We start from the raw sequence: 72,089 nt of genomic DNA, 5'->3' as shown, positions 1-72,089 counted from the left end.
CTGCTCCCAGAAAGATTATAGCCTAGAAAACCCTATGAGGGCAGTTCTACTCTGTCACATGGGGTCGCTATAAATCAAAATCAACACAAGGGCACCTAACACAACAACAACAACAACAATCTATTAGGGCAGAATATTGTTTTAAAATAGAGTTGCCAGATTTAGCAAATAGCTGGATGGCCAGTTAAATTTGGGTTTCAGACAAATAAATTATATTTTAGTATAAGAATGCAATACTTACACTAAAACATCATTTGTTATCTGAAATTCAAATATAACTGGGTGTCCTGTGTTTTATCTGACGACCCTACCTCCTTGTCCAGTTTCCAGGCCTCTTCTCCTCCACCAGCCCTCTCAGTATTTTCACGCACCCCAAGGTTGGGGGTGGGTGGGTGGAAGTGACTTGTTTCACCTGGATATGAAATGTTGTGAGTGTTGGAATGCCAAGCCTTCTCTCTTCCCAGACCTGCCATACCTCTGACATGACATACTGGGTCACGTCAGCATGCAGCACTCTTTGAGGTCTTCTCTTCCCAAAGTTCCAGATGGAAAGTAGGAACAAGCTCCTGTGCTCTAAGATGTCTAGACCTATCTGGTGGTCCCTAATGATCCTCCTTTCACCAGTGTCAACCACAAGGCAGAAGGCTGTTCAGAATCCCGGATCCCCAGGAATACTCTCTACATCCAACCCTCTTCCCTTCTCTCATTTTCTCTCCAGGCTCCTGCCCCAACTTAGAAAGAGCTTTTTTTCCGTTTCTGTGAAGCAGGAAACCACTCATTCATCAACTTTGGCTTCCCTCTACTCTTTGGCTTAAATTGCTTTGCTCTAGATTTGGAAAATCTGGATTTCCTGTTTATTGTTCCTGAAATGGACTTTAAAGAACTTTTTTTTAAAATTAAAACTATGAATATTGAGTGTTTGTTTCCATCTTTAATCTCTTTCAGCTGTTTAATCAATGGTTACCGGAGATCAAATACGAAGGAAAGTCACCTTACAACAAAGGGCAAAAAAAAAAAAAGAAAACCCAACCCAAGAAAACCCCATATTATTGTACTATTTCACATTATCACGTAGTTACTCTTAGAATGTCTTTCGTGTTTTTATAATTTAGAAAGGTCAAGCAGTGAAGGTAGGTTGTTCTCTGCTTTGTGTGTGTGTGTTTGTAATGGTAGATATGAGCTTATATCTCACATAGACAGCTCACAGATACCTCAAGGTCAGTGCAACAATGAGATCAGGCCATACATATTGTTCTACATTTTTTTAAGCCTTTCATTGTGGGAGCTTTTTCATGATGGTACATTTATCTCATCCATATAGATGTATACTTATGTATATGTGTGTGTGTATGTGTATATATGTTGTTGTTGGGTGCTTTTGAGTCGATTCTGATTCATAGTGACCTGATGTGACAGAGTAGAAATACATCATAGGGTTTTCTTGGTTGTGATTTTTACGGGAGTGGATTGCCAGGTCTTCCTCCTGTGGAGCCACTGGGTTGGTTTGAACTGCCAAACTTTTGGTTAGCAGCCAAGCACTTAACCATTGCACCACCAGGACTCCGTTGCATATCAACTCAATGGCACATAATAAAAACATAACAGCAGCTATATATATATATATATATATATATATATATATATATATGCATAAATCTCCCAGTGAACCTACTTTTCTCTCTATTTTCCCGTTGATAATACTCTAGTTCAGGCAACCATCATCTGTAGCCAAGCTTTCTGTCAAGCCTTCCTTACTGGTCTCCTTATATCCATTCTTTCCCACCTTCAATCCATTTTTTCCTACTTAGACAAAGTTGTCTCTAATAAACACTAAATTTAGCTCTTCCGAGTATTAATGTGTGACCTGAAGGGCCTGATGGCTTAAAGATTTCTCTGCCTGCTTGTGGAAAATGGATTGCAGGGGTGCAGTAGTGGGATCTGCAAGACTAGTGAGGAGGCTTTAGCAGTGGCGCAGATGAGAGAACAGAGGCTTGTGCTGAGGTAATGAATAGTAGTGATGAGAGGTGGATGAATTTCAGAAATATCTCGTAGGTTTAATTGACAAGACTTGCTAATGAATCAGATGGAACAAGTGAAGAAAACAGAGTAATTGAGAATTATGAAAGATAGGGGAAGGAATTAGTTTAAGGAAGCAATCAGAAGTTTCATTTTGTCTGTTAATTTTGAGATGCCTGTAATACATGCAAGTAGAGATTCAAGTAGGTAATTTTATGTATAAAGCTGAGCTCAGTGGGGAAGTCTAGGCTAATGAAATAAATTTTTGACTCGACAGTATAAGACAGTGTTTATAGCCATAAAAATGGAAAAGGGAGAGAATATAATTAGAGAAATGTACTCAAGAATGAGCTGAAGTTGCTGCTACATTTAGAGACTGAGAATAGACGAGGAGCCAGCAAAGGAGACTAAAAAGAAACTGTCAGAGAGGTAGGAGAAAAACCAGGAGAACGTGGCATTATTTTGTTGTTGTTATTTGTTGTCAGGTGCTGTCCAGTCGGTTCCGACTCATAGCAACCCCGTGTGGCAGAGTAGAACGGTTCTATAGGGTTTTCTAGGTTGTAATCTTTATAGAAGCAGATTATCAGATCTTTCTGCCATGGAGCTGCTGTGCAGATTCAAACCTTCAACCTTTTGATTAGCAGCCAAGCTTTATAGAAGCCTAGAAACGAGAGTTTTTAAGAAAGTGAAAGCTGCCAAAGAAAAGTTGAGTAAACCGAGGAGGGAAAAGTATCCACTGGATCTATCAACACAGAGGTTAAGGACAATTTTGATGTGAAGTATTATTACTATTATTTACCTATAATACCTTGTGAGCCTCCTGCTTAAACCTTTCCAGGGTTTCCCTTTGGCCTTATGATGCAGTTCAAAATACTTTGTGTTTTAAGCCACTCCACCTCTGGCCAATGTCTTGCCTCCTGACACCTGTCTCTGCAACCATACCCGACTTCTCTCAGTTACAGTTCTGGAAAACATGCTATCCTCTTTCTTCTCTGAAGGTCCTTGCATAGATTTGAACCAACACTAATTTCTAGACCAGTATGTAAGAAGAAGACTAACGTAAGAAGAAGACTAACATGGTGGGTAAGAGTGCAGGCTCTGGAGCCATATTGCCTGGTTTGAAATCCAGCTCCGATGTTTCTATTTGTGCATCTCAGGCAAGTTCCTTGAACTTTCTCTGCTTCAGTTTCCTCCTCTGTGAAATGGGGACAATAAGAATACCTACCTTGCTGAATTATTGTTAGAGGGGAAAAAAAAGTCACATCAAAAGAATGAGAATTTCAAGGCATAGATACTAAAAGACAATTGAATAATACTTTCAAAATCCTGGAGGAAAATTATTTATGGTCCATATTTCTGTATCTAGAAAGAAAAGTAATCAATTATAAGCAAAAAATAAAGACATGTTGTTCAGATACGCAGGAATTTAGTACATTATTTCCCATATTATTTTTCTTAAGAAGATATTTGACTACATACTCCTAAAAATGAGGGAGTTAAACAAAAAAGGGGGAGGTGAACAGGTAATACAAGAATTAGTAAATATAACAAAATTGATGAAGAGTCCCAGAATAACATTTATGAAGCAGATCCAGACTACAGTTAGTTCTGATTGAAACTGGAGAGTGGAAAACTTTAGGAAAGTTTCTAGGGAAAAATATGGACTCCAGAGATTTGATCATATCCCTAGATTTAAGATGCTGGGTGATCTTAAGAATGAAATAAATGCAAACAAAGGCAGTAAGACACTCCAGGAAATAGATAGATAGATAGACAGATAGATAAAGGTAGATAGAATAGTCATGCTACTAATCGGAGTAAATAAGATTTACATGTTAAATCATAGCTTAAGTTTCATTGATTATAGACAAATCACAGAAGTTTTAGAATGGGTATAGAACCAAATGAAAATGCTATCAACCTTGAATCTCTAAAAAATCAAGTTTAGTTGACTGAAATGCAGAGGTAGGAGGTGGGAAGTAAAGCTAACGGAAAGATAAGGGCCCTGACATCATTATCTTACAAAACAGAGCAGGAAATTGCTGGTATTCCTTAAGGGTATTTGATGCAAGTGTTAGAAGTAGACTTTGACTTTATTAAGCAGAAAGAAGACTCTAAAATTATACTGGAAAGCCAACAAAAAGAGTTTAGCTTTGGGAGGGCTAAGAATCCACGCTCAAGGCTGTCTCCAAAAGTAATACCCAAGCACGTGTTACAGAACTGGTCTGATGGCACAAACCCTTGATGCCGTCCACCAAGCACTAGAAGAAACTGCCACTGCTGCTAACAAATTACACTCTTGTCCCAGGAACTTGGTCATAAAACGTTGGGAAACCACTATCACATTCGTTGCCACCACCAACAGGCTGGCTCCCCACTGTCATCCACAAGAATCAAAGTTCCAGAAGAACCTGTTTCCTTTCCCATGTGTTAGTCATGTATGAATGTGTCAAACAATAAAACAAATCCAGACTTAGATAAAAAGCAAAACAAAAAACAAAAAAAAACCTATTGCCGTTAAGTTGATTCTGACTCATAGAGACCTTACCGGACAGAGTAGAACTGCTGATATGGTTTCAGCCACTTAACCACTATGCCACCAGGGCTCCAGACTCAAATAAGGAGAGGCTTTACTTAGGAAGAACAACTGCAGTAAGGAGAACAGTCAGAAGTCTAAAAGTTTCTCAAGAATTAGGCAAAAAGGATTTTTTTTTTTGGAGAGATGACAGTAAACAAGACTAGAAAAAACTAGGTATAGAGAAGTGGGATGTGATCAGGTAGTAAATCAAAGAATGTTTTATGCTGAGGACAGTCTCTTTTCCAGGAGGGGCCCTTAAGGAGCGGTTGTATGTTGGCTCAGGAACTTGTGCAAGGAGAGAAGCTTAGCCAAAGTTTGGTTACCAGGCATTTTGTTTCTGAGTGATCAGTGGGGGTAAGCGATACATTTACTCATTTATGAGGCAAAGAATGAGAATCTGGAAGATCCGTGCCTGGCCTTGTCATAGGTGAACAAGGGGGGCATCTGTGAGTTTTATCTAAGTCATATGGGAAGACCGGTTCCTTTTCAGTAAGCTTGTTCTCTGGAGTACAGAGGGTGGAAGGGTTTCTAAACCATCACTGTTTTCCAGGATCATGGGGATCAGATAAAATTCAACATTGTTAAATGAGACTTCAAATAAAAAAAAAAACTTTTTTTTTTTTTTTTCCAAATAGGTGCATCTAATTGACAGAACCAAGGTCACATGCCCCTGTCATAGATGCAAGAAAAACAGCGCTTTTGAGTTTGACTCTTACATTGGAAAAGAAAAATTCACAACACAGGTTTTTCTCTAAATATATTCAAATGATATTAAAAAGATTGTGGGAAATACTGACAGGGTGTCTACTGCATTGATGAAACAATAAATAAAAATAAAAGTATATTACATATAGTTATAAGAATAATTGAAAGAGACTAAAGTTATTGCATCACCATTTATTCTTCTTTTTCTAGGAGCCCTGTTGGCACAGTGGTTAAAGTGCTCGGCTGCTAACAGAAAGGTCAGGGGTTTGAACCCACCAGCCTCTCAGTGAGAGAGAGATATGGCAGTCTGCTTTTGTAAATATTTACAGCTTTGGAAACTCTATGAGGCAGTTCTGCTCTGTCCTATTGGGTCACTATGAGTTGGAATTGACTTGATGGTAGTGGGTTTGGTTTGGATTTTGGTTCCTCTCTTTTTCTTACAACATAAATCCCATTTTTCAGGAAATTCTGTTGGCTCTATATCCATATATATATAGAAGATGACTCCTTTTCAATACCTCTAGTGCTGTCATTTCATCATAGTTACTGCCTTCCCTCCCCTAAATTACTGTAATAGGTTCCTAGCTGATCTCCCTCCTTCGTACTTAGCACCTCTGCAGAATATTCAAACTCAGCAGTTGAGACATCCTTTCAAGATGTCAGAAAAATCAAGTCCTGCTGCTTCTCAAAACCATGCAAAGATTTCTCACGTGACTCAGAGTAACATTCTAAAACCTTCTAGGAGTCTCCCAGGACCCTTGTGATTGTTGCTTTCCCCCACCCGGTTCTCACTTTGACCTTGCCTCTTCCTACTCTTTCCTGCTCTCAGTCACTATTCTCCATACTGTGTCCTCTTGTTGCTCCTCAAACATGAATGGCAAGCTCCTAAGCTCCACCTTCAGCCCTTTGTACTGCTGGTTCCTCTGGACACAACACTCCTCCCTGTATCTGCACATGGCCAGGTCCCTTGCACCTTCAAGACTATTTAACACTCCTTGTATTAGTTTCTTAGCCCAGCCCAGTGCCCTCGAGTCGATTCCGACTCATAGCGACCCTATAGGACGGAGTAGAACTGCCCCATAGAGTTTCCAAGGAGCGCCTGGTGGATTCGAACTGCCGACACTTTGGTTAGCAGCCGTAGCACTTAACCACTACACCATCAGTTTCTTAGAGCTGCAGAAATCCTCCTACCTTTCGTATTCCAAATTACCGCAAACTATGCAGTTTAAGGAGACTTGGTGGTTCGACAGTTAAGCCCTTGGCTGCTGACTGAAAGATTGGCAGTTTGAAACCCATCCAGCGTCTGTGTGGGAGAAAGCCCTGTTGATCTGCTCCTGTAAAGATTACAGCCTAGAATACCCTACAGGGCTGTTCTACTCTACAGGTTGTCGCTATAAGTTGAAATCAACTAGACGGCACACAACAACAACAACACATGGCTTAAAGTAACAGAAATTTGTTGTCTCATAGCTCTGGAGGCCAGAACAGTCTGAATTCAGCGTGTTGGCAGGGCCATGCTCTCCCTGAGGTCTTTAGGGAGAGGATTCTTCCTTGCCTCTTCCGGCTTCTGGTAGCCCCAGGCATTCCTTGGTTTGTGACAGCAACCTCTGCCTCCACTGTCACATGTCCGTGTTCCCTTCTTGCCTGTCTGTGTCTCTTCTCTTTCTATAAGGACATTGATTGCATTGGATTAGAGCCCATCCCACTCCAGTATGAACTCATGTGAATTAATTACATCTGCCAAAATGCTATTTTCAGATAAGGTCATATTCACAGGCACTGGAAGTTAGGACTTGAACATATCTTTTAAGGGACACAAATCAACACATAACACTCCCCTGCCCACCCCAATCTAGTGCTCTTGATCTCACCCTGTTGGGCTTTAGTTTTTTTCCTCATCACTAGATCGCCCTCTAACATACTATGTTAGATACTATTTATAGTATGTTTAGAGTATCCAACATACCATAAACCAAAAAACCAAACCCAGTGCCGTCGAGTTGATTCTGACTCATAGCGACCCTGTAGGACAGAGTAGAACTGCCCCATACGGTTTCCAATAAGCACCTGGCAGATTCGAACTGCCGACCTTTTGGTTAGCAGCGGTAGCAGTTAACCACTACGCTACCGGGGTTTCCTAATATGTATAACATACCATACCAGAAAAACCAAACCCAGTGCCATCAAGTCGATTCCGAATCGGAAATCCCGGTGGCGTAGTGGTTAAGTGCTACAGCCGCTAACCAAAAGGTCAGCAGTTCGAATCCACCAGACACTCCTTGGAAACTCTATGGGGCAGTTCTACTCTGTGCTATAGGGTCGCTATAAGTCAGAATCGACTCGACTGCACTGGGTTTTATAACATACTATACGTATTGAAAAACCAAACCCACTGCCGTGGAGTCGATCTGACTCATAGCGACCTTACAGGACAGAGTAGAACTGCCCCATAGAGTTTCCAAGGAGCGCCTGGGGGATTCAAACTGCTGACTTTTTGGTTAGCAGTGTAGCTCTTAACCACTATGTCACCAGGGTTTCCGCTATTTATGCACACACACACACACACACACATAATTTATTATTATGTTGCTTATTTTTTGTCTCAAGGAAGGCAATAATCTTGTCTTTTAGTTGCTTCCATAACCAGGCAGCTAGAAAAGCTCCAGGGAATAGGAAAATAATAAACAATTGTTGAATGAATGAATGAATGGACTAATAATTGATATAAACATTTTTGGAAAAGAGTGAGGGGGAGTTAGTTTTCTTAAATCCTTGTTTATCAAAGCAGAAAGCTAATATATGAAGTCTGAAATAGATCAATCATGAAATATCAGCGTCTGATTTAGAGTTATGGCTATACGGACCAGAGGAGATAAAAACAGAAGAAGTTGAAAGTAGCGGCATCTGCAGAAGAGGATGAGGGGGGAAGGAAAAAGTGGGACAGAGAACGTGGCTTTTCATTTTAAGCCTTTCTGAACCTTGTGATTTTTTTTTTTAAACCGTGGGCATGTAACACTTTGACAAAAACATACTGTGTTTTTAATATAATTAATAAGGAAAATATAATGGGTTATAAAAATTAAAAATACAAAAGAAAAATTCATTGCATTTTCCTTTTTTGGAGACGAGATAGCATTTATTGTGAGAAATGAAACCCATAGATAATAAAAACAATCAAGTCCCTTCAATAGGTTTTCTAACATAATAATAATAAAAAAAACACCTTGGCTAAATTCATTCATTTATTTATTTACTTTTAACGAACAGAAATTTATTTTCTCAGGCTTGATGTCTGAATGCAGGATGCTGGTTCTAAGGGAAGGCTTTCTCTGTCCATGACTCCACCCTTTGAAATCTATGTATTTATTTTTAGTCTGACGAATTTTAAGAAGAGAATGAAACTACATGTGCCCACCTCTTAGCTCTGTCATATAACTCTTATTTCTAGGTTCCTATTCTTTGATTTGGAAACCCTGGTGGCATAGTGTTTAAGTGCTACGGCTGCTAACCAAAGGGTTAGCAGTTCGAATTCACCAGGTGCTCCTTGGAAACTCTATGGGGCAGTTCTACTCTGTCCTATAGGGTCACTATGAGTCAGAACCGACTCGACGGAACTGGGTTTGGTTCTTTGGTTTGCCTATGGGAGATGTGATTCCCAGGCATAGGTATAGTCGATTCAGGAGCTGAGGGCTTTGCTTTTGAAATATTGAGAGATGACTCTACGAATTGTTAATAGTAAAATAATAGTAGATGCATTATTCTGACAGGGATTTTAAATTTCAAGTAATATCACATCCCTGAATTTGGATAGCCAAAATAATGTTTCAGAATTGCATCTTTAAATATCTTCATGTAATACCAGTCGGATCCTATAGACGTAGTTTTTTTCTAGCAACTCAAAAAACGTACATACAATATATAATATATTGTAAGCATGTGGGAGAGTGGGATATGAAAATTATGCTCTTAAGGTGTATACTCTTGTGCACAGCTGAAACTCTATTTATGATTGTAAACATATATTTGTCTGGATGTCATCCTTCAAATAATAATAGCAGTTACTATCAGCTGTTGCCACTGAAATTTGCAGCCTTTTCTCTAAACTGTTAGAATGCTATTTTGGTAAGAAATGCATAATACTGTTATTCCTGCAATCCCTTATTGCTTCAAATTGCTCTCTAATGACTTTTTAAAATATTTCTCTTAGCTAGTAATAATCTACCACTCAGTGACGACACAGCATCAGCTGAGTGACTTGGAGAACAACAAAGCCACATCACTGTTCAGTCTGTCCTACTAGTCAAATTAATGAGCCGTATTACCAGCTGCCTCAAGGGGAGAGTGTGTGATCAGTTCTCCTAGTGCTGACGATACTGTCATGATGATGAATGGCTGAGCGGTAGGTTTTACGGAAAGAAACCTAACTTAGTTTAAAAAAAAAAAAAGAACATAGCCTATTTATTTTACTAAGTATCCAATTAGTATTAGCATCCTCAACTATTTTGGCCAACTCTAATTCTTGAAAACATTAAAAGAAAAAAAGAAGCCTTAGCTAGTCAATTCTCTCCCTGTTTACTCCTCTTTCCAATAAATAATTACGACAGACAGCTGACATTTTAAGCTGCCTGTCAAATACAGAATTTACATGAACAGAGAAAGTAGTTACTAAGCATAAAAAAAAAATTTTTTTTTTAAGCGTAGTGGTCCTGTAGACTCTGCAGCGAACTCTCAGAAGGAAAAATATTAACATCCTTGAGAATTAGAATATTCAATGCAAGGTATTTCTGAACTTATATTAAGAAACAAAAATTTGTCTAGAGGTAGGAGAAAACATTTATTTTCCTCTTGTGAATCCCTTAATAATCATCTCAATATGTTCTTAACATTGTTAAGGATTTCACTTTACTTACATTTTGCTGATTACAGAATTCAAACTTTACTATTTGTCTTGTTTTTATTGAGATGGAGGCAAGGATCTCAGAAAAAGCTCTGAAAATGTTATCCCTTCTAAACAGCTCACTTTCATGAGAGATCATCACAAAAGTTAATCAGATTAATATGAACTAGAACCTCTATAGGGTTGCTATGAGTTGGAAAACAAAAATAAATTCAGAGAAGACTATGCAAATGAAAAAGACATAGGTGAAAAGCCAACTAAGTACAAATTTAATATTTAACTTTCACTGTTAATTGGGCATCCCTTAAAAAATACTACATTTGTTAAATGAGCTGAGAAAATTACACACTAGGATTTTCAGAGTACTCTTTCTCATATGGAGTTTTAAAACAAAAGCAAACTTAGACCCATTTTTATTTGTTTTCCAAAATTCTATTCAGCATTCTTATCGATGGAGAAGATAGAAGATTAAAGATTTGTATAGTAGTGCTTTGTTTTGGGTCCTTGAATGAGAAAGCTGAATGACCTTCCCTAATTTTTTAAGGCTTCTTTTTATACCAGACTGAAAAATGGTTCAATAATGTTGAAATTTCAAATATACATCAATTATACTCCAATATGCCAAGCCATCTCTGTACTTCAGAATTCAAGAAATGGCTTTGCAAATAGCCTTCTCAACACCCTCCCTGCAAAAGTCTGCTACCTATTTATGCCACTTAAATTGAAAAGAGTACCAATTTAATTGATGAAGTTGGATAGGTAAAATGTTTATAAATATTTTAAACAGTTAGTAATCATAATTTCCTATGTAAATGAACACTTTTAATTGATATTCAGATACCATGATAATCCACCATCACATAGTTAGTGTAGAACTCATTTTACGACCAGCTGGATGAGTAGGAGATGGACTTAGAAACTTGGAAAGGCTGAAATAAACTCTGGAGTCTTGGACACAGATTGCGAAAAGGAGTCTTGTAGTGAAGACTACTTATAAAATTTTCCTGAACTCAGGTATTGGTGGCCCAATAGGTGACAGTCTTCCATTCCATTGGTTGAATTAGGGGCTTTTCGTTTTTTCTTCTTCTAAGCTAGAGAAAGATTGTTATTTTCAATGGTAGAAATCTTTTGGCATAAAAGCAGATTTTGCAATGCCAGGTTCAATTTTCAAATTAATTGACAACGGTAAATTCTGTTTTTTATCATTACTCTTGTAGTTATCCCTATTTCTTTCTCCTCCTTCTCCTCTCCCCCCTTTCCTTTTACCTTTTTTTTTTTTTTGATAATTCAATAATTAAAAATCTAGTTAGTGGACAGTGGAGGAAAACAGAAGAGAATGTTTTAAAAAATCAAGCCCTTTTTTCTATGCTTTTCTCGAAATCTAGCTTTGTCTTACCAAAAGAAACCAAATTTGGGAATTGTACAGAACTTTCAAGAAGGAATGTGAAAATATTTAAGGGCCCTTGGCATGTGTTGATAGTGACATAGCATTTCTGGCCATGAGGTAAAATATAAAATAATTCTTTCTAAAATCACTTTAAAATTTTCTTGTTTTAAATTTTCATCACTTTTCTCTGGTACTTGGAGTTTCCTTATTTAAAACACTAAAAGAATTATTCAATTAAAAAAAAAAAACTAGTAAAACTTTCCCAGGAGTAGTTATTCTGTGGCATAAGATTGTTTCTGAAGTTAAAATTCTCCTTTCTTGTTTCCCAGCACATCCAATGGGATATCTCTTAAAGGTGAAGTGACTAATCTTTCACCCTTGAAGGATAATGACCATGTTAGTGAGTGCTGAGTCTGCCTTCCAGTTCCTTGCCATAAATGTCATCTTGTTACTCTGTCTAAAGCTATTGTCCTGACAATTTAAAATTGTCTAGTACGTTGCACAGGAAGTTTCCGTGAATTATTGATAAATCCGCATAATTTTGAAAAGTAGAAAATGTTAGCACAGTAGAATTAATAGTTGTTCTAATTCTTTCTTCAAGGATATGGCATTTTCACATGTGTTGTACAGAAGGAAGATCTCATAACTAATTTGTTTTGTAGGAAGGATATTTATATGGGGACATGTAAAGGATATTTAGAAGTAAAGTCTTATATTTATTCAATAGTGTATGCCGATTGGCAAAGGAACCCTGGTGGTGCAATGGTTAAGTGCTTGGTTTGAACCCACCATCTGCTCAAGAGAAAAGACCTGGTGATCTGCTCCCATAAAGATCACAGCCTAGCAAACCCTATGGGGCAGTTCCACCCGTCATATAGGTTTGCTATGAGTCGGAATCGACTCAACAGCACACAACAACAATAACAACATGACCCTAGATACTTCAGAGTATGTTTCCAACAAATATTGGTTGAATACATAAATGAATTTAGATTTTGACAAAGCAAATTTAGGTACATTAAAGTCCAGGTTATCAAGAGTGGTAATTCTCAACTCTGATGCTGTAGTTCACTGGTGTGCCACAATCAGATACATCACAAGCAGAGATTTCCAAACACTTTCAGTTCATTTCACTGTTTGTGTCTCAGGAATTCTTTCACAGAGTGCCTCAGCCAAATGAAACACTTAATGGTTCTGTTCAAGTCCAAACCACTTAGTATTTATGTACTAACAACTTAGCAGCCATTTGAAAGTAAATAATACACATAATTTCAAAGAAAAAATAATATTCTTATTTCATTCTTAAATAACCTCAATGACTTACTAATGGATAAAAGTTCCCGTTGGGCACTGTACAAGTTTTTAAACCTTGGGATCGGTTTGGACACCCCACATCATTTTCTGTTCTTCATCGGTTTTCTCATCATACCTGCTTTGGGATCTCAGCCATCCCTCTGAAACCCAGCTTTATAAAGATACGAAGCCACCCAAAAGAATGTAGGTCAATCTAATATGGAAACTGAACTATCTGGAGCCAGTAGTTCATAAAGTGACAAATGTCGAATATCAGTGTGATTCCCTTGAATATTTGAAATATTACATGGTACCCCTGTAAGTTTACTGTGGTACCCCAAGGCATGATGGTACAGTTTAGACACATAATGTGTTACTAACAATAAAGGGGCCCTGGTGGGGCAATGGTTAAGCACTCACCCACTAACTGAAAGGTTGGGGGTTTGAACCCACCAGCTGCTCCATGGGTGAAAAGGCCATATGTTCCGATGAAGATTACAGCCAGTAACCATTACTGAACATTTTGATCAAAGATTCCACAGAAGAATCCTGATCAAAGGGGGGCGGGGCGCAGGGGAATGTAGAATGGAATTTCAGATTCTTATGGACTCTAGACTTTCTGGAGACTTGGAGGGTAGATGAACCCTAAAACTATTGCCCTGAGATAAACTTTAAACCTTAAACCAAAATATACTCTGAAGTCACCCTAAAAACCAAACAATAGTTTAACTTAACTAGTAATAAAAGGTCTGCCTTGAGCATTATGTTCTTTTAAGAGCTATCTATATGGGAACAAATTGGCAAAAGCAACTTGAAAGATTAGATGGGAACCTTAGGGGGAAGTGAGTTTGTGTTAATGAGGATGGGACAACTCAGAAAATGTGAGTGAGAATGGTTGCACAACTTGAAGAATGTAATCAATGTCAATAAATTGTACACGTACATGCTGAATTGATGTATGTTTTCCTGTGTGTATTCTCAACAACAACAACAAGCTAAATAAAATTTGGGAAAAAAGGATTACAGACAAGAAAGCCCTATGAGGCAGTTCTACTCTCTTCTATAGGGTCACTATGAATCAGAATTGACTTGATGACATACAACAACAAAAACAATAGTTATGTAGTCCCTGGGTGGTGTTTGAGTCCACCCAGAGGTACCTTGGAAGAAAGGCTTGGCAATCTACTTCCAAAAAATCAGCCTTTGAAACTGAAGGAGCACAGTTCTACTCTGATACATGGAGTCACCAAACCCGAGAACCAAACCCACTGCTGTTGAGTAAATTCCAACTCATGGTGACCCTATAGGACAGAGTAGAATTGCCCCATGGGGTTTCCAAGGAATGGCTGGTGGATTCTAACTGCTGACCTTTTGGTTAGAAGCCATAGCTCTTAACCACTAAGGCATCAGGACCTCCATGGGATCACCATGAATTGGAATTGACTTGACATCAACTGGTGTGGCTTGGTTTGGTTTAACAACAATTATAATACAGAAAGGTACCAATCATTTTCTTACACATAATATTCAAGTATCACTCACTCACTGATTTTCTGACATGTTTTTTGAAGTCGGGGGGAAAGCAATGGGTCTAACAGCTAGGGAAGAGGGAATTGTATATAACTGACAGCCTATCTAATCTGTGCCCTGGAACCTTGACAAGGGCTGTTACTGATGTATCATTAATACATTTGACAGTTATGAATTAAAATTATGCTTGTGATTATAGGCAAAGTTTATATATGTGTGAGTTTCAATATCTGGATATAATCCTCCTGCCCATACGATTGCATGTTACACAGATGGATACCACTCTCAGAAAGAAAAATAATGCTAGTCCAGAATGGAACAGTAGTTTGAAACTTTTCGGTCACATGGGGAGTTTATAAAAAATGAAGATTCCCAGAATCCCTAGGTTTGCTCCCTGAGATTGTATAGGCCTGGAGTAGGGTAATGGTATTCTTAAAAGCTCTCCAGGTGATTCTAATTTGGACTACATCTTGAGAAACACTGATAGAGGGATAGGGAAGCTGACAACAGCCACACCTCTTTAGCCCTCTTTTATGTACGTGTATATACAATTTTGGAAACCCTGGTGGTGTAGTGGTTAAGTGCTATGGCTGCTAACCAAAAGGTCTGTGGTTTGAATCCTCCAGGCGCTCCTTGGAAACTCTACGGGGCAGTTCTACTCTGTCCTATAGGGTTGCTATGAGTCGGAATCGACTCGACGGCAATGGGTTTGGTTTATATATAACTATAGGAAGTCCTGGTGGCACAAGGGTTAAGTCCTGGCTACTAACTGGAACGGTGGCAATTCAAACCCACCCAGCAGCTCCATGAGAGAAAGACCTGGTGATCTGCTTCCATAAAGATTACAGCCAAGAAAACCTTGTGGGGCAGTTCTACTCTGTAACATGGGATCACTATGAGTCAAAATCAACTTGACGCTACCTAACAACAACAACAAATATGTAAGTTTAGAACGATCAGTTGTGTAGAAAAACCAAACAAGTAACAAGACAAACGAGTCTCCATACTTTGTATTTGTGTTGTCAGTGTGTTGTCGGTCTGTGTATGTGCACACACAAGGTCCACGTGCATCCTGCCAGCACCTGGAGGTGACACCGCTAACCCACCGCCAACTGCACGAGCACTTTGTAAAGTTTTAATGATCCAAACCCAAAACCAAACCCATTGCCGGCGAGTTGATTCTGACTTATAGCAACCCTATTGGACAGAGTGGAACTGCCCCGTGGGGTTTCCAGGAAGCAGCTGGTAGATTCACACCGCCAACCTTTTGGTTAGCAGCCGAGCTCTTAACCGCTACGCCACCAGGGCTGCAACGGTAGTGGTTGAGTTTATGGCGGTTCATAATCATATGAGTTACGTTCTCCTTTATATCCCCGGAGTATTTAACATGAAGCTTGAGCCATTGTAGGAACTCAGTAAATATCAGTCGTCACTGATTTTAACCCACACTCAACATTAAGATCACCTGGAGCACTTTTTAAAACTGTCAGTGTCAAGGACCTTCCCCAGATCTACTGAATCAGAATATCTGAAGAAGCAACCAGCTACAGACTCCCCAGGCCATATTACCAAAGTTTATGTGTTAGAGGTGATTCCGAATTAATGGAAATGCCTAACTCTTCCTCCAGAAGGAACGGTATATTCCATTTCCTTTGAATCCACCTGACCAATTAAGCACACAACACCTAGACTCTTTAAGCAGAGGCTTACAAAGCCATAGTGAACATAGCTGTCTCCTGCCTGTCTCCCTTATCACCTTCCTCTCTGCCAAGGAAGGAGATTCGTGTGGCCCAGGAGGCTGTCTCCCCTTGATGGATATGTCCTGCAATGCAACACTCCCTAGATTGCAGGGATAGAAACCCTACTCAAACTGGCAGAACTAAAATCAAGAACGAATGCATTGGCTAGTATGACTGAGAAGTCTAGAGAAGTCTGACATCAAGCATGGCTGACTCCTGGATCAGGACTCTGTCTCTCTCCACCCCTTACTTCTGTTTTCCTATGCATCGATTTCATTTTCAGGCAGGCTCCCCACTTCCTATGACTGAGATGGCCCTCAGGAGCTCTGTGGTTACTTTCTATTCTTTCTCAATAGTTTCAGCAAAAGTCCTGGGCTAGTGCACTGCACCCGGTGGTACTCAGTTAAAGCATCTGGCTGCTAACCGAAAATTTGGCTTTTCGAACCCACCAACAGCTCTGCGAGAGAAAGATGTGGCAGTCTGCTTCTGTAAAGATTCAAAAAAACAAAATCAAACCAAACCGGTTGCCATGCAGTTAATTCAGACTCATAGCAACCCTACAGGACAGAGTAGAACTGCCCCATAGGGTTTCCAAGGAGCACCTAGTTAATTCAAACTGCCAGTCTTTTGTTTAGCAGCCAAACTCTTAACCACTGTGCCTCCAGGGCTCCATTAAAGATTACAGCCTTGGAAACCCTATGGGACTGTTCTCTGTCCTATAGAGTCGCTATACATCAGGATTGACTCTATGGCAAAGGGTTTTTTTGGTTAGAACTGATAAGAGTATTAATTTCATTTAATTTAGAATATGAGGAAGTACTATTTTTATTATTTACTTCTCTCTAGAAAAAAAAATTATTATTTTTTATCTTTCAATTTCAGCAAGGACAGGACCAATAAGAAAACAGAATACGATTTTAAATGGTTTTCTATTTCGGTTTTCTGCACTATATATATATATTTTTTATACATTATATAAGTGTGTATATTTAACAATAACTCCTTAAAATAACTTAAAGTTATTAGATTAAGTAACCTACTGGTTATATAGGATATGTGACACTCAAGTGCAAATGTTAACAATACAGTCCAATTAGGACTGCTTGCATTTTCCATGAGGTGACATTCTACTGTTTGTTTTCTTCCTCCTTTTCAAAGAACAGATTATCCCATAAGCCTGTAGGTAAATATTCGCTTGCCTTCTCCAGCACTTGAAAGGCTTATGAATTTAAAGGATCTTGAGCTTACTTTTAAGGAAGATCTAGCACTTCATTGAGTTTTTAGGCACATCTTGCTTTTCTTCTCAAACTTTCAAGCTGTAGACATGACACTGTTTTATTCTTGGACATATTGTTCCAAGTGCTCCTTATTCTACATAATGTTAGCTTTTGCATGGACAAGTGGCTATGACATAGTGATTAAAGAAATAAAATGTCTCCATAATTTGAATTTTACGCAATGGTGAATGCAGTGACAGAACATGGAAGGATGTTGAAGCTGTTTATGATTAACTAGGCTTATTCAAAGGAGCCCTGGTGGTGTGATGATTAAGCCCTCAGCTGCACACAGAAAGGTTGGTGGTTCAAACCCATTCAGAGGCTTCATGGGCGAAAGATACGGCGATCTGTTCTATAAAGATTACAACCTAGAAAGCACCATGGGGCAGTTCTACTCTGTCACATGCCGTCACTAGGAGTGGAAAACCCATTCAACAGCATTAACAACATTCTCACAAAAAGCCTAGAGCCTGCTTTAAGCATATCTTTGGATTCAGATGTGGCAGGATTCCAATTCTGGTTTTACTCGTATCTCCTATTTCCAAATAGTTTGAATGTTAACACAACATTAGAACTTCTGAAGAAATAATTACTGAAATATTTTAAAGTACATTTCTGCCATTAAGTACAACAGTTAAAGAAACAATCCAAAAGATGAATGTTTTAAGAAATAGAGTTACATATGAACAAAGAAGGCTAGAAAGATGAAAACAATACAGAATGCAACTTTCCACCTTTTGTATTGACTTTGTTAGAAATGTACTTTTCTTTTTTCCCTTTCCAGGAAATAGGCAATTGTTTTGAATCCTCAGACCTGAGGGAATTTGGTCCACCCCAAGACTGAATGAGCCCTGGTGGTACAACGGTTAAGCACTGGGTTGCTAACCTTAAGGTTAGAGGTTCAAACCCACCCAGAGGCCCAGAAGCTCTGTGGGAGAAAACCTGGAGATATGCTGCCATAAAGATTACAGCCCAGGAGAGCCTGTAGGGAAGTTTTACTCTGTCACGTGAGGTCCGTCTGCATCAAAATTGGCTCCATGGCACCTAGCAACAAGATTGAAGTGAGGAGTGGAGGACACAAACTGATGTGTCATGAGAGGTAGGTGGAGAGAGAACAGGGAAACGAGGCAGGACTCTTGCACATCTTTCCATCTAGCTTTGTGAAATCACAGGATATCTATAACATCCCTGTTTAAGGGGAGACACACCTATAAAAAATATTCCAAAGAAACCTGTACTTTATAAAAGTATCTTTTGGGATTTGATTACTGTATTACCGCAGCTCTCTGTTAGCGTAGATAATTAATTGAGGGGCACTCCTGAACAGTCAGTGGTGAGTGAAACGCTGCCGTTGTTGACAGAAGCATGTCTTATGACATGGCTTCATGGTTTGGCTCCACATCAAACTTGAGGTGTACAAAAGTTGAAAAAGGAAACAATTTCTGAAATATATCTCCTTCATTGCTTTGACTATTGTCCACTGCCTATCAGTCCTCTGGTTTTTATTCTGAGGCAAGAAATATATAGTTGGATTCTGTTGACCAAGGGACATCAAAATATAAACATAAACTCCCAACTATACTGTTTCTTTCCTGTTTTGCAACCAATATAAAAAATTACGCTTCCCGGCATTAAGAAAATATTGTGTGTTGAAACGTTTTCTCAGTTTTGTAACTATTGCAAAAATAGCCAGGAAAAAGCCACGGCCAGCATGCCACTGTTTTTAACCATGAACTGTATTCTCAAAATACCGTAACTAGATAATTGGGACATAGCAGGGTTGTCTTTCTGTGATTTGGAATTCTACGGATTTGAAGTGAGGATAAAACCCAGGCCAACTTTATATTGTTTTAACAGGAAGCTCATCTGCATTCTCTGATAATCGAATGCAAAGGATCATTAAACGGGAAAAAGTAACTTTCTAATACTTTTTACGAGTGTTTTCAAAGCAAAGATTTATTTTCCGATACTGTACAGCGACCACAGCCAGGCCCAGAGAAAAGTTATCTCCCTGGGGTTGCCTGTAGTCTGCACTTTGACTTCCTCCTCTTGGCCCGATTTAGTCCAGACATTTCAATAGCTTGACTAAGCCTCTTCACTATTTAGCTGCCAAATTCAGTGGCTGCCAATATCACTAGCAGCTTTTTAAATACACCTGTTGCCAGCAATGTGTTTGAATCAAGAATGCTAGACCTTCCTGGTCTACCCCGGTTGCTAGGCTCTCTTTCAAAGGGGAATTATTTTTAAGTTTACTTACTTCATCATCTTTCATCAGGGAAACATTTTTTTTCTAAGAAGTTTCTCTCCCTACACCGAAGTTGCATTTATGCTGAACCTGGTATGTAACATCTGGTTTGGGTTAGCCTATATAGAAAAAGTGGTTTTGGTAATCTAATTTTTATTTTTAATTGTGTGGGGACAGTAAAGCTATATGAATAACAAAACAAGGAGACTTTGTGTAAACAAACAGGTTTTAAATGTTGTTGTTGTTAGATGCCGTGGAGCCGGTTCAACTCATATACCATTTACATCAAAGTTAATCTGATACTTAATGGTGTGCATTGCATAGTAATTAGCTGTAAACACTAAGGAGCCCATATAAAGAACTGTAATGAATGAGCTTCATGGAGCCAAATGAGCATTTTTGGAGCAAGTTTGATGGAGAGATGAGTAGAGGCACTAATCAGGGCCACAGTGGGTAAGTCCCACCTTTCTTGCTCACTGTGTGGTAAGGGACAGCATGAATCCAGTCCCCAAAGTGTGGAAATGAATCCTGTCCTCACTGTCCCACTTCTCTATCCTGGTTGCCAGCCGCTCACGTGACACATTCTGTCTCTGACCCTAGCCACCCAGAGCTGGGTCACAGCTCACAAGTTAGATGGACACAGTCTTTCAGACCAGTTGCCCATGCAGCATTTCTTGGCCCCTACCCACCCAAGAAACCCTGGTGGCATAGTGGTTAAGTGCTACAGCTGCTAACCAGAAGATTGGCAGTTCGAATGGAAATTATATGGGAGTGTTCTACTTTGTCCAATAGGGTCTCTGTGAGTCGGAATTGACTCGACTGCAGCAGGTTAGGTTAGGTTAAGTTAGCCAATCGGAACTCTCACGTTAGAATTACACCTCCTTTCAGACTGCCAAATAGGCAGACACCAGCCCCTGCCGGTTCTCATTGCCCATGTGGGTTTGCTAATTCTTTGGGACAACTTACAGAATTTTATGGAGGGTATACTTCAGCTACAACTGTATTACAACCAAAAAGTATACAAATGAAGAGACACATAGGGTGATGTCTGGGAAGCTTCCAAGCTTCCCAAGTAGAGATGTGGTACTGGCTCTTGGGCATGGTCACCAACCAGGAAGCCCCATCTGAGCCCTAGGGCTCAGGGCTCTTATCAGCCTCACCTGTGGGAGAGGACAGGATCAGTGGTGGTCAGCCATTCATGGGCTTCCGTGACTCACCATATGGGTGATAACAAGTTACAAAGATAAAGTGCAGGGTTTCCATTCTAACAGTTTTTCCAAACTTTGAAACACTGCACTACTATTTAGCTGTAGCTTTGTAGACCTTTAAGATGAAGAAATAGGACAATAGATGATTTCAACACTTTGGGCATCATGTGGCCGCTGATAGGATACTTCCTAGACAGAGTCTTCGAGGCCACAAGAGGTTTATGAGCTCATTTTGATTCCATTTGTCTATCATTTAGTGTTCATAAGGTATACAAGTTTTGCTCATACCAATGAATATCTGGTCTGTAGGTGAATCTGTAGTTCATTTAAACTGAACTGTTTTATTGATACCTATCTATCTGTCCCTATCTATCTTTTCCAAAAGGTACTACAAAAAATAGTGAGAAAAAAAGGAAACCCCTTAAACCATGCTTCCGGCCTCAGATTGAAATGGCTTCGTCCTGGGATATCTGGTTATTTTTCCTGCAAGGACTGCTTGTGTTTAACTCAAGTGACAGTGTACCTATTTGACTGGTTCAAATGCCAACTTCACTGGTGTCATCCTTGTCTACTTTTTTACCTTGTACCTAATCTATCTGCAACTCTTGTTGGTTTTACCTTAGAAATACATTTGGAACCTGACCATGCTTACCACGTCCATTGTTACTACTATGGTTTAAGTCACCAATATCTTCTACCTGGACCACTATAAGCCACCAGTTGCTGTTGAGTCGATTCCGATCCCATGTAGGCCAGAGTAGAGCTGTGCTCCACATGGTTTTCAATGGCCGGTGTTTCGGGAGTAGGTCACTGGGCCTTTCTTCCAAGGTGCCTCTGGGTGGACTCAAACATCCAAGTCTTCAGTTAGCAGTCAAGTGCATTAACCATTTGCACTACCCAGGACCATTCTAATAGTCTCTTAATTGGTCCAGCTCTTCCTGCCCTGCAGTCTATTCTCCACAGAGCAATTTGAGTAATCCTTTTAAAATCCAAGTCAGATTTGGTCACTCCTTCTAAATCCTTTTAAAATCCAAGTCAGATTTGGTCACACCAATCCTTGGTTCCCCATTTCAGTCAGAATCCAAAACCAAACCTTGCTGCTGTTGAGTCGATTCTGACTCATAGCAACACTATAGGACAGAGCAGAACTGCCCCATAGGGATTCCAAGGAGTGGCTGGTAGATTCGAACTGCCAACCTCAGTTAGCAGCTGACTTCTTAAGCCAAGCTCTTAACCACTGCACCACCATATATTCTAAAAATTACAAGGTTCTAACTGCTCCTTTTCCATCACCCTTCCCTTCTGATCTCATGTGCTACTGCTCTCCTCTTGCTCACTGTGTTCTAGCTACACTGTTCCTCAAGTATACCATCCAGCTTCTATCTCAGGGTTTTAGCACTTGCTGTTTCTTCTTTGTATAATGTCATACCCCCATGGATACGTGCATGGCTCAATTTTCTCACTTCCTTCAGGCCTCTGCTCAAATGTCAGAGAGGCCTTCCCAGATAAACATATTTAAAATAGCAATCTCCCTCCCCATTTCCTTACTAAGCTTTATTTTTCTATGAATCACCATCTCAAATAGTATGTGTTTATTGGTTTATTTTTTGCTTTTTCCCACTAAAGTATAAACTCCATGGGAGCAAGGATTTTGTATCTTGGTCAATCTTTCCACCGTCAGTCCACAGAACAGTGCCTAGCACACCGTACTTATTTACCAAGTACTTGTTGAATGACTTTGAATCATTCTTTCTGAAAATGAACTTTCCAAATCTTAATTTTACAGCTTTAGCATTTTAAATATTTCAGCTATAATCTACTCATTCTTTATTTTTTAAAATTTTATGTTAGATGAAGGTTAACAGAACAAGCTAGTTTCTCATTAAACTGTTAGTACACATATTGTTTTGACATTGGTCAACAACCCCAAGACATGTCAACACTCTCCCTTCTCAATCTTGGGTTCCCTATTACCAACATTCCTGTTCCCTCCTGCCTTCTAGTTCTTGCCCCTGGGCTGGTGTGCCCCTTTAGTCTCATTTTGTCCAATCTTAGGCTGAAGGGTGAAGCTCAGCAGTGACTTCATTACTGAGCTGAAAGGGTGTCCAGGGGCCATACTCTGTTTCTCCAGTCTCTGTCAGGCTAGACAGTCTGGTCTTTCTTTTTGAGTTAGAATTCTGTTCTACATTTTTCTCCAGCTCCATTCGAGACCCTCCATTGTGATCCCTGTCATAGCAGTCAGTGGTGGTAGCCGGGCACCATCTGGTTGTACTGGACTCAAGTCTGGTGGAGGCCATAGTAGATGCAGTCCATTAGTCCTTTGGACTAATCTTTCCCTTGTATCTTTAGTTTTCTTCATTCCCCCTTGCTCCTGAAGGGGTGAGACCGATGGAGTATCCCAGATGGCCACTCACAGGCTTTTAAGATCCCCGATGCTACTCACCAAAGTAGAATGTAGAACAGTTTCTTTATAAACTATGTTATACCAATTGAGCCACATTTTCCCTGAGATCATGGTCCCCACAGCCCTCAGCCCAGCGATTCCGTCCCTTGGGGAGTTTGGATGTGTCTGTGCAGCTTCCCTGACCTTGCCTTGTACAAGTTGTGCTGGCTTCCCCAGTATTGTGTACTGTCTTATCCTTCACCAAAGTTACCACTTATCTATTGTCTATTTTAATCGACTTATTCTTAACACTAATCTCTTTGGTGAGGAAACAAACTAGTCAAAGATCTAGGAATAATAAGCACTTCGTAAATGCCAGGCTCTGTGCTTAAGCACTTTGCTTTACCTCATTCAATTCTAATCACAGTCCTATGAGCTAGGTATTATTGGTGGTATTGTTAGGTGCTGTCGAGTCAGTTCTGACTCACAGTGACCCAGTGTACAACGGAGGGACACGCTCCCTGGCCCTGTGCCATCCGCTCGATCGTTGCTATGCCTGAATCTATGGTTGCAGCCACTGTGTCAGTCCGTCTCTTGAGGGTCTTCCTGTCTTTCGCTGACCTTCTACTTTACCAAGCATGATGTCCTTCTTCAGGGACTGGTCCCTCCTGATAACATCCCCAAAGTACGTGAGACGAAGTCTCACCATTCTTGCTTCTAAGGAGCATTCTGGCTGTATTTCTTCCAACACAGATTTGTTCGCTCTTCTGGCAGTTCACAGTATATTCAATATTCTTCATCAACACCATAATTCAAAGGCATCAGTTCTTCTTCAGTCTTCCTTATTCACTGTCCAACCTTCACATGCATATGATGCTACTGAAAATACCATGGCTTGGGTCAGATGTACCTTAGTCCTCAAGGTGACATCCTTGCTTTTTAATCCTTTAAAGAAATCTTTTGCAGCAGATTTGCCCAATGCAATACATCATTTGAATTGACTGCTGCTGCCATGGGCATTGACTGTGGATCCAAGTAAAATGAAATCCTTGACAACTTCAATCTTTTCTCCATGTATCATGATGTTGCTTATTGGCCCAGGTATGAGAATTTTTGTTTTCTTTATGTTGAGATGTAATCCCTACTGAAGGGTGTAGTCTTGGACCTTCATCAGTAAGTGCTTCAAGTCCGCTTCACTTTCAGCAAGCAAGGTTGTGTCATCTGCATAATGCAGGTGGTTAACGAGTCTTCCTCCAATCCTGATGCTTCATTCTTCTTCATATAGCCCAGTTTCATCGGTTATTTGCTCACCATACAGACTGAACAAATATGGTGAAATGATACAACCCTGATGCACACCTTTCCCGATTTTAAACCATACAGTAAGACATCCATATTTATGCCCATTTCAAAGAAAGGTAATTCAACAGAATGTGGAAATTATCAAATGATATCATTAATATAATTCAGGCCAGATTCAGAAGAGGATGTGGAAGTAGGGATATCATTGTTGATGTCAGATGCATCTTGGCTGAAAGCAGAGGCTAGCGGAAAGATGTTTACCTGTGTTTTGCTAACTATGCAAAGGCATTTGAATTTGTGGATCACAACAAATTATGGATAACATTGGAGAGAATGGTAATTCCAGAACATTTAATTGTGCTCATGAGGAACCTATACATAGATACTATTCTCCTTTTACAGACAAAGGTACTGAGACTAGGAGAGTTCGGTGTGGCTGACTCCATACTGCCTCCTAGCAGTCTCCTTCTGTAGAGCCAGTGAGGTTACTGAAGTACTGAGGTCACTGGGCTCTACGCAATCCTTCAGCAACCATCTGCTATGGTTCTGGGGGGCATATATCAAAATCTCTGATACCATACCAGGCAATTCACGTTTGAGAAATGTCCCAAAAGCCACTGTCGTCTATGCTGGGACTCTTCCGTTAATACAAGGTTTGCTTAGCCAGACTTAGGAAAACGCCTTATTCCCCTCATTTTCTTGCACACATATTTAAGCACAGAGGCAGTTTAAGCCACTCGGTTAAGGACGATAGGATCAAAACGCTGTGATCCAGAAGAAGCGAGGATAACCGATTTGGTTTGCTGCCTGCAAGTGGGGCATTTAAATATAAAGGAGGAAGAAACAATTTCTTAAACAGCAGCGGATCCTGGGATCCCCGCGAAGTTGGTCCCAAGCAGAAGAGGACTATGGGGGCAGAAGGACACTCCCACACCGGGCTAAGCCTGACAACAGGAAACAATATGCCCGAAGGGGCTCCTCCAGAGGTGCTTCAGCCCAGGACTGGAAAGTCGGCGGGCTCCCCTGGCCCCCAGACCGGCCCGCGCAGGGCGCCCAGCTGGAGCCGGCGGCCGGCGGGGCGGGCGGCGCGGCGCGGCGCGCGGGGAGGGGCCAGCGCCCGCCCCGCCCCCTCCTCGGGGATGCCGGGATGTTTATCCTCCTGACAGCGGCGGCCGCGGGCGGAGCAGCGGGAGCCGCCGGAGGATGGGTCGCCGCTAGGCTCGTACTCTGGACGCGCCTCGCCGAGCGCAGGGGGGTGCCCGCGCCTGCAGCGTCCGCGGGGGCGGCGCGGCGGGAGGTGGTCGATCGGTTCCGGGCCTTGCAGGCACAGCCCCCGGCCCGGCGTGCCTCTCCGCGGCGGCGCCTGACCGAGCCGCCCGCCCGCCCCGGATTCCTCGCGGGAAGGAGAACGGAAAACTGCCAACTTCCTGGTGAGTCGCTCTTCGGGGCTTCGGCGCCCGGGCCGGCGATCCCGGCCGGGTGGGGCTGCCTGCGGCAGCCGGGACGGGAGAGGAGGGTCGGGACTGCGCGGGCGGCCTCCGGGATCCCCCGCCTGGCGAGCTGGGGTGGGGCTAGCTGCTCTCGAGCCGGGTGGGGTTTCAGTCCTGCTCGTTGGCAGTGGTGGGAGCGAGCGGTAGGAACTTCATGCCTGCCGCGGGCTCTGACGGCTCGAGGCCTCCGTGGGCGCCGCGGTAACTCAGAAACTCCGCGGCCACCGCGGCAGCGGCGGCAACAGGTCTTTGGTTTCAGGACCAGAGGAACTTAGGCGAAGTCCCGCCTCCTGCCTCCCGGCCGGTGCTCATTGGTGGCTCTGGTTATTTATCCCTCACGGATTGGCTAGGTCCAGCTGCCAGAATTCGGCAGCAGCCCGACTCGGGAAAGTGAAGCTCACTGTTGAGTGGTTAGTGGGAACGATGTTGATAGGGGAGAATCCGAAGTGGCTTGAGAAGTACTTGTGTGTGTGTGTGGGGGGGGGGGGGGGGGTTTGGAGTAGGGGTGATGATAGACCCTTCAGAGAATGAGTTTTATGGAGATTCAGGATTAGAAAATCTCGGAGAGGGAGATTGCCAGGCAGTAGCGAACATAGGTGATGGTGGTGGCAATGGAAGAGAGAGAGGGAAATTGAAAATAGAGGCCAAAGCCAGAGAAATGAACGGGAGCCCAAAGGATAAAAACCAGGAAGCGAACACAACGTAAAGTATGCCACGGTGAGGTTTGAAGAACTGTCGCCTCCTTCCTTTATGCTGTAGGCCTTGGAAGATGATGTATCAGATGAGTCGTGTTCTCTCATCGCTGTCGTCCTTGTTACGGATAAGTACTAAAAACATACTAATTTTAGAGCAGGCACTTCCTTCCTTGAGTAGTGTGTTGACTGAACACAAAATCAGAAATGTACTACAGAAATGAAATGATTTTCCTCCTTCTCTAAGACGACTGATCTTACGGGTGCAGTTGAAAACATTAACCCAAAAAAACATTAAGTGCCCACAATTAGTAGAGCATTGTGTGCCTGTCATTATGAGAACCAATGTTTCTAATTCCTCATCCAAGGAATTGCAGCCTCAACAGGTGACAGCAATATGTCTTGTCAGGTTGCAGTGCAGAGTGTAGTACAGATTATGTGTGTTATAAATCTGTTCTGTTAAGGACCGTGTGCTGCTGGTGTGGTCGAAGTTGTACTCAAAAACTTGACGGTATGTTTGCTACAACCCGATACACGCTGGAAACGGTGGATGGTAACCCAGGATACACAGTTAACCCTGTGATGCTTTGTGACAGCTCTTGCCGATGGACACTGAGTAGTCTTGGCTGTAACACCTGGTGAAAAGGTTAACCTAAAACGTAGCAGTTATTCCATTTGCAGAGGAATGAATCCGCTGCTATACTCGAGGAGATCCAGTCCGCAGTTTGCTTCGCTCATAAAACCGCAGCGTCCTCTATTTAGCCCTGGTCTGGAAGCTTGTTGTGGTGGGGAAGGTTATTGAAGCTTTGAAAAAGCTTTTCCTCATGGAGGAGTCAAAGGGGCAAAAACTGTATGGGGCGGTCAGAGGACTACTGGCGAAATAAGAAGGCCAGGGAAGTCTTCGCGGAGGCTGACTGCTTTCTCTGGGGGGTCGGGAAGCCCGGGGACCCTCCGGGAGCTTGCGGGCCTAAATTCCGCTTTCCAGCTGGAGACTCCGCCCACCGCCACACTGACGGCTTCCACGGCCAATTGGCGGCGAGGACACCCGGTTCCTCGCTCGCTGGGGCGGGTACTTCCTGCCCGGGCCGTAGGCTCGGAGAAGGAAGAGAACGTACCCCTCGAAGGATGCGTGGAGGCCGAGCAGCACCTGCCCGCGGCAGCCTTGTGATATAAACGCGTGGCAATAAAGGCGTGAGGGTCGAACTCAGGGTTCTTTTGATCCCTCGTGCGCGTCTCGTTTCATGATTCAACTGCATGTTGAAATGCACCTTTATAATTAATAAGAAACGGAGCCAGTCCCCAAATGGATTGCGTGTGGCTCTTTGGGATTTTACTCTGAAGTTATTTGAAAATGAAAACCAAGAAATGCCAAGATCTAAATCGCTCAGCGCGTTCACAGTTAAGTGGGAATCTTCCCACAGTTAAAAATCCTATCAATTTTGAAAGTAAAGATCGTAACTTTATTTCCAGGAGTGAGACAGTCTCATAACCTGTACTACTATTCAGGTTTATTTATTTAGATAATACAGCATCCTCCATTCCTTTTCCCTGTTACACATTTTCCTGGCTAGACAATTTCAAGAGCTCTTTTCCCGTCCAGCAAAAACCACTAGTGGAGGAGGGGAGATTTGAGGCTGGTGTAATTAACATACCCGATTAATAAATTAAAAATCAGTATGTCCTCTTAAATGGCCGTAAGTGCAGCTACAGTGTGTAAACAAGTATGTAGCCTCTTACGTTTTCCCTCCCTCATCTTCCTGATGGCTGCAATTGACAGTTTGGGCACTAATTTATTGCAAATATTTAAGTATTCTCAACTATTGTGCCTATACTGAAATGTAGGTTTCTTAATTTAAATATGTGGTCAGAGAGATCATTAGAGATTTTTACAGGATTTCTGGAACCAAACACTATTTTCCTAGGAACTGTCTGATGTTTTAAAATGTATGTAGTAGTGCTGTTATTTAGATATACGTAATGAATTTGAATGAGTTGGAATTGACTCGACGGCAACAGGTTTATTTTTTGGTGGTTTGGACACCATTTGAGACATCTAGAGAGAGAGAGAATAGTGATTCTCTAATGAAGTTGTGGAAAAGAAGTTGCTTAATCAGATAATAAACCCAAAAAATTCCTTTCAGACTTTGTTTCCTTTTTTTTTTTAATCATAGGCTTTGGTATTTAAAAAATGTTCAGTGTAGTTACAGCTGCACAAAGCAGCACTCTGTCCATAGTCTCAGTTTCATACAAATTAAAATATCTGTTTCTTCAAATACCCTGAGAGTTATGTGGGTAGGATTAAATTTGATGTATCAGAGGTATTTTAGCAGTACCATCGATGCGATTCCTACTCATAGTGACCCTGTAGGACAGAGTACACTGCCCCATATGGTTTCCAAGGCTGCAATCTTTATGGAAGGAGGCTTCTGTATCTTTCTCCCACAGAGAGACTGGTGAGTTTGAACCACCTACCTTTTGATTAGCAGCCGAGCTCTTAACTACTGGACCACCAGAGCTCCTCCTGTTTTAGCATACCATGTGTCATGAATTGGATTGTGTCCCCTCCCCCCAAATATGTGTCAACTAGGTTAGACCGTGATTCCCAGTATTATATGGTTGTCCTCCATTTCGTGATTGTAATATTATGTTAAAAGAGGATTACAGTGGGATTGTAACACCCTTACTTAGGTCACACCCCTGATCCAATGTACAGGGAGTTTCCCTGGGGTGTGGGCTACACCACCTTTTATCTTTTAAGAGATAAAAGGAAAGGGAAGTGAGCAGAAAGTGGGAGACCTCATACCACCAAGAAAGCAGTGTCAGGAGCAGGGTGCTTTCATTCGACCCGGGGTTCCTGTGTGGAGAGACTTCTAGACCAAGGGAAGGTTGATGGCAAGGACCTTCCTTCAGAGCTGACAGAGGGAAAAAGCCTTATCCTGGAGCAGGCACCCTGAATTCAGACTTCTAGGCTACTAGATTGTGAGAATAAATTTCTTTGTTAAAGCCATCCACTTGTGGTATTTTTGTTATAACAGGTCTAGATAACTGAGGCACCATGTATAAAACATAGTAGCGAACCTAGTGTAGTGCTTGAGGTTGTCTTGTAAATGGCATATATGATTGCTGTTTGCCATGAATTGCTTTGTTAGCAATTACTTTATCAGGATTTCTATAGCAAGATGTTTCAAGAAGCGTTTTTAAAATACTTTTGAGGATGTTTCAATTTAATTATTTCTCCTTTCGTTTTTATAGGGGATATGGGTGAATAACATTTGGTTGTATGATTGTCATCAAATATATTCACTTGCTGGATATAGTGACAGTTCAGAATTTTTAAACTTGTGAACAAAACTAATGTGGAACTGAAAGGTCACAGCCTTGAAACCCTGTGGAGTAGTTCTACTCTACACATACGAGGTCACCATGAGTTGGCATCGACTTGACAACAACTAACAACAACAACAATGTGGAACCATTCAATCTTAGAGTTATAAAACTTCTAAATTGTTTATTCTTTTTTAAATAGTTAGTAGTTTAATGATCCCTTAGTGTTACACACCTTCACAAAATATTTTTTGTTCTAAAGAAATTTTTTTAGAGAATGTATTTAGTGAAGTTTGAGGCCAACAGGAAAAAGGACAGATGTTCATAAACCATTCCTTAAAATAACCTTTTTTTTAAAACTTTGTCAAAAATAAAAGCCCTACCATAATATATATGTAGTGTGCTTATACAAGGAGCTGGTTTATAGTAATAGCTCTTCACAGTGTTAATAAGAACAGTATGTAATTAATGAAATTTAAGTGGTTTATAAAAATTTACAAATAAATGTTTCTTCTTACCTAATGGAAACAGGCCTTTTTGTAAATCTTGCCACTGATCTTTTGTTGATAGTCAGTATAAGTAAATAGTTAAGGGCTATTTTTCATCCGTGTTGCTTTTGTATGGAACAGGTGTTCACAAACTTTCCGCAAAGGCCAGATAGTATTTCGTATTTTGGGAGCTGTATAGTTTCTGTTTGACGACTGCCATTGTAGCCATAGGTAATATGTGAACAATTGGCCATGGCTGTGTTCCAATAAAATTTCATTTATACCATCGGGATCTATGTAGATCCACCCCTGGTATAGAAGATAATCCTGAAGGTATAAATATGATTCTAGGCAATTGATATTTGGGTTGATGTGGATTTTCCTCAGCAATTTTGTAACTGTTTTTGGTCCTTAGACCCTTGTGACAATCTCTTGATTTCATCAAACCTTCCTCAGTCCCCTCAGAATAATGCCTAACTATGTATTCTAAAATTTTGTGTTTCATTTCAGAGAATTCGTAAACTTCTGAACCTCTTTTAGGGTTAGCTGCCTTGTCAGGCTTATCTACTGCTCTTTGCTTCCCTCACTTATCTTGGGACACCTAGTATATGTGTACCTCTTTCCAGCTTCCTCCTTCTTACCTAACCAAGATGGAATCTGCCGTCTGTCATTTATCTTTGCTTGATTGACTAATAACATTTTAATATGAATGTGTTTTAGCATGTTTCTTTAACTAGTAGTTTTTATGTTAAACCTACTGGAATGACCACTTTTTGTCTCCTTTAGAGGAAATTTCTGGTATGAGCACAGCCAGATTCTTTTCTTTTTAAGAAAAATTGACTCAGTCTTTTAAATAAAATACTGGAAAGGGCCTGGGTTTGGGGGGAGTGCCCACAGTCAGAGTTTGTGTGGCCCATGTGGGTAGGGGGTACCTCCTCACTTTGCTCTCAGAGAATTGGCTATAGCCTGACCTGTGTGCAGCGCCCAGAAGCAGTAGAGTGGAATAGAAAATGCAACAGCTTTGTAGTTGCACTGTAGAACTTCCCAGCCCAACTCAGACATGGATCCTAGGTATGCCAGAATATTGACCCCTCAGCCCTTGGGGAGGCCAGGTGGAGCCTAGGATATTTGAGAGCTTCCTGGCTAGTTGATGACAGCTGCAAGCAGCCTCCTTTCTTTACCGGACCAGGCCACACAAAAATTATTTTCTGTGTTTACCATCATGTGAAAAAGACTAGGTGCAAAGCCCTGTGACACTGGTTGAATTTCTTAATCTGTTCGGGCCATAGATTTTCCAGCTCATATAAGATTGCTTTGAGGAGTAAATGAAAACATCTTTGTCCATGCTTGGTACCAGGCTCAATGTTAGTTTCATTTCACCTGTTTATCTGTTCTTAGGGCCTTCGGGTTTGAGAAACATCTCCTATTATCAGCTTCTTCCGATGACAGGTCCTGTCACCTACTCTGCCTTGGCCCGGCTTTGTTTGAACAGGCTCCTTCCAAAGCTTCCCTGCCATTTCTACTTTTTCTGTTTGAATTTCTGCCCCTTTCCTTGCCTCATGATTTCCATAGTCATAATTTAATGGTGCCCACATTTGAGTTATTGTTTTATGATTTTTTTTGGAGATGGTGGGGGTGAGGCAGATAGGAAAAACCCATAAGAGAACTGAGGGGTTTATATTCCAGGAAAACAAAAAAATGGAGGTTTTACAAAGATTCTTACTCATGCAAAAATGACAAAATTAAAAAAAAATTTTTTTCTAGGATGCTTACAGTTCCTTTTTTTTTTGATTGTTGAAATGTCTTCCACATATTCTCAAATTTATCTGGCAAGTTACTGTCGTTTTTTCGTAGTGGTTATAAAGATAACAAAGCCAGATTATCTCTTACTACGTTATAACTGGGAAAACTGAATAGATACATTTTTGAAAAATTGTAGTTGAAAATCTTCCATTGACTCTTATATCCAGCCACTGGACTTTATAGTAGAATAATGTGGTATGTTTGCGTAGTGTCTTAAAGGTATCCAGAACTGGACAGTAGGTAATTTATTTTAGGCAAATAATGTGCCCTTATTGCCAAGAGTTTATTTTTAGGCATGATTTGCTGTTTAGCAAATATAGGTGAGTTGAAAAACTGTATTACAAGAATGGTCAATGACAGATTGGTTTTATGGAAATGAATAGATGTTTTCTTTTCATTTCTTATGGCTGTGTCCAAGTTCACTTCCCTTGGTTTCTTCACGGCCTTTGGTGTTAGATCACATTTAGAATCATTGTTGCGCCAGGCGTGTTAGTCACTAAAAACTGGCATTTCTGTTCGTTTTCAACATAACATCTAGAACTGCTGAAGTTTTAATGAAGTTTCTACACTCGATAAATATTTTGCTTGTCAATCGCATATTGTCTTCAACTCCGTTTTGTTATTTTATGACTTAGCTTTGTGTGTTTAAAGTATCAGCTGTTGATAGTTAAAGATTGTCTTTTTTTACACAATCCTCCCATTTACTTCTCTAATCACACTTACTCTTAAAATTTAACAAGCAAACATTTACCTTTCCTTTCGGATTCTTTACAAGAGATTAAAAAAAAAAGATTTTCAGATTTCTGATGTTTTTGATTTTGATAGCAGATTTTAAGACTGTGCAGGGTTGTCCTTAAGACATAAAGAGACACTCAAGTTATCCTGCATATGTATAATCTGCAGTTAGTATTCTATTGCTACAGCAAAATTGCCGTTCTGAAGTCAAGTTTTCCTTTGATCATTATCATCCTGTAATTTCCCTTAGGTGTCCTAACCTCCAGCTTTAAAATGCTGCTTTAAGCGCATAATTCATTAAATCAAATACTTTCAGAATTGGAATAAACTGTCTAAACAGGCCTTTTCATTTGATGTGAGAATAAACTGAAGCCCAGGACTGTAGATTGCTAATCTGTGTTACACTGGATTCCGTGCTTCCTGAGTTTCAGGTCCTTTTTTTTTTTGTTCTTTGTTTTGTAACAGTCCGTGTTGTCTTGTGCATTAGTTTTGGAATATCCTTGGGAGTAGGGACAGTGTTTTTTTTTTTTTTTTTTACTTCCTCTGAGTTAGCAGAATCTTCCTTTGCTTATGATACCATACCAGTTGCTGTCAAGTCGACTCTGACTCATGGTGACCCCATGTGTGTCAGAGTGGAACTGTGCTCCATAGGGTTTTCAGTGGCTGATTTTTCAGACTTGCCAGGTCTTTCTTTCGACTGTTGATAGACTGATGACATCCCTCCGATTGCCCATGTCAGGGCCTTGATCACCTATTCAAGGCAGTGAATCTTTGTGAGCCTGATTGTGGTGAAGTACCCATATGTATTTTTTTTGCCTCTGAAGTAAGGAACATGAGAGCGTATTGCTGTATGCTCGCTCTGCAACTGGATCAAAGAATGATAAGGCATTTCCACGATGGAGGCTAGTCTTAGGAAGGAGCCCCTAGTTAGAGGCAGTGGATGGGATAGTAAAGGCCAGAAATTTCAGGGGCTTGTCTGGTAAATTTTTTATAAATACACATTTCATTACATAGGACACCTTGCTTCACAAGAGCCAGCCTTCACTGTTGTTTGTTAGCCATTGTGGTATATTGAATATAACCCATATGCCCCTGTTGCTTCTTGGGTGCCTGAAATGCTTGATGGTTTTAAAAGAGAGAAACTGAAGAACAGGCACTGACAGATTCCTGCGTGTATAGGAACATTCACAAGGGCCACTAACCAATGTGAAATGCATCTAAGAACAGACAAAAAAAAAACCTGAGGGGACAGGTAATCATAAAATCACAAACCCCTCTGGGATAAGGACAACTGTGATAACCGTGAAGCCTTTTGAAGTTTATCTTATGCAAAGAATTTAACTTTAGGCAATTTCAAATGAATGGGGGCCACAGAAGCCTGATGTCAGCTGATCTCAGGAAGGGGTGGCATGATTTCAGTCAGTCCTGTTGAGACCAGCCAATGGCTAAATTTTACCTACTCTTTCCTCCTCTTGTTTGTAACTAGCCTACATCCAGCCATTTGTTTTGTTAGAAACAAAATGGTCTGCACATACACATACAGAATAACTGTTGCAATAAACCCTACAGACTTTGTGCTTTAATTATTTTTTAACAGTGGACTTCACCGACCATGTTCCCTCCTGTTATGGTTTGGGGATCACGAGTGGTTCGGGGCTCTTTGTCCCTGTAGTCATGCCTCTCTCTTAGAGGTTGGGTCTGGCTTGATTATTTGATGTGTTCCCTGTTTCAGTGAAATTCCTACCCAGCAAAGCAGAATGATAAAAGATTAATCAAATCCATCCTGAAGAGTTTATTTCACGATTTCTGGAAATTGTTTTACACTGAAAATGATTTTTATACAATTTGTGTAACTTCAAGAATGTATTGGTGACTTGTTTGCTGTCACTAAACTAGGTTGCATTTTCAGAGTGGCTAAGAGCTTGGCTGCTAACCAGAAGGGCAGCAGTTTGAATCCACCAGCTGCTCCTTGGAAGCCCTATGGGTCAGTTCTCCTTTGTCCTGTAGGGTCGCTATGAGTTGGAATCAACTTGACAGCAATGGGTTTATGGTCCTCAGAGGAGCCCTGGTGGCACAGTGGTTAAAGTGCTCAGCTGCTAACTGAAAGGTCAGCTGTTTGAACCCACCAGCCGCTCTGTGGGAGAAAGATGTGGTAAAGGTTACAGCCTTGGAAACCATATGGGGCAGTTCTCCCCTGTCCTATAGGGCTGCAGTGAGTCGGAATCGACTTGAGAGCGTGAGTTTTTTAATTTTTTTTGGATGATTCTCAGAATGCCTGTGTTAGAGATTCAAATTTGGTAAGTACTGGCAGGGCTCAGAAATTGTTTTTTTGAAAACAAGTACCCAAGATGATTTTTTGTATGTAGATTGCTGGGTGGTGGGACCTGCATTTTAAATCAGCCCTACAGGCAATTCTAAGGCACCCTCGTGGCACAACAGTTAAGTGCTTGGCAGCTAACCTAAAGTTTGGCCGTTCAAAGGTTCAAACCCACCCAGCAGCTCCCAATCAGCTTCTGTATAGATCATAGCCAAGAAAACCCTATGGGACAGTTTGGGGCAGTTCTGCTCTGTCACATGGGGTCACTCTGAGTTGGAATCAATTCGACAGCAACCAGCAACAACAACAACACAAGCTATTCTAATTCAGGTGTTCTTTGGGCCACACTAAGACCGACCACGTTGTCTTTTTTTTTCTTTTTTAAAATAATGGAAGTCCATTTCTACTGTTAACATCATTTCTGGCCCAGGATTGTATAGGCCTTTGGAATAGTTTAAGCCTAATAATCAGACTCTTCTAGCATACGTAACAATGTCTCAGGAAAAACGTGCATAGGTGCTATTGAAATCATGGTTTAGATCACTTAAATTAGATAAAGTATAATATTTAATAAGTAACCACTGAGTCAGAGCAAAGAAAAAATTCTAAGTTGCAAGAAAATAGTATACCTAAATGTCAGTTTGAGTTCCATCCAACCAACCGATCCCTTATTGTGTACTGCTTGTATTGTGTGGTGTGTGCTCACCATTTTCAGCATTTCTGTGGTAATTCTCTCAGCTGGGTGTGAAAGCTTACCACTTCCCTTGCCCCAGAGGTGGTTGCCTTTTTGCTTAAGGGTAGAAGCTCCTAGTCTTGCCACACAGAGTTTTTTGCTTCTTGCTGCTGCCTCTAGCCCCCATTGCCTGAGATACACCTGTAGTTCTCTGCCTTGCTCCACAGCTTGGCTGCACTGAGCTTTTCTGTCTTGAATATCTGGATGTGCTGGAAAGAGTTCAAGAACGTTACGATGAGTAACCTGTTCCTTTTTTCCATGACTGTCTTATTTCCTTTTAGGACTTTGATAACAAGTGGCTGGTATTTCTAATTCCCCCCTTTGCGGGTAGATCAGGTACTGGCAAATGATGCTCTTTATTCAGAAAAGCCTTCTTGATCATTTTAAAACAGCTTTCTCTCAGTAATTTTTTGTTTTCTTCCAGATCCTTTTTCTTTATGTTCATGACTCCTACCCTCCCCGCCCCCCCCCCCCCATTTTGAAATAATAAGAGGCAGCTTGACATCATCAGAAGGTTTTGAAGTCCTGATTTAAGTCCAGGCTCATTGTTACATCTTTTCAAATGCTAAGCACAGGGTCTGACACTGTGTGAGCTAAATTAATATCCACAGAACTCAGTTTTAAAGTTGAGTGTCTGGCTCTGGCTTAGGGAAGAGCATCAGTTGTGTGATTAATGGTGCAGATAAGAAAAAGGAGCCTGGGCATTAATGATGTAATAACGGGGTCTTCTTGGGAAATGTTGGAACCTTTGTCTCCCAGGTGCGGCCCTGACTGAGTACATTCTAAGACTTTTCTTGTTGGTGTGGCTTTTTGTCATCATCTGAATGTCAGCATTTCCTCAATAAGACGAGAATGCCCATTTTTCTTGTCAACTTTATGGGGTATTTGCACGTGCACTTTAAGAATGTTTGAAAGATGAGCCACTGGATTCCGAGGCATTTGATGTTAAACCCAGTTTCAAATTGAGGTGGGTTTTACCTACACTGGGGAGGCGATACCTGTGTGGAAGCAGAGTGGCAGACCAGGTGGTATCTGGGGATCCCCGGCAACTGTAAGTAGAATGATTCTGTGACTACCTTAGCTTTCTGATTCCACTTTTCCTGTTTGTTGATTACCCACCCCAGTGCCGTCGAGTTGATTTGTTGATTATCCTCACCATTTCCTGCTGTGTCCCACCAATTCACAAACCAAAGAACCAGAGAAATTTGAGGGTTGTTGGTAGGTAGCTGCAACTGAGCTAAAATGATTACAATTAAGGAAGGAACCATAGGAGAGGTGAGAAAGAAAAAACTAAGACAGCAATGGCAATTTCAGGAGGCGTGAGTTGGTAACTCATAATGGTCAGGATAAAGTAGGAGGAAGGAAACAAACCTTTAAAAATAAAAAGGAGAGGTGGATGCAGTAAGTACGAGAAAGGCAGATGGGGAAGAAACTTTCTGTAATGTCTGCTCCCTGGAAAAATGTGTTCTGAGATTTCCCTATATTGTTATAATTGGCTGTAGGGGTGTTGGTTGCATAGTTGGTTAGCGTGCTTCATTTATAGTTGAAGAATAAGGTGGTATGTATATATCACTTGGATTTATATATTATTTTTAATCTGCATTGTTTCTAGTGTTTACATATTAACTCTAGATACAATGACTATTCAGCGGCCCTTTCATTTTCAGGGAGAAGAAAGGTAGATTTTCAATTAACCGTGACCAAAATAACTTCCTCCCATTTTTGCTTGGAGATGCCAAGTTTGCCAACTTTTCACAATGAGAAAGCAGTTCGAATCACCATTGTCAGATATTTATATTACCCTTTGAATCTGGAGGATTGTATTTGTCACATTGAAACAATGATCCAGCTCTATGCTTTTAAACATATTTCAGTTTTTTTTTTTATTTTATGTGCAGAATGTGGGAGCAAAGGAATGACCAAATACTGCCTGGTCCAGCGTGACTCACCTGCCTTTAATGACTCCACGTTGGATCTCTGCTTTCAGCCTGACCTGACCTTCCAGCCTATGTCTAGACTCATTTTCACATTTTCCCCTGATAATTTTTGTGCCCTTTGTGGGCTCTCTGCTTTATCTTTATGTTTTCTTACTGCTCTTCATACCCATTACCCATGCTCCAACTGTTCAGTTTCAGTGTATTAAAGTTATCTTCATCCTTTAAGACCTTGTTCATATATACAAAAAATATAAAGAAACCTCTCTTTCTTCGGCTTCTTTAGGCTTTTAGTACTTATTGACTCTCACTGTAGAAGTTTTACTTGTCTTAGCTTCCTTACTGGAATATAAGTTTCTGGAAGGCATGACTCACGCTCTGTACATATTTGTGTTTCCTGCGGGGCCTGGGACCGTTCTTGTCCAAACTGGCCGCTCAGGGAATGGCAGATGACTAGATAACTGCATCCCAGAGACTGTGTGGGGCAGGAGGTCTCCGCGGGTGCTAGCAGTGAGAGAATGCCCAGCACAATTGAGCAATTGGATTCAGGGAAGTCTAGGGTGAATGCCAGACACATGACCGAGCAAGGCCTCTAGGACATAGTATGAGGGAGGTCTAACTGTGTGAAATATTTAAAAGGTTGCATCTGCAAGTGGTCACTGTCAGGACATTCAGGGACCTAGTCTGAGAGTCTGGGCTAAATTTTGAGTTCTGAAAGGTCTTAGATAGGTGTGAGGTGGGAACAAAGAGTATGAAAAACAGGGATATGCAGAGTTGAATTTTGTGGGTGCGGAGTCAAGACAAAGACCAGTTTGGCGACTGAGGTGTAAGTTATAGGCTTGGGCAACAGGGAACAAAGTAAGAGTTGAGTACCTGGAATGAGGACGTGAGGTGAAAACAGGATCAGCAATCAGGTTAAATGGACTTGAAGCTGATTTCCTAAGGATCCTTATATTTCCCACTTTAGCGGCCAGCTCTTTCCTAGTTCAAGTTAATGATCTGATTTTCTGTAAAGGGGTTAGGAACCTCTTTCTGGCCCATAAAAGTGCTTACTATATATTTATGAAATTAACTCAGTTTTGATGTTCTAACAATTTTATTATGAAGTAAATGTTGAAATCAGTTAAGCAAGGAAATAACTATGTTCATACTTGAAATTATTCTCTTCTTAAGAATAATTACTAATTGCAAATCGATGGAAGGGTATCGTTTGATTTGTGCCATCAAATGCTGACATAGCCAAAGGTGGTTCTTTTTCAAAATAAAACCAAGAAACCAGACCTGTTGCTGTTGAGTTGATTCTGACTCATAGTGACCGTACAGGACGAAGAACTGCCCCATAGGGTTTCCAAGGAGCAGCTGGTGGATTAGAGCTACCGACCTTTTGGCTAGCAGTGAAGCTCTTAACCACTGTGCAACCAGGACTCCCATTTCAAAATAGGTACATTTTATTTACTGTCTTTATATAGTTTTTACTGTGAAAGTTTAAAGAGCAATTGTAATGTCAGTAATTATAAAAACGTTTAAAGTACTTGCAAAGGACCTATGCCAAATGAACCAAAGAAACAATGTATATTCATGAATTACTGAAGAAAACCAAATCCCATTTTGACTGAGTCTATTCTGACTAAGAGAAATAATAAAGAAGCACATAGGAAATTAACCTGGGAAGGTACCCAGAGATTGCATCGTTGCAGGCCTTGAATATTGCCCTAAGAAGATTAAACCTCTTCTCTCCTGTAATGTGACTGTGAAGAGTTACCTTTCTGTTTTCAGATTTTGATTTTAATGGCAACAAAATAAAATAAAAGAGATGGCTTTGTCATCTCTTTGATTCTTAGTTGATGGCGGATCAGGAACTAGCATCAAAATAGAATCAAGACTATTGTAAAACAGGTCTCATAGGTTTGTTAAGGAATGTATTAAGATGATTTTGGTTTGTGCAATGTATGAAAGAATCCTTAAAGTCCAGACTTCAGTGATACTACTAGTACACCAAGAAAAGCAATTATTTCCTTTTTATAAACAGCACCCCCCCAACACGCTTCAGTGTCTTCTTTCTCCTTTTTTTAATTTTAGAAATGAGTTAAATAGATTAATTAATTTATAAGTTTATTTTTTAGAAACACCTCCAATACCGTCTACTCCGCTTCAAAGTAGGTTTTTTCCCTTGCATAAAGTCTTTTGCTTATTGTCTCCAGAAGAATTTCCATCTCCTTAGTATCTTAATAATACTTCATGATTTGGCCTTTGGCTCTTGCCTCAACTGCACCCCATGCTCCTGTCTTACTGGACGTAACTGCAGTTCTGTCCTACAGGGACGACTCGGAATCGACTCGATGGCAGTGGGTTTAGTTTTTTTGGTTTTTCTAAGACTTCATCATTCTTTAGTTAGAGAAGTGGATTTGCACAGATTCAGAAAGTTTCTGAAAGCAAAATTTAACTAGGTGTCAATTATATAATTCCATTGTGAAACTCCACAGATCTAACTATATTTTCAAATCTTTCATCAGAGTCCCTTATATTTAAACAGTCTCATATAACATCCTGGATAGTTTCATCATCGTAACACTGTTATTCCTACTGTTAACTTCAAATATTAATCCCTATTCAGTGGGTAATAGCTACATAAAATCATAGTTTAATATGATAAGTATGCCAAAGAAAGTATATTTGTTTCTAGAATATATATTTGTGTACGTCAAAAGACATACACATACAGATTGGTATGAGTGACATTGTAAGATAGTGTAGGTTAGGATGGAAATCATTTGGCAGAGTTTAGTGAGAAAGTTTGCTTAACAGCTCCCTGGGTTAACTTTGCATAGTTCAGTCAAAGAATAATATAGTTCTGTGATATAAAGAGGAATATAACAGCAATTGAATTTAGTTTCCCAGAAGGTACATTTTAAAACATTAAATGTAACGATGACTGACTCTATCAATGAATTGAAAAATCTTTTTGTTAAGAGGTAGGATAGTTTTGTATAACTGCGGGTAAGTGGCTTTCATAAACTTCCTTTTTTCTTAGTTTTCTTAATCTTAATTTGCATTGGAAGTCTATGCAAGGTAAAAAAGAAAGCAAACCCTTCCATTTTTTTTTTTTTCCTTTTTTGAGGAGGGGCCCCTGGGCAGGAGGAGGGAGAAGGCATGAGTTGTTGGAAGAAGTAACAGACTTCACTTGTTTTGTTTAACATTGATTATGCACTACTAACCTAATTACCCACTAAACGGAGTCTGTTGTGACTAACTCAGATCTTGAGAATGAGGTCAGGGCCTCAGCGAGGGTTAGTGAAAGAGTTCATTGGGGAGAGCGTTGGAAGACCTGAGTTAGCATCTAGAACTTGACCTAGACCTCAGTTTTAGCTCTAGGCCTCAGTTTTCTTTGTCTTTTTAGGAACATCAAAAGAGATAATTGGTAGGAAAGCTTTTAAAATTTCCTTGATGGTTTATCGTAAATTGTAGAATGTAAAGAAAAGAGGAGTTTGGAAGTTCAGAAATAATGCATAGAACAGTGTCAGAAGCAGAATAAACCAAAAACCAAACCCAGTGCCATCGAGTTGATTCCGACTCATGGCGACCCTATAGGGCAGAGTAGAACTGCCCCCATAGAATTTCCAAGGAGCGCCTGGCGGATTCAAACTGCTGACCCTTTGGTTCGCAACCGTAACACTTAACCACTACGTCACCAGGGTTTCCTAGAAACAGAATAGGTTTCAAAATACATTTGTTGGATGAAAAGATATGAGCAAGTAAATTTTTTTTAAGATAAAATGTAAAACCAGGTATTAATTCAGAAAATTCGATTACGGTTTGCCTTTATTTTATTTAAATGAGAAGTGTTTCTTTTTTTTTGGCGATGATTTTTTGGTTAGTGAGTACTTATTACAGACCAAAGACTGTTAAAACAAATGACTGTACAATAAAGAATTCATGCTAATGAAAGTCTAAGAGTTGACTTGTATTCCGTAGGGCTTTATCAGCTTTGTTATAATAGAATTCACCACTATGAATTATTTAGTACAAGGAGTTTAGTAGAATGTTTTTTACAGTCAGGTGTGGAAGATGGGCTGAAGGCTCTTCAGGTCAGTCTTTTTACTCTGAATGGCTGAAGCTTGGTCCCCATGATTTTTCTAGTGTTACAGATTGATTGGCTTAGTGAGCATGTGCTTCTGCCAGACTCTAGTTGTTGCTGTGTGAGTAAGTGAATGACATAGCAGAAACATAATGGAAATTGGTGTTTATAACTGCACCTTATGCCTGTAATTAACTAGGGAAATAGCCCATCAAAGCTTTTTGGACAAACTTGTTATTGTACACAAGTCTATAGTCTCTACTGACTAGATTTTCAAATCTTTCTTTTCTAACATACTTTATAAATACCTTATAAATTTCCTAGCCCTTTCCAAGAGCTGAGTAGGGATCCCTCTTCTTTCACATCCTCATAGGGAAATTCTTCCGTAAAGGTATTTGGAAGAAATAATACTATCTTGTATTTGTATACCACTTAATGCCAGACAAACCAAACCCGTTGCCATCGAGTCCATTCTAACTCATAGCAACCCTATACGACAGAGTAGAACTGCCCCATACTATTTCCAAGGAGCGCCTGGTAGATTCAAACTGCTGACCTTTTGGTTAGAAGCTGTAGCTGTTAACCACTACGCTGCCAGGGTTTCCATACCACTTAATACTTTTGAGAAATGTTAATACTTTATTCTTGCAGCTATTCTTTTACATCAGATAAAGGCCTCTTTGTTGCTCTGAGGTATGGATAGAAAACCTGGTGGCGTAGTGGTTAAGTGCTAACCAAAGTGTCGGCAGTTCGAATGTGCCAGGCGCTCCTTGGAAACTCTGTGGGGCAGTTAGTTCTACCCTGTGCTATAAGGTCGCTATGAGTCGGAATCTACTCGATGGCACTGGGTTTGATTTTTTGGTTTGAAGGTATGGATTTGAGAACTCGTGCTGTCATCTCATGGTGAGTACTCATTATGAACTTCACAGACATTGGGAGGAGAACCTGTCTTTAATCACTCAAAAGGAGAGGCTAATATGGATTTGAACTTAGATTTACTGATTGTTAGACCTGTATTCTTCATAACCATTTGTTTATTCAACAAGTATTTATTGGTCTCTCAAAAAAAAAAAATTTCTTTTTTTTTTTTTTTAGTATGTAATAGTGCTTTGGTGGTAGAGTTCCCACCTTCCTTATGGGAGACCTGGGTTTGATTCTGGGTCAGTGCACCTCATGCGTGGCCCCATCCATCTATTAGGGAGGCTTGTGTGTTGCTTTGATGCTGAACAGATTTCAGTGGTGCTCCCAGACTGAGAAGGACTAGGAAGAAAGGCCTTCTGAAAATGAACCAGTGAAAACTCTGTGGATCAAAATGGTTCAACCGATAGGATGGCGCAGGACTGGATTTGCTCCATTGTGTGCATGGGGTTGCCAGGAGTCAGGGCCGACTTGATAGCAGCTAACAACAACAACAGCAATATGTACTGGAGGTATAAAATGATGAAAAAACAGATTTTGCCCTTAAGTAGTACTTGGTAGTATAGTTAATGGGCAGGACCTCAGATGGGCAGACAGTTGATCATTATGATAAAACAAAACCAAAACCAGACCCATTGCTGTGGAGTTGATTCAGACTCATAGCATGATGATGAGGTATTTTACAGAGGGCTATCTGAGTTCTGAGTAAGATTGGCCGGGCAGACCAGCTGGGAAGGGCATTTCAGCACGATGGTGCAACCTGTGTCAGAGACACGTAGGTGTGAAATAGCCTAGCTTTTGGAGGAAGTGTATAGGATTCATTAAGGCCAGAGTATAGGATTTATATGGGGAAATGTGCTGGCAAGTAAGGAGCAAGGCTAAGGAAATTGTTTCTGTTGTAAGCAGAAGTATGGTATCATTATACTTGCATTTCTGATAGATCATATGGTGAGCATGTAGAATGTGAATTATAGTCACTAAAGCCAGTGAGAGCAGTTAATAGATTATGATAATAGTAAGGATGATGAGGTCCTAAGCAGAGAGATGATCAGGAGGTTGAATTAATAGGAGTTGGGGACTTATGTGAGGAGTTGAGGGAGAAGAAGGGGCTGGCATGACCTAGGGATTATATAGGTTGACTAGGTGGTGATGCTATTCACTTATAAAGAAATACAGAATAGGACGGGTTTGGAGTGTTTAGATTTTAGTCATGTCAGGTTTAGGCTATCATCAGGCAGTTGGAAATGAGACTCTGGAGCTACAGGTTTATAAATCATCAGTGTGTAGGAGGCAGGCTATGTGCCAGCTGAAAAATGCATGATTATCAATTTAAATAATCAAGGGATTTACCCTTAAAGGAAACCTGAGCAAGAGAATCAGCAGAATTGTTAGATTATTGAGCAAAAGATTTTCTGTTGAAATGAAAAAAGCAGATAAAATAATTTACTTACACCATTTCTGGTAGTGATTTACATTGTTAGCTTGATTTAGTTCAAGCAGGTACTAGATTAAGTAGTAAATACATAGTTTTTCACCAATAATTGATGAAAATAAAGTCACTGGCACTGGGATCTTCATCCAAGAATTTGGAAGGGATCAGTGTTCTCTTTAATATCACAAGATGCCAGAAGTAGTGGAGCAATTGCTTAAAAGGTCTGAGAAGAACAAAAGTTTGCAGCTAAAGAATTGTATATATAGCCAAATTATTGTTTAGTATGATGACAATGGAATGATATTTTTAGGTTTGCATGGGCTAGAGAAAATATATCACATAGGTGCTCTTTAAAAAAATTAGTTGAAGATGTACTATCAGATAAAAGCCAAAATTAAAAGTTTGAGAAAGAGGCATCTGTATTGCAATAACTGTTGAAACCAATAAAATGTAGAAGCAAGATTAAACAGTTCTTATGCAATATTGGAAATAGTGCAAAATGCCAGAAATAATTTAGAATGAGAAGCTATGGTTATAAAACTTACCATCTGAGAACTTGGGGATGGGGTATTTGGGAAATGGGAAGAGTAATGGCATGATCAGTTTCTCCTCTAACCTGGAGGGGTTGTGTGCAATAAGATGTGTAAAGCAGTGTCACTCCAGTCCCAGGAAATCTCAGTTTCCCTTCTCTGGTCAGTCCAGACACAGCTGCTCCACACAGCCCTTTCTTTCTCTCTCACCCCTTTTCACCTGGGACTACATCGGCGGGTACCAGCTCCTTCTCTGTTTCTTAGGTCTGATAATTAGTTAAAATGACTCACAACTGCCAGGAAAGAACTATCTTTAATCTACAAAGGAAAAGGATAAAACACAAAGGGGCGAGGTCCAGGTGGGTCTCTGCACAGAGCTTCTTTGTCCCCAGGGGACGTGTTTACTCTCCCAAGAGAAGCTCCAGTGAGCCTCTGTCTTTAAGGCCTTTACTGGCCTCACCGAATGGCCTCCTGAAGCTTAGTCAGCATCAGCCCCTCAGGGGACCCCTCTTGGTCTGGTCAGCTATCACTCATTGGCTTCAGGTGTGGCCCTGTTTTCAGGAGCCAGGACCAAAGGCCAAATTGTTTACTGCAGAAGGGTTCCACACCTCGTAGTTGAATATTATTTTTACTTTGATAAGCAGAGAAAAGCTGGTTAAAAGAGAGACTTTGGAAAACTTGGGAAGACACCATTAATAGAATTAAAAATAGGATAGGATGCATGTTTATTTTCTAAATGACAAAACATGGTCCATATGGCAAGAGATTAGAAACAAATAAACAGCAAAGAAACAAAAAGATTACGAAAGACAAATCAATAAAACATTTACAGACAGTGTATTAAATTTCCCTTTAAAAGACAAACTCAGATTAAAAGCAATGTTCAACTATGTGCTGCTTTCAGAAGGTATACTTAAATCAACCTAGAAAGATTAAAAAGGCAGGCCTTATTACCCTGGTGGCATAGTGGTTAAGAGCTACGGCTGCTAACCAAGTGGTCGGCAGTTCGAATCTGCCAGGCGTTCCCTGGAAACTCTATGGGGCAGTTCTGCTCTGTCCTATAGGGTTGCTATGAGTCAGAATCGACTCGATGGCAGTGGGTTTGGTTTTTATTATTTTTAGATTTATAAAGAACACACAACGGAAAAGACAAAGAAGTAGAATATGAATTCTGAAGTAGAATTTAATGAAAAAAATCACTAACAAACGGAACAATTATGTAAATTGCCTCAAGAGGTAGTAACTTATTGAATAGACCAGTAACTATGGAAGAATCAAATAAAGTTATATGCAGGACCAGGCAGTGTTTTGTTCTGTTATACGTGGGGTTGCTGAGTTAGAACTGAGTTGAAGGCACCTAACAATAACAACAATGTGTTAGTTGCCTTCACAATTGGATTTCTAGGCCTGATTTCTAAATTTTTACTTTCTAAATTAAATGAATTGAGATCTTCCAATTCACATTCTTAAGTTAGTGTATTCCTAATACCAAAATCTCCCAAAAATTAGACCAAAAGAGAAAATTTAGATCAAATATTGACCAGGCTATGTTCAACAGATTACCAAGTTCTCAAGATATTAATAGAAATTCTATGGAAGAATTTTGTGGCTAGACAAGTTTGGAAAAAGCTGCATAGGGTACTGTTTTGGATATTTACAGTGTATGTTAGCATATCAGGATTCCTGAGAAATCTCGTACCGAGAAACCTATTTGACTTTGTTTAACCCAGTATTTCCCAGATTTATTTGACTATGGGCCCTCCCTGCCTTTTTTTTTTTTTTTTATAAGTCATAGAATACCAATAAACAACTCGTAGAATTCTGGTGTTTTAAAGAGCAGAGTTTGAAAAACACTTACGAATATAGATTCACAAATTTGTAATAAAACTAAAATTAATGGTACAGTTTTCATAACCAGGGAGTGTTTATCTGAGCATCTATCCACTGCTGTTGAGTCGGTCCTGACTCATAGTGACCCTGTAGGACAGAGTAGAACTGCCGCATAGAGTTTCCAGGCTGTAAATCTCTACAGAAGCAGGCTGCTGCTACAGATGATTTAATAAAAGAGACCTAGTAATATGATTCACAGCCTCATTTGATTCAGTAAGAAAACTTGTGTAATAAACTTAGTAGAACAGAAGAGCATTTGATATAATTTAACACTCCACCCCTTCCCCATTTTTGAAAAGGAAAAGCCTTCAGAAAATTGAGACTATCATTTGATAGGGAATATAATCAACATCATAATTTATTGTAATTCCATAAAGTTTGTCTTTATTTATTTACTTACCAGTTACATTTTAAGCTCTTTGAGGGCAGGAAAGATGCAATTTTTACATTTCTTGTCATCCAATCTAACATAGGACCTCACATTTTTAGGCATCCCATTAAGAAAAAAAGGCATCATTTGGAAACATATCCTTATGTAATTTGTAGATTAAAATGGGTGTTTTTTCTTTAGGTAAAATACTTTTTAAATGTAAAGCATGTATGATTCTTCAAAACTGAAGTAGGGAGTCTTCAGAATGGACCTTTGATCCAACAGTTAGATGACAGGGAATTTATAAAAATTCTTGAACAGTAAAAGGGTGTTATAAATGCCATTTAAAAAACCATTATCCTTGAAGAAGGATTATCCTTTGTGGAACAAGAAGCACAAAGAGGACTCCAATAATGGCAGAAGTGTTCATGTCGGAAAATCAAGGCATTTTGGGACCTGAGGCGGGTTCAGAACTCTTCAGGACGTGGTTGGGTTTTCAGCTAAACGGTTTTTCTGCGGTCTTGAGGGCTGCCTTTCCAGGCCATGAAACCCTAGCCTGGAACTGTGGCTTGACAGAGTTTGAGAAAATTTTGTTCATGTGCAGATTTCTGCAGCCTTTCTAGGGCCAGGAAGAAGCTGCAGTTATACAGGCGGTGTGTGTGTATGTGTCTGTGTGTAAACACACACACAGTAGGCTGGACTGAATGCTGACTTACGGGAGTCAGGAAACCTGAGCTCTATTACTCTCTCTGTGTAGTCTTGGACTTTTATCTTCTCTGTTGAATTTTCTCATCTGTAATCTGAATTTTCTTTCTCATTCACGTCACTGTAATGTTATGAGAAAATACCTGTGGAAGCTTTTTGGAAAGTACAAGGCTCTAAGTGTAAGATGTCAGTAGAGTACATTGATGCTCCTCTTGCTGTAAGAGTACCGAGAAACATAGAATTTGGAAACTAAAAATTATGGTGCTGGGGAAACATTAAGATCTTACCTTTTTGTCCTTTTGCACTTTCGGTTAAAAAATAAACGAGTTTCAACTAATATTTAAAAATATTTATGTTAGAAAGTTTATACCGCAGCTTTGTCATAATTCAGAATCGATATTTATGTTGCTGCTTACTTACTCTAATTAGTTTATTCAGATATGTACTGAAATCTGTTGCTTTAACTGTATACCAAAAACCAAACCAAACCCATTGCCTTTGAGTAGATTCCAACTCATAGCGACCCTACAGGGCAGAGTAGAACTGCACCATAGGGTTTCCAAGGACTGACTGGTGGATTCAAACTGCTGAGCTTTTGTTTAGTAGCCAAACACCTAACCACTGTGCCACCAGGGCTTCTTTAACTGCACAGCTACATGAAAGTATGAGAGAAGTTTGGGGGAGTCGAAATTGAGTGGACGGCAATGGATTTTTTATCTTTTCTTTGTAATACGGTTTGCTTGAGGAAGCAAAAAAAAAACCAGACCCATTGCTGTTGAATTAATTCCAACTCATAGCGCCCCTATAGGAGAGAGTACAACTGCCCCAATGGGGTTTCCAGGGAGCACCTGGTGGATTGAAACTGCCAACCTTTTGGTTAGCAGTTGTAGCTCTTAAGCACTATGCCACCAGGCTGTTCCTCACTTGACAGATGGTATAGAAAGGGCATTGAGAAGGCAAATGGACTTCCTAAGCTTGCGTTTGCTGGGTGTGATGGAGTCTGGCTAGAATTCATAATTTTTGTTGTTACTTAACACATTTTTCCCCTTTGGTGTATGACATTTTCTTGCTAATAAATATGACTTTGTAATAATTTTTGATAATTATCATAATCTTTTAGAAAGATCATCAAATGCTATGTTGCTTTTACTTACCAACTTGAAGAATCACAATGTGAACACACATGGAATATTTTTAGTTAGAACACATGTTTTTTCTTTGAGGAAAAAAAACTTTTTAATAATTTTTATTAAATAAATTATCCTTCATATAGTCATTTACTAAAAATAAAAGTATGAACTAGATTTATAGCTCATTTTTTTTTAAATAATTTTTATTGTGCTTTAAGTGAAAGTTTACAAATCAAGTCAGTCTGTCACATGTAAACTTATATACACCTTACTACATACTCCCACTCCCTCCTTCCGGTCTCTCCTCTGGTGACCGTTTTGCCAGTTCCTAACCCTCTCTACTCTCCCACCTCCCCTCCAGACAGGAGATGCCAACACAGTTTCAAGTGCCCACCTGATACAAGTAGCTCACTCTTCATCAGCTTCTCTCTCCAACCCATTGTCCAGTCCCTTCCATGTCTGATGAATTGTCTTCGGGAATGGTTCCTGTCCTGGGCTAACAGAAGGTTTGGGGACCATGACCGCCGGGATTCTTCAGTCTCAGTCAGACCATTAAGTCTGGTCTTTTTATGAGAATTTGGGGTCTGCATCCCACTGTTCTCCTGCTCCCTCAAGGGTTCTCTGTTGTGCTCCCTGTCAGGGCAGTCATCGGTTGTGGCCGGGCACCATCTAGTTCTTCTGGTCTCAGGGTGATGTAAGTCTCTAGTCAAGTGGCCCTTTCTGTCTCTTGGGCTCCTAGTTATTGTGTGACCTTGGTGTTCTTCATTCTCCTTTGCTGCAGGTGGGTTGAGACCAATTGATGCATCTTAGATGGCCACTTGTTAGCATTTAAGACCCCAGACGCCATACTTCAAAGTGGGATGCAGAGTGTTTTCTTAATAGAATTTATTTTGCCAATTGACTTAGAAGTCCCCTTAAGCCATAGTCCCCAAACCCCCACCCTTGCTCTGCTGACCTTCGAAGCATTCAGTTTATCCCGAAACTTCTTTGCTTTTGGTCCAGTCCAGTTGAGCTGACCTTCCGTGTATTGAGTATTGTTCTTCCCTTCACCTAAAGTAGTTCTTATCTACTATCTAATCAGTAAATAACCCTCCCTGCCTCCTCCCTCTCGTAACCATAAAAGAATGTGTTCTTCTCAGTTTATACTATTTCTCAAGATCTTATAATAGTGGTCTTATACAATATTTGTCCTTTTGCCTCTGACTAATTTCACTCAGCATAATGCCTTCCAGGTTCCTCCATGTTATGAAATGTTTCATGGATTCATCACTGTTCTTTATCGATGCATAGCATTCCATTGTGTGAATATACCATAATTTATTTAACCATTCATCCGTTGATGGACACCTTGGTTGCTTCCAACTTTTTGCTATTGTAAACAGTGCTGCAATAAACATGGGTGTGCATATATCTGTTCATGTAAAGGCTCTTATTTCTCTAGGGTATATTCCGAGGAGTGGGATTTCTGGGTTGTATGGTAGTTCTATTTCTAACTTTTTAAGATAACGCCAGATAGATTTCCAAAGTGGTTGTACCATTTTACATTCCCACCAGCAGTGTATGAGAGTTCCAATCTCTCCGCAGCCTCTCCAACATTTATTATTGTGTGTTTTTTGGATTAATGCCAGCCTTGTTGGAGTGAAATGGAATCTCATCGTAATTTTAATTTGCATTTCTCTAATGGCTAATGATCGAGAGCATTTTCTCATGTATCTGTTAGCTGCCTGAACATCTTCTTTAGTGAAGTGTGTGTTCATATCCTTTGTCCAATTTTTGATTGAGTTGTTTGTCTTTTTGTGGTTGAGTTTTATCAGAATCACATAGATTTTAGAGAACAGGCGCTGGTCGGAGTTGTCATAGCTTTAAAAATTTTCCCAATCCGTAGGTAGTCTTTTTACTCTTTTGGTGAAGTCTTTAGATGAGCATAGGTGTTTGATTTTTAGGAGGTCCCAGTTATCTGGTTTCTCTTCGTCATTTTTAGTAATGTTTTGTATTCTGTTTATGCCTTGTATCAGGGCTCCTAACGTTGTCCCTATTTTTTCTTCCATGATCTTTATCGTTTTAGTCTTTATGTTTAGGTCCTTGATCCACTTGGAGTTAGTTTTTGTGCATGGTGTGAGGTATGGGTCCTGTTTCATTTTTTTGCAAATGGATATCCAGTTATGCCAGCACCATTTGTTAAAAAGACTATCTTTTCCCCAATTAACTGACACTGGGCCTTTGTCAAATATCAGCTGCTCATACATGGATGGATTTATATCTGGGTTCTCAATTCTGTTCCATTGGTCTATGTGCCTGTTGTTGTACCAGTACCAGGCTGTTTTGACTACTGTGGCTGTATAATATGTTCTAAAATCAGGTAGAGTGAGGCCTCCCACTTTCTTCTTATTTTCAGTAATGCTTTACTTATCTGGGGCTTCTTTCCCTTCCATATGAGGTTGGTGATTTGTTTCTCCATCACGTTAAAAAATGTCATTGGAATTTGGATCGGAAGTGCATTGTATGTATAGATGGCTTTGGTAGAGTAGACATTTTTACTATGTGAAGTCTTCCTCTCCATGAGCAAGGTATGTTTTTCCACTTATGTAGGTCCTTTTTAGTTTCTTGCAGTAGTACTTTGTAGTTTTCTTTGTATAGGTCTTTTACATCTTTGGTAAGATTTATTCCTAAGTATTTTATCTTCTTGGGGGCTACTGTGAATGGTATTGATTTGGTGATTTCCTCTTCGGTGTTCTTTTTGTTGATGTAGACGAATCCAAGTGATTTTTGTATGTTTGTCTTGTAACCTGAGACTCTGCCGAACTCTTCTATTAGTTTCAGTAGTTTTCTGGAGGATTCCTTAGGGTTTTCTGTGTATAAGATCATGTCATCTGCAAATAGAGATAATTTTACTTCTTCCTTGCCAATCCGCATGCCCTTTATTTCTTTGTCTAGCCTAATTGCTCTGGCTAGGACCTCTAGCACAATGTTGAATAAGAGCGGTGATAAAGGGCATCCTTGTCTGGTTCCTGTTCTCAAGGGGAATGGTTTTAGACTCTCTACGTTCAGAATGATGTTGGCTCTTGGCTTTGTATAGATGCCCTTTGTTAAACTCACATGTTTTTGAATGTTGATTTACAACAGGAAAAGCTGTATAAATTATTTCATGAAATGATGCCATAAAAATATATTCACAAATGATTGACTTTTTTTTTTAATGTGAAGGAATTAATCTATATAGGAAAGGTCAGTGGGGGGTGTTATGGATTGTGCTTTTTCCACCCAAAAATGTGTTGTAAATCTTAACCTCTATGCCTGTGGTTAATTCCATTTGGGAATGGGTTGTCTTTGCTAGGGGCCCTCGTGGTGCAGTGGTTAAGCGTTTGGCTGCTAACCAAAAGGTCGGCAGTTCCAATCCAGCAGCCGCTCCTTGGAAACCCTACAGGACAGTTTTACTCTGTCCTCTAGGGTTGCTCTGAGTTGGAATTAGCTTAACAGCAAAGAGTTTTTTGTCTTTGTTCATGTTAAAAAGGCACGATTAGTGTAGAGTGTGCCTTGAGTCAATCTCTTTTGAGATACAGAAGAGATTAAACAAGCAAGCAGAGATGGAGGAAGACAGATGCCAAACTACATGGAGATCTCCAAGGAACCAGGAAACAGAAGCTGAAGAGACAGGGACCTTCCCCCGCAGCTGACAGAGAGAGAAAGCCTTCCCCTAGAGCCATCACCCTGAATTCCGAATTCTGGTTTCTTAAACTGTGAGAGAATAAATTTCTGTTTGTTAAAGCCATCCACTTCGTGGTATTTCTATTATAGCGGCACGAGATAATTAAGACAGGGGACAAGTTATGAAATGGAGAAAGACGCTTGATTCTAAGCTCATGATAATTTCCATACTACTTTGAGGAGATAAATTACTATAAATTGGACTCTGAGAATACTTCATTATCTTTATACAGGTCAGAAAACAACAACAGCAACAAACCCAGAAGCATTAACTTAGCTTTGTGTGTGTGTGTATGTGGCCAAACATATAGTACTTGATATGTCTGTCACACTAAACAAATCACAACCTTATCCTTTTGGTATTTTAGATCTCAAATCAATTGATCATTTACTGTTTTTCAATAATGCTTTCTTCCATGAAGATTTTCAAAAGGGGTCTCATAGGAATTAATCACGCGTTACTAGTGAGGACCTGCTTTTAGGTGGTAACAAATCCATAGGCCCCCAGATCCTTTGTTTAGAGCTGCTCCAGTTGAATCAAAATGTCAATAAACTCTGAACTTATACGACATGACTTTTTTTTTTTTTAATTTATTCAAAAAGATTTAGAATAGAGTGGACTTTTGAGACTGGAAGGAATTTGGAGATCATGTATTCCAGTACCCTCATTTGATATCTGAGGTAATTAACTAACACTCAGAGGGATTGGTGAGACATGGCAAAGTTGGGTTAAGACTTGTATTTTCTGTGTCATAATCAAATGTTTTTTCCCCAGTATTATTGGTGTTAGTGAGAATTTTCTGAATAACATTGATAAGATTACTGAAGAAGTTAAAAAAAATTAAAGTTCTAAATTTGTAGGCTTGTGTGACTCTTAGACTGCATTTAGTGACATTACAGAAGAAATGCCTATTTGAAAAACTTCACCTAGGTGGTGGAGTAACCCACAAATTGGATTGGAAATATATTTTGTAAACCTTTAACAGGGTCGCTATGAGTCGGAATCGACTCGACGACACTGGGGTTGTTTTTTTTTTTTTTAACAGGATAAGGCCAATAAATTCCTTTAAAATGATATGTGAAAGAGTAAGTAGTTCAATTGAAGTAGAGGCCTCCTTAGACTTGGTCAATTAGAGACATAATTTCATTTGTTAGGACCCTGGGTTTTCTGTCTCAGTAAAAAAAAAATGATAAGTATAATTTTAAAATGGCTTTATATGTTTGACATATTAAGAAACAAAATATGGACAGATGTTCTTTTGATTTACCTCTGTCTGATAGAAATACTAATAAAGAGTGAGATAGTCAAAAGATAGGCAATAGCAGGCTATCAGAATAATCAAATTTTAAATAAAATTGCTAGTAATGATCATTTTTGACTGGAAGACTGTAAAACCAAGAAGAATTAGAGAGATGCTTGCTGTTGTTTTTAGCTGCCTTTGAGTTAGCCCCCAATTCATGGTGACCCCACGTACAATGGAACAAAACACTGCTTAGTCCTGGGCCTTCCCCATGATCACTTGTGGATTTGACCCTTGTTATTTTATCCATAGGGTTTTCACTGGCTGATTTTCAGAAGTCCATTGCCAGGCCTTTTAGAAGTAGATCTCCAGGCCTTTCTTCCTAGTCCATCTTAATCCGAAAGCTCTGCTGAAACCTGTTTAGTGTCAGAACAACATGCAAGCCTGCATTGACCGATGGTTGGTGGCCATGCATGAGGTGCATTGGCCAGGAATCGACCTGGGTCTCCCTCATGGAAGGCGAGAATTCTCCGATGGAACCACCACTGCCTCCAGAGAAGTGTGTAACGATGATTAATTTTCAGTTAGTTCCCAAGGTGCTCTTGGACTTACATCAATAATGATTGCTCCATTCTGGATTTTTCCTTTTTTTTTTTTTTTTTAAATCGTACATTAAATAATAAGCAGGTCTATTTTGGCCTCTGTTTCAAAATTTGTATTCATATATGGACAAGGCTGTTTTAATCTCTTAGGCTTTGACCTCTAGAGAGAGGATGGTGTGAATAAGTGTGCATATGTACACATGTGCGTGAGTGTGTGTTTTTGTGTGAAAAAGAGAGATTAATTGATCTATTGATTGATTTGCATGTATTTACTTTCCTGTTACAGCCCAAGATTATGATCATGATTCAAGACTTGAGTTGGTTTGCTAGTGGGTATTCTTGCTGCCGAGCCTTGGCTTTTGTTACAAGTAATTAAGCAATCTGAAAAAAAAAGAATGCAAAGATTTTAGGATTATTATTGTAAGACAACACATTTTGCTCGACTGTGCCATAACTGTAAGACAAGACCCCAAATCTGCATGGTTCTCACAGGCTGTACCCAATTTCTAGATAGCCAAGAGGCCATTAGAAAAAGGGCTGCAATAACTAACATGGATTGTTCCCTAAACATTGTGTCCATCCATCTGATCAGAGCCTGAACACACCTTAGCACATAGAAAGAAGCTTTTATTACTTACAAGAGTCAGACAGCATACAACCAGAAGAGTTCCATCATGAGTGGTTATCCCTCAGAAGCTATCTGGATGGGATTGAAAACTTCCACAGGGTGCTCCCTCTCTTTGCACTGTGGACGAAGCACCCTACCTCCTGCTTGGCCTCTTCTTGGCCAGATAGGTCCACCTGTACTGTAGCTGAGGAGACCAAGGAAACTTCCTCTTCCAGCTATTTTATATCCCCAGCCTAAGTGACTAATTGTATCTTTTTAACCTTGCTGAACAAACATCAGGCCTCAGTTGGGGTGGTGGTTTGTTTTGAGGCCCAAAGATGCCAGCAAGGAGAATAACAGAGAAAACCATGGCCACCTGGCTTGACCAAAGGATTTGCTTCTCACTTATTTTTGGAAATATTTCTTTTGTTTTCCAGATTTTAGAAACTGTTACTTTTAAACCTTTTTATTTGCCCTATGCTAGCCATCTACCTGTGATTTTCAGGGATTTTAATGGTTTAATAAAATATAATCCAACTGATAATCAGCAGTTGTTTATTGAACCTTGTGAAGGCTTATCATGGAAAAAAGAACCGTGCTAGACAAAATGGGAGATTTAGAGGAATGTACTGCAGCCTTTGTTGTTGAGGACCTTATAATGATGGATAGTGTCATTAATAGTGCAAGGAAAGCCCTTAGTGCCATAGGAATATACCGCAGTAGGTCTACTACAGGGACAACAAAGCGAGGGAAGGTCTGTTTTGATTAGAATGGACTCCATGAAGGCCCCATGGACCATAGGGATTTGTGCTGGGCTTTGAGGGGAAGATATCTTGGTGGGTAAAATTAGGATTTCTGAAGCTCAAAAATGGGCCAATTTGGCAAAAACAGTGGGACACGAGGCTCTGATTCATTCTCTGTATAGCTGCCAAAGTGGTATTTATAAAATGAAAAACCAACCCTATAGCTCTCCACCTGAGAGCCAGTGCTCAGAGGTTGCATTGGGTAACCCAAAACTTGAGACATTTCTTGATTTCCCTTTGCCTTTGTCTCTGGTATCTTCTCTTACTGAATACTTGTCACTAGCTTATAAGTTCTTTAGTGGAAAACCCTATTCGTGGTTCCTCTTTTTAACCTTACCACCTGCCAGATTCAAAGAAGAAATTCAGTAAATTTCTGTGGGATACATAGGGGCTTGGAATACCAAGTTAAAGAATTTGGACTTTATTCCAGAGATGTTGGAGAACCGTTGGAAATTTCTAAACAAAAGAATGATAGCGTGAAAGACGTAGTGAAAGAGGTATCTGAGGATCATTAATTTAATCACAGGGAGTTGATTCTTACGCATGCTAGCAGTCTGCTCCCATAAAGACTGCAGGATAGAAAACTCTGTGGGACAATTCTGCTCTGTCATGTGGGGTTGCTATGAGTTGAAATAGGTTCGATTGCACCCAACAACAAAAACAGCTTTCTAAACATAATATTCTAAAATACTGCTGACTTATAGTCATTAAACATTTATAGTTAGTGATATCCTGAACGTGTATGATAGTTGATGGAACAAAGGTTCACATCCTTGCCCCTTTTTTGACTCTAAATTAACATTTAGAGTCAGTCTTTAACCACTGTTTATAAATTCACTAAAACAAAGCAGGATTAAAACAGACAGACAAAAAAATCCATTGCTTTCGAGTCAGTTCCAACTCATAGCAACTCTTATTCTTTCATTCATTCAGCAAATATTTGAGTACTTTTTATGTGGCTATAGTGTTCTAAGTATTAGGGACATCGTGGTAACAAAAAAACCATGGTACTTGACTTCAGGAGGCATTTTTAATGGTCTGGTGTCATTTAGAACTCTAAAGTGGTTTAAAAAACATGAAGAAAATGTAAAATAATTTTTTTCTTTGCCTTTGTTTTCTTCTACAGAACATTACAAGTGAAAATGTGGGCATATAGGGGTCTCCCCTATTCTTCCTTGGACCCTGTGTGTTTTTTTGACACCCGGACCATTTAACAGTTCGATGCGTCCTTAACAATAGCTTTCTTTAGAGTGATTTTATTATGAGATACTTACATTCCAGATTTTAGAGTTTTTAAAAACTACATGAATATTATTGCTGTTCAGTATTGATTATTCACAATATGCTGGGTGCTTTATTATTTTTTTTTTAGTAGTACACAAGGCTTTGACTTTATTCATTGGGCAGTTTCCACAAACGGTAAATATGTCTTAATTAAATGTGCAGAACATTTCACATACACTGGTGCCATGGATTGGCTTGCGTCCCCCAAAAACACGTGTATCAGTTTGGCTAGGCCATGATTCCCAGTATTGTGTGATTGTCCACCATTTTGTCATCTGCTGTGATTTTCCTGTGTTATAAGAGATGGGATTAGAGGCAGTTTATGTTAATGAGGCAGGACCCAATCTACAAGATTAGATTGTGTTTTAAGCCAACCTATTTTGTGATGTAAAAGAAAGAAGCAAGCAGAGAGACATGGAGGACCTCATGCCACTAAGAAAGCAGCACCAGGAGCAGAACGCATCCTTTGGACCCCAGGTTCCTGCGCTGAAAATCTCCTCGACGGGGGAAAATTGACAAAGACTTTTCTCCAGAGTCGATACAGAGGAAGCGTTCTCCTTAAGCTGACCTGAGTTTGGACTTGTAGCCTACTAGACTGAGAGAGAATAAATTTCTTTTTGTTAAAGCCATCCACTTACGGTATTTCTGTAGATACCAGACATCAGAGTTCTTTATAATATTTGGTTTATGACTTCACATTTTGACTAAGTGCCATTATTTGAAGGAGTAGATGAAAGCATGTGACAGTTCAGAACTTCCTCTCTTCAGTCGATAGGCTTGAATTACTTCCCATTAACCCGTTTGACTGAGAGACAAATTCATGAGTTGGAATTCACTCGACGGCAACTAACAATAATATCGTTGGAAAATTCAGGATATATTTTCTATTTTAAACAGTTAGACTGCTTATAAATTCATAGAGCTGTTCATTATTTTTCTAGACCATTCAGAGATCTATTAGAGGATTTTCAACTAATGGTTGACTTAAGGATTCTTATGTGAAGTTTGATTTGTATTTAAATCAGTTTTACCAACATTAAACATACACACAACACGATAACGTTGACAGCAGGAATAACAACAACAACGTCATCTATGTCTTCACTAATGAAATGACAAAATATTCTAAGCCTAAGTAGAAGGTTACTGGTGGTTCTGGGAAAGTCTTCTAGTGTGACCCTTTCCAAAAGTGCTGTTAAAATTTGTATTAAAAACAGTGTCTCCATTGTTGTTTGCAAAATGCAAACAAACGTGCTGATGTGGACACTGGAACATTATTATCAATGTCACTTTACCTGTCTGAGGTGCTTCTTTTACCTAGCACCTTGTGTTAGTGTCCACATGTTCCATACATATTTTTTCCCCTCGGGAGAGAAGCTTTTTGCTTAGTGATTCTGTATTAGAACTTTGCTCCATTATGGATGGGAATTGTGCCCATCAGTTGAAATAAGCCAGGTTTTCTGGCAGATATTTTGTTTTATAGAAATATTGTTGTCAATAATTGTCGTCTTTTGTGTGTGGTCCAAATATGTGAAGCTACATAAGACATAAATTTTTCACTTTACACTCTCCTTGTTGTTAGTTGCCATCAAGTGATTCCGACTCATGGCGATCCCATGTGTCAGAGTAGAACTGTGCTCCACAGGAATTTCAAGGCTATGAACTTCCAAAAGCAGATTGCTAGGCCTGTCTTTCAAGGCACCTCTGGGTGGGTTAAAACCACCAATCTTTTGGCTGGTAGTTGAGTGCTTAACCATTTGCGCCACCCAGGAACTTTTTATAAGATGGAGCAGAGAATAACCAAGTTTAAATATGCCTCAGTAGACCTTTCTTGGAGATCTGTGAAAGCCTTGTCCTGAGTTATAGAACTAAGCATCCAATTTCGTAGTTAGAGGTGGTTTGAACTCACCCAACAGCTCTGCGGGAGAAAGACGTGGTGACCTGCTCCTGTCAAAATTGCAGCCTAGGAAACCTTATGGGGCAGTTCTACTCTGTCACATGGGGGTCACTATCCGTCAGAATTGACTCGATAGCCCCTAACAACAACAATATAAAAACATTAGAAATTTAAGAAATACCATGTTTTGACATATTGTAAGTTGCAAATAACCTCTGACCATCCCTAAAATGTAACCTTTCTGTGTGTAATGAGTATGAGGAACCGACAGACTCCCTCCCATCTGTGGGTGGTGCTGCCTAGATTGCCTTCTCTGCCTTATTTCTTTCCCTTCTCCAACTGCCTTCCTTAGTGAAGTCCTACTTACCCTTAAGACCTTAGCTAAAAGTCACTTTTCTAGTGAGAATTCCTTGTATTTTTCATTTGTAGAATTCATCACATTTGGTATCACCCATTAAAGGCAGCCTTTCTAGCTAGACTGTAAGCTTCTTGAGGGCAGAGTATATGTCAGTCTTGTGCAGGTTGTATGCCTAGTAAAAAAAAAAAAATGCCTAGTGCCTGGCTGTTAATAACAGTCAGCCATTAATAAATCATTTTAATGCGGTAAGGATATAAATGGAAACAATACTCACATGGATTAAATTAAAGGTTTTAATTTAATCTATGTGTATGAATTTGGGGGAAACACAAGTCAATCTGAAGATAATAGAAGAGAAAGGGGTTGTGATATGTGAATTCAGTGAATTGCTATGGTTGAAAAAGGCACATTAAAGCCAGAAGATGTGATCTTAAATCATACTAACTTGCTTCCCATCATAGAGTTAAAATAACCAGAACATAAATTTACCAGAGATTGCCACCAAATCAATTGCAATTGTTTTATTTTTATCTATCCTAACTGTGTGGTTATCTATGCATTAAATTTGCTGAGATGACAGCTAAATTGTCTCCTTAATTTTGTAGCATATGTGATTTTGCCTTGCCTTACTGGTCAAATTCTTCTCAAACTTTAAACACACATTGTGATTGATTTTTATGTTTCCTTTCTTGGAAACATGGATCTCCTCCTCACCCTAGGTTTCTACTGATTTGGAATAACTATTTTTGTTAGTGTTTGCTGCTCTGTATAATGACATTGTGAAGTCTGCTGAGCTATGGGAATAGGTTTGATGCTGCAGATATAAGAGGAGCATTGCTCAAAGAGACTTTCTTTTTTCTTAATTTGTGTTCTTTCTTAACTATGCCCAGACCCACTCGAACATTAAACAATTCTCTTCTGAATTTTTCCACACTTGTGAAGGTGTTGTACTGAGATCATACCTGTGAGCACCACATATAGAAATAGAAATTAACTCATATGTATAGTTCTTCTTGTAGTCCTAAAAATTGAGACCAGCACAGTCATGCTAGCTGTGATGTGTCAGGAGAAACAGCCTTAGAAAGCTGTGAATTGTTGAACTGGGTAAGGAAACAGATACCTCTTTACATAACCTGAACTACAATGTGTTTTTCTGTACATTGTACGATAGATGCTCAAGTATTAAGTACAGTTTGGTGAGGGAATAACATTGGATGAAAGGAACCAGAGGGAGGAGAAAGGCGGTATTGTTAGTTGTTTCAATAGGGTTTGCATTTTTTTTTTTTTAATGTATGTACACATAAATAAAGCTGGGTTTTATTAAAAGAAAGCACTTGTTCAATTTGAGTGGTTGCTGGTCGTCTTCCAGATTAGTTGTCATTTCTATTTCAATTTCCTGAGGCTGTACCAGTGGGTGCAGACTGAAATATTGAAAATGAAAATGAAAACTATAAATCATCCTCTTTGTTAACATTAAAATGTGTACGCAGAATCTTGGCCGTAGAAGATAACCTTATCTCAAAGGAGCTACTAATGCAGGAAAGAGATAATTTATGCCGTGAGCCCTTAATTAGTTGGAAGATTTATGCTATCACATCACCTTTCTAATGCTCATTTTATTTAAACTTCTGGTAAATATATTTAGAACTATTAAAATTATTAGTGGAGATCTTTTTTATTTGTGAAAGGGTGCATTTGAAGTTATTTCCCTACATATTGAAATATTACCATTCTACTTACTTCATTTTCTGTTTAGTAATGAATTCATGGCTTGTCAATTGTTAAAAACGAATATCAAATCCATAAAACCAAACATTCTGATTTACTAAACTTCCCTTACCTTTAAGTTTTTCTTTAAAAGTTTTGAAATGCCAGGATGCTATGTGAAGAACTGTTGTTACTTGTTAGGGAAGAACCCCAACCTTAGTATGGGAAGAAGTGCTAAGACTCTAATGGAGATCACAAAGCAAGCAGGTTGGCTTGCCCACAGCTCCATGGGTGCTGAATGTAGACACTGAAACCCAGTGATCAGAGCAAGATGGTTCATTACAACATAGCAAATAGGAAAAGCATGGTAATGCCAGTTCTCCTGCCCACAAGGCCCCTGGATAGACATGGCGAACCCAGATAGTGGCAATGCCTGTAGTGGATTGTACCGCAGCGGAGGAACCTGGGCCAAGGGCTCAGCACCTTTGAAAGCAAGCAGTAAGCAAGCTGTCACCTTGCAGTCAGCTGTGCTTGCCTTGACCTACTTAATTGCCTATGTGACTTGCTACAGAAATGGCTCAAAGGTAAGAGTATGGTTAGGCCTTGCAGTTTATCGCACTTGGTAAGGATGTGCAGAGGTGCTTGGGGCCTGTGACAGACAACCTCTCCCAGCAGCTCACTCCTTTCCTCTCCACATTCTTGGCTGAATTCAAAATTTTCACATAAGCAGTAGTTAAGAGATTGGCTGCTAACCCAAATGTCGGCAGTTCGAATCCACCAGCCGGTCCTTGGAAACCCTATGAGGGAGTTCTGCTCTGTCCTCTAGGGTTGCCATGAGTCAGAAATCGACTCAATGGCATGGGTTTGGTTTTTTTGGTGCCACCCCATCAGCAACTTGGATTAGATGTACTGCCAGGGGGTGAAGTGCAGTTCAATTTATCTAATACAGCACTTGATTAGGATACTATCAACAGGATGAGGGCAAACTGCAGTATTCCTGTCAGCTAGGTGCCCCAGGATTCTGGACTCAGCTGATTGAATAAAGTCCTAGAGTATACTATAGGTCTTATTTCAGATAATCATTTAGCATCCTTTCTTATGACATGTATGTATTGTTCCACTTCACCAGTGGTATCAATTAATGTATATCCTTTAGCTATGATGTAGTTTGAAACCAGTGTTTTATCCATTGTGACTTGCACAAGGGAATTTCTACTGACCAACCGATCTTCTAGGGCTTGCACAGTCTCGCTGACTATGGTAACTAAAGTTAAGGATAGGTTTCTCACCATTGTCTCTAGGGCATGAAACCTGCTGTCAGAGAAGTCTTCTGTGTATTCCCTGGGTACCCGCTGCTGTTGAGTCGATCCTGAATCATAGCGATCCTATAGGACAGAGTAGAGCTGCCCGGTAGGGTTTCCAAGGCTGTAATCTTTACGGACACAGATTGCCACACCTTTCTCCTGTGGAGTGGCTGGTGGGTTCCAACTGCTGACCCTTCCGTTTTGAGCGCTTTAACCACTGTGCCACCAGGGCTCCTTTATTCCCTGGATAGGATGGCTGTTTCTATTCTGGAGCCCAACAAGGAGAACACAGTGGTTTAGGGGATGGTATTGTCAGTAATTACAGGGGGTGATAAATGGACCAAAAGTGATCCCTATCCCTAACTGAAAGACATTTTGTGGCTCTTTCTCTCCCACATATAAACCTATAACCCAAAGTGGCATAGGTCTTTCCAGTTGGAATTTAGTTTTTAAACTTGATTTGGATCACCATTATATTGATTTTTTTAAACCACATGGGCAGTGCATGGCCTAAGCAAAGCTTGTCAGGTGTCAGGAGAAATACATGAATTAGTCCCATCAGACTGAAACAAGATTGCGTTTGGATACCTAGGAGGTGGATGTGAGAGGGAGGTCGAGGCAGGCTGAGGGGACTGGAGGGGGTTCCCATATTTAAGAGCTGCCTCTGATGGCATTAGGCACAGCAGAATTGTTCAGGATCAACCCTGCTCATGTGCGTTTTTCTGTTCCCATAGCGCATGGTTGGGGATGACAGCTTATCAGCAGGTCAGAGTGCCGGCGTAGATTGCTTCCAGATTCAGGTGGACCATGTGATTGTTAATACCAGGAGGTTCTGCTGGATCTAGGAGACAAAGATAGCATTAATTGTTACCTCTCCCCGTACCTGCCAAGGTCTAAGCCGTTCCCTCCTGGTTTAATTATCTAGTGCTGCTGTAACAGAAATACTACAGATGGGTGGCCTTAACAAACAGAAATTTATTTTCTCACAGTTTAGGCTATTTCTGTTTAATAAGAGAAGACTATTTTGCCTTTCTAACTCTGCTGTTAGCATCTGAGTAGACCCAATCCAAGGTGGGACTGTCTGGGCACAGTGTTACCTGAAGATCCTATGTCAGGTGCTTGGTCTCCACAAGTGTTCAAAAGCAGACCAGTAGTTGGTTCTTATATAGGGTTGTTAGGGATTGAATTGTGTCCCCCCAAAATACGTGCTATAATCCTGTGGATGTAATCCAGTTTGGGAATAGGAGTTTCTTTGTTATATTAATGAGACCATATTAGTGTAGGGTGCAATCACTTCTGAGGTATAAAAAGGACAGTTTAGGCACAGAGAAGGAAGCACAGATGCAGGAAGATAGATGCCAGGCCCCATGAGGATCACCAGGGAGCTAAGGGACAGAAGTGAAAAGATACAAGGACCTTCCCCCAGAGCCAAGAGAGAGAGAAAACCCTCCTCTAGAGCCGGCGCCCTTAATTTTGACTTCTAGCCACCTAAACTGTGAGAGAATAAACTTCTGTTTGTTAAGGCCACCCACTTGTGGTATTTGTGTTATAGTAGCACTAGATAACTAAGACAGGAGTGTAGCTGGTAGACCTCTCAGGGAGGTGGTGGGTTCGGAACCCCAAGGAGCACCTCTGGGCAGAGGTGGACTCTCTTTGCCAGAGGCTTAATCAGCTTAGTTATGAGTGACAGTTACTTGCAGTTCAATGAAGTTTTTTGGGTTTGTAGGACCTAAAGGTAGGGCTGTCGTGACAGCCTATTGCTGCCTTCAATTCTGCCTGCTGCTCAGGTCCCTAGCTGAATTCAGCAGATTATCTGGTCAACTAGTACATAAAAAAACAAAACCAAACCCGTTGTCATCGAGTTGATTCCACTCATAGTGATCCTGTAGGACAGAGTAGAACTGTCCCATAGGGTTTCCAAGGAGCGGCTGATGGATTCAAACTGCTGACCTTTTGGTTAGCAGCCACATACCTAACCACTGTGCCACCAGGGGCCCAAGAAAGGTGAAGCACATGTTGTTTCCAGTACCCAAACAGTCCAGTAAAGTCCCAAGCTTTCATTTTGGTAGCTGGGGTCTAGAAAGTGAGTAACTTTTATTGCCTCAGGGCAATCCATTTGCTCCCAAGAATTTGACTTGGATGGCTAGCGCATGTGTCTTATCAGGATTAATGAGCTGCCTCTGGCTCTCGTGGTTGTTAGCATCTGTTCCAAAGCCACTGCCACCTGTTTTTTATTGTCACCTGTCAATCAGCATAATATCCTCAATGTAGTGGAACGCAGTCATTCCTGAAGGGAGAGAGGTTTGTTCCATATCTTAGCATCAGTGCAAATAATAAGAGCAGTCAAGTCTCCCTGTGGCATTACAGTAAACCTGTTTTGGAACCTACCTCCAGGTGAAGGTAAGCTGATCTTGATGTTCTGGTGCCAAAGGGATTGAGAAGGAGGCGTTAGCAATGGGTGAGATAGCGTACCAGATGTCATCAGTTTGTGCAGCTGATTTAGTTACAGTTGCAGTGTCAGCAAAAGCCAGGGCTACAGGGGTAACAACTAGACTCAATCACTGAGAATCCACTGTAGACCTCCAGCTCCCATTAGCCTTTTCACTGGCCACGTGGGGCAGGTTTTTTGAGATACTATCTCTCAGTACTCTTGCTGCCTTTCAGTTCTTAATCATGGTTGTGATTTTTTTTTCTCCTTCTGGAGTTTGATATTATTTTGCTATTAACATGGGAGGGAGCTGCCTAGCTGATGGTCTGTTACACAGTTGTGCCACCGTCATCTCTCAGCAAGCAGATCTTTCCAATTGAGAAAACGCCCCTTGGACATCAGGAGTTTTTACAACACACATATGTCAAATATCAGTATCATGTATACATTCAGCAATGAGAGCAGCAACAGTGGTTGCACAACAGGGGTCGAGGTAGCCCCATCTGGATGGTTAGTTGCTTCCATTCCCAGTTTTATTCCATTCCCTGTTTCCAAATCCAGCCAATTGACTGTTTGGCCTTTGCCCCTTAAGAGAAGCTGATAATACAACCAATTGAACTTTGGCATCTAAAACAGCCATAAACGTTCGTATCTCCTACCTTGCCCTTTCTTCAGTAGTCCTCCATGTTGATGGAGGGACCCTTACCGGATCCCTGGCTTTCTACCCCTTTAAAGGCTGGCAGATCACAAGGGTGCAGGTACTGGAAGGACTGAAGGAGTAATTTGTTCTAAGGTAGCCACTTGGCTTTTTAGTTCCTCTAGTAGAGGGGGATTGATTTCTATGGAGGAATCGGGTTCTGTAGAGGCATTTTTGGTTTCAACCAGACAGACAACTGCTTGCTTTGGGTTCCCATACTCAATCTAGACCCCATCAGTTGTGCTGACCCCAACTTCTTCGGGAGCTCTTATTTTAATAGCCATAGCCGTGTTGACCTCCAGCTGGGTCGTTTTGAATGGAGTTCCTAAAAGTCATTATCTATCTCTGCACCCGGCTTGCTATGCCATTTTTTTTTTAGGGCAGAACCCCAACCTCATAGAGGATGGCAAGGAGGAACACGATTCCAAAGGAGATGACTAATTAAGCAAGCAGGTTGACTTGCCACAACTTACAGGTGATGAAAGTAGACCTTGAGACTTAGTCATCAGAGCAAGGTAGTTTTTTAAAGCAAAGCAAACAGCAGGGGCAGCAGCATGGTAGTGTTGCTTCTCCTGCACCAAGTCTCACTGAACGACATGCTGGGTCCCGATGGTGGCTGTCCTTGTAGTGCACTGAGCGCCTGTAAGAAACCCAGGGCTAAGGGCTCCGTGCCTTTGTAGCAAGTAGCAGGCAAGCCTGCCCCCCTTCCCCGGGAGCGAGCAGTTGCAAGGTAGTCGCTGTGGTTACCTTGACCTGTGCCACCAGCTGCTGAAACGGCGCAGTGTCAGAGAATAGTTAGGCTTTGTAGTTTGGTGCACTCGGTGAAGCTGTGAAGGGGTCCATGGCAGACTGTTCTCCCAATATTATTATTACTAGAAAGCATCTAAAATATTATAAGAGTAGGTATTTTCCAAATAATGTGTGTGTACTGGTACCTTTGAGTTCTGCTTTTGGAGATTAAGAAAGTACTTTTGTGATATGTGTCACTGAGTCATTGTGGCTATGTGAAGTAGGTCAGAAAAGTGTCATTTTCATTTTGCAGAAAAGAAAACTAAGGCTTAGACTGGTTAAGTGGCACGTGGCGGGTTGTACGGGTAAGTGGTGGATCCGGACTTTGGACCCACGTCTGTTGTTGACTCCACGTTTTCACTTCACTACTCGGAACCAAGTATATTGATTTGTAGGTTACAGAAAATATTTGCATACCAGTGGATATTTCAGTTGAATTATTATTCTCTTGAGGCTTCTTTCAAAATTCTAAATTAATAATTTGCTTAGGAAATACACTAGTATTAAAATTTAGCTCAGTTCATGTGTGACTTTTATATAAGTTGAATATGTGAAGTCTGAATTAAGATTTTATTGATTTTAGTGTCACGTAAGAACGGAAAAGGACGTCATTTGAAATAGTTAAAAATTTTGTTATTCCTGATTAGTTTTTCTGTAATAAAATCCCTGATTGTATGAACCAATTTATCTTGCAATGTGATAAGTTATAGTTAAAACATGATTGGGAGAAAAAAGTAGGTATTTATACCTTTCCAGTTAAAAGAACTAAGGATTCATTCAAATATGGAGTAGAATGAACAGTAGTGGGATGTTAGAGTAGTCAGGCCGATGTTAGTCAGGACTTTCCATTATTAGTCTGTTTTATGGTATTTATAACTTTTGGTTGAAAATTCTTTCCAGGGAACAATTTGTAAACTGATTTTCAGCCTGGGAACAAATATCTTATGACCCACTTACATGTCTCCTTAGCATTTAGATTAATTTTAAGGGTTTTTTAAGATGAAGTCGAACTTTATACTTCAAAATATGTTTTCAAAACATTTGTTCTTTTGGGATCAACAGCTTAAAATTATTTTATTCATTCCTTCTGGTGTTGCATTATTTTTAGTATTATACTCAAAATAGCAACTAAGCTCGGATGAGAATCGTTTTTTAAATTATAAAATGTAACTACCATGAGTTAAAACAGCATGTAATGGTTCTCCAGAAGTGACCAGATTTGAATAAAGAATTTGTATACTGATTGATTTAAAAATTAAACTTCAGGGTTCAGTGATTTAAAAAAAAAAATGGAGAGAAGAGACTATTTTCTGATTCTTAATTTTTTTTTTAGGGCTCTGGTGGTGCAGTGGTTAAAGCGTTCAGCTACTAACGGGAAAGGTCGGTTGTTAGAAACATGGGAGAAGGATGTGACAGTCTGCTTCTAAGATTTACAGTCTTGGAAACCCTATGGGTTAGTTCTACTCTGTCTTACAGGGTCGCCATGCGCCGGAATGGAGTCGACAGCTGTGGGTTTTGTTTTTTATTTTTTTAACAGCAAATATGTTATTTTAAGAATACGCCACCATGGGTAATTTTTTCCTGTACGCATTTCATTTCTGAAAATGCTTACGTTTTACTTGAAACAAGTGAAATCAGTGACAATATTTTGGTGGAAGTATTACTTTAACATTACGTTTTCTCTTCCCAAAGATGTATAAGAAACACCCAGAGTATTTTGTTTTCTATCAGTGTTGTCATCAGAATCCACTGTGACAAGCTGTCATTTAGCCCATTTTAGTGTAGTTATCTGGGAACGTTACCAGCTTGCAGTCATTTGCAGCAAACATAGCTGACTCTTAAAGACTCCTCTAAATTTCGTCATGCCTCCATCTTCCTAAATCTATACCCCTGATATTTCCTGACAAAACCAACCAACCAACCCAAACTGGCAGAGTGGTAGAGTTTTTATGCCAGTGTATATTTTTTAATGCTTTTAGATGACTTAAGTGTAACAAGATGAATATTTATTAAGAGTATGCTGTTTTATGAAGGGTTAGAATAAAATACAGTTTTACTAAATAAAATTGAGCAGAATTCATCGGGTATTATGGAGAGAATGAGCTGTGTTGTCATTGGAGTTAAGGTCCTTTTTTAGGTCTATTAATATGTGATGCATTCTAGTCTTATATAAATTTTTACACTATTATTAATTCAGAGATATTTGTAATCAGGCAGTCCTTACCGAAATTATGAATTTAGAAATTTACTGTTTTCCTAGAAATATTTTGTTTTGTTTTTGTATGTCCACCATTGACTAGGAGATTGGGCAAAGAAGAGAAGGCTGATAATTCAGATTTTATTCCCTGTCTGAGGTGGGTTTTCTAGGGGGGCAAAACCAGCAAGAGGTATACATATAAATATATATAGGGAGATTTAGTTCAAGGAAATGGTTTACACAATTGTGGGGCTGGCAAGTCCCAAATCCATAGGTCAGGCAACAGGCTGGAGACCTCTGCTGGCTCAGGAGGTTGCGGAACTGACTAATCCAAAATCCACAGGTCAGGTGGCAGGCTGGAGACTTCTGGAGGCTTATGTCCCAAGATCCGGAGGTCAGGCAACAAGAAGAGTGCAGGGCTGAGAGAGAGAGCAAGCTCTGCCAGAGCACTCATTTATATTCTGGAGGCAGACCACACCCCAAGAAAACTTCTCTTTCACCTGAGGGTTGATCATGTCAGGTCACATCATGGAAGGTCATTCATTATATTACACTATAACGTTATGTTACACTAGGAGCCCTGGTGGCACAGTGGTTAAGCACCGGACTGCTAACTGAAAGGTCGGTGGCTTGAACCTACCTGCCATTCCACAGGAGAAAGATGTGGCAGTCTGCTTCTGTAAAGATCACAGCCTTGGAAACCCTATGGGTCAGTTCTGCTCTGTCGTATAGGGTCTCTATGAGTCGCAGTGGACTTGATGGCAATGGGTTTGGTACATTGCATTATATCACATTATGGGACAACACCTGGTCCAGTATTTTGACAGACCACTGAGAATCATAGCTTAGCAAGTTGGCACATGAAATTAACCATCACATCTCCAACAGTGGAATTTTTTAGAATCTTCTTACTCCTGGCTTTTCTAAATGAATAGAGGGATTTTGCTATGTTTCCTATTAGATAAACAGGGAAGAAAGAGGTGGTCATGGATATCATAGTCTTTTATTTGGTGCCTTAGCTGATATTTTCTTTGATGTATCTCATGGTATCATTTAATATTTTTAAAGTGTTCTAAAATAGCAAGTCGGTCAACATTTAAGTTCACACATCACTTTTATTTTACCTTAGTGTGTTCAGAACTCCAAACTGTGAAACTAACACAGAAAGTGGTCCATGGGGAGGGGGGCGATGTTGGGGAGGAGGCTTATAGAAGTGAAATGCTCTAAGATTTCACTGTTATAATCAGTGTTGCCCTGAATCTTCTTGTGTAGGTCTCTTGTTCACATAAGTTTCTTTGGAGTATATCTCTAGGAGGGAAGTTGATGTGTTGTAAGGAACGTTGCCCTCCAAATATTCCCCACCAGCAGTATCTAAGATTTCCAGTTGTTCTACATCTTCATTTTATTTTGCCAGTATGTAAAATTTTGGCCTATCTGATGGATGTAAAACTGTGTCCTATTGTTAGTTTAATTTTTATATTCCTGACTAGTATTGAGATTGTTTTTTTCCAATGCTCTTCTATAAATTACCTGTTCCTGTTCTTTGTCCATTTTTTTTTTTCAATTGAGTTGTTTATCTTTTGTTTATTGAGTTCCTCACTTCTAGTTGCCATTGAGTTGACTCCGACTCAGGATGACCTGATGTACAACAGAACAAAATGTGTCCCATCCTGTACCATCTTCATGATTCTTGGTATGCTTGAGTTCATTGTTTCAGCCATTGTGTGTTTTGAGTGCCTTCTAACCTAGGTGCCTCATCTCCCAGCACTATATCAAACAATATTCTGTTGTGACCCATGGTGTTTTTGTTGGCTAATTTTTGGAAGTAGATCACCAGGCCTTTCTTCCTAGTTTGTCTTAATGTGGAAGCTCCTGCTGAAACCTGCCCACCATGGATGACCCTGCTGGTATTTGAAATACTGGTGGCATAAATTTCAGCATCATAGCAACACACAGGCAACACATTACCATATGATAAACTGACAAATGGGTGGTAGATGTTAATTCTGATTTGGTTCTATGTACTACAGATATTTTTTCCTTCTCTGTGGCTTCTCTTTGACCTTTTTATATGGTCTCTCTAGATGAACAGACTTTTCTTATTTTAATATAATTGAATTTGTCAGTTTTTCTTTCATGGCTCGTATCTTTTGTGCTGAAATATATTTCTACTTTGAGGTCATGAAGATACTTGTCTGTTTTCTTGAAAAAGTATTTTTTCCTCAGTTCATTAAAAATTTTTTTTTCTAAATTTTATTTGTTTTATTGTTGTTGAGGGAGGAACAACTAAGAAAAGAAGGGTGAGAATAGAACTGGTTTCTACACGTACAGTTTAGTGACATCGGTTACATTCTTCAAGTCGTACAACCATTCTCACCCTCCTTTTCTGAGTTGTTCCTGCCTCATTAACATAAACTCATTGTCTCCAGAAGTTCCTGTCCGATCTTTTGAGTTGCTGTTGTCAATTTGCTCCCATATAGTTAGTTCTTAAAAGAGCATAATGCTCAAGGCAGACCTTTTTACTAATTAAGCTAAATTGTTTGGTTTTAAGATAACTTCAGGGTATATTTTTGGTTTAAGGTTTAAAGATTACGTCAGGATAATAGTTTCAGGGATTCATCTACCCTCTATGGCTCCAGAAAGTCTAGAGTCCTTGAGAATTTGCAATTCCGTTTTGTATTTTCCCCCCCTTTGATCAGGAATCTTCTGTGGAACCTTTAATCAAAATGCTTAGTAATGGTAGCCGGGCACCATCCAGTTCTGGTCTCATGGCAAAGGAGGCAGTTGTTCATGGAGGCAACTGGCCTCACATTCCATATCCTCTTTCTGTTCCTGACTTTTCTTCTTCCTCAGTTGCTCCTGGTGAATAGAGACCAATTGTTATGCCTTGGATTGCCGCTTGCAAGCTTTTAAGACCCCAGTTACTACACGATGAACTAGGAGGTAGAACAGAAGCACTAAACATGTGATTAGGCCAAGTAACTAGAATGTCCCATGAAACCACGGTAAACTTACAAACCAAAGAACCGAATCCCATGAGGTGTTTGGTTGTACATAAGCAGCCTCAGCAGCTACTCTTCTGTTGTTGTGCATATGTCTATCACACAACTTTTGCCAATTCAATTTTTACAGGCGTACAATTTATTGACAATTACAATAATAGACTGTGCAGCCCTACCCTTAATCGATGTGATTTTTCCATCACTGTTAATTCCCCTTTTCCCCCTCTCTCCTGCCCTGGTAACCACTAATAAACTTTGGACTCTATGCATATGCCTTTTCTTGTCTTTTTATATAAGTAAGGTTATACAATACTTGTTCTTTTATGATTGGCTTATTTTGCT

At 40.1% G+C, this 72,089-nt stretch overlaps 1 protein-coding gene across 1 annotated transcript; it reads left to right on the top strand.

The window, feature by feature from the left end:
- The first annotated feature begins 18,459 nt into the window (after window positions 1–18,459).
- Window positions 18,460–54,631, top strand: LOC135228295 (uncharacterized). Its single transcript, XM_064272995.1, has 4 exons — window positions 18,460–18,521; window positions 25,395–25,990; window positions 38,041–53,512; window positions 54,385–54,631. Exons 1-3 carry the CDS (start codon window positions 18,460–18,462, stop codon window positions 38,283–38,285), a joined length of 903 nt encoding a protein of 300 aa, XP_064129065.1. The 3' UTR covers window positions 38,286–53,512; window positions 54,385–54,631.
- Window positions 54,632–72,089: the final 17,458 nt, after the last annotated feature.

This window comes from Loxodonta africana, chromosome 20, assembly GCF_030014295.1.
Source record: "Loxodonta africana isolate mLoxAfr1 chromosome 20, mLoxAfr1.hap2, whole genome shotgun sequence".
In the NCBI taxonomy this organism is placed as follows: Eukaryota; Metazoa; Chordata; class Mammalia; order Proboscidea; family Elephantidae; genus Loxodonta; species Loxodonta africana.
Note: the sequence above shows the minus strand (reverse complement) of the source record. Positions and strands in the feature narration are given on the sequence as shown.

Coding starts and splice junctions, on each gene's coding strand:
- LOC135228295 (XM_064272995.1), top strand. CDS start 18,460: ATGGCACCTAGCAACAAGATTGAAGTGAGGAGTGGAGGACACAAACTG. Junction 18,522..25,394: donor AAACTGATGTGTCATGAGAG/GTAGGTGGAGAG, acceptor TTAAATATAAAG/GAGGAAGAAACAATTTCTTA. Junction 25,991..38,040: donor GGAAAACTGCCAACTTCCTG/GTGAGTCGCTCT, acceptor TTTTATGTGCAG/AATGTGGGAGCAAAGGAATG.